This window comes from Oncorhynchus mykiss, chromosome 23 (assembly GCF_057628025.1).
Source record: "Oncorhynchus mykiss isolate SJ-2025 chromosome 23, ASM5762802v1, whole genome shotgun sequence".
NCBI classification, from domain to species: Eukaryota; Metazoa; Chordata; class Actinopteri; order Salmoniformes; family Salmonidae; genus Oncorhynchus; species Oncorhynchus mykiss.
Genome location: NC_143044.1, coordinates 58560807 through 58632895, shown reverse-complemented (window position 1 = coordinate 58632895; position 72089 = coordinate 58560807).

Sequence of the window (72089 nt, the reverse complement as noted above, 5' to 3'; positions counted from 1 at the left end):
ACCCCCCTTCTGTCAAGAGAGTCAGGAGGCTTTCCATGGCAGCTGTGAAGCCATCCTCTCATATCCTCTGGTCTTACAGTATGGTACAAAGGTAGGCTGAACTAATGGCCTATATTGTAATTACTATACTGTGATAGTTCTTGTTACATGGTTTAAGGTCACTGTCAAGGTCAGCTAGTGACATAGAGGTACTTGTAAGTGTACCAAGGAACACAGAAGGTTAAGTAAATCCTATAGTCAGGAAATATAACCTCTAATCCAACAGAATTCCTCAATTGAAAAGACAATTTATTCCTATGATGCAATTAATGTAGAAAACGTTTGAGGCGACTTTGCTTTAGGTAATGCTGCCCTGCGTGACACATGAAAACAAACCGAAACAGCCAGGCAGTCAATCCACTTTGTTTTGACCAGACACATAATGAGTCTTCAGGGACATGCTAAGGGGGAAATAGCTAATGATTCATGCCATACTGTTATACCATTCTGCATGTTACAAGGTTGCATACGTCAACTGTTCCACGTAGAGGATGGCTCACGGAAAGGCTGCTGAAGGAGGGTTGGTATCAGTAATGACTGCTGCTGAAGGAGGGTTGGTACCAGTAATGACTGCTGCTGAAGGAGGGTTGGTATCAGTAATGACTGCTGCTGAAGGAGGGTTGGTGGTATCAGTAATGACTGCTGCTGAAGGAGGGTTGGTATCAGTAATGACTGCTGCTGAAGGAGGGTTGGTATCAGTAATGATTGCTGCTGAAGGAGGGTTGGTATCAGTAATGACTGCTGCTGAAGGAGGGTTGGTGGTACCAGTAATGACTGCTGCTGAAGGAGGGTTGGTGGTACCAGTAATGACTGCTGCTGAAGGAGGGTTGGTATCAGTAATGACTGCTGCTGAAGGAGGGTTGGTATCAGTAATGACTGCTGCTGAAGGAGGGTTGGTGGTACCAGTAATGACTGCTGCTGAAGGAGGGTTGGTGGTACCAGTAATGACTGCTGCTGAAGGAGGGTTGGTATCAGTAATGACTGCTGCTGAAGGAGGGTTGGTATCAGTAATGACTGCTGCTGAAGGAGGGTTGGTATCAGTAATGACTGCTGCTGAAGGAGGGTTGGTATCAGTAATGACTGCTGCTGAAGGAGGGTTGGTATCAGTAATGACTGCTGCTGAAGGAGGGTTGGTATCAGTAATGACTGCTGATGAACGAGGGTTGGTGTCAGTAATGACTGCTGCTGAAGGAGGGTTGGTACCAGTAATGACTGCTGATGAAGGAGGGTTGGTATCAGTAATGACTGCTGATGAAGGTGGGTTGGTGGTATCAGTAATGACTGCTGCTGAAGGAGGGTTGGTACCAGTAATGACTGCTGCTGAAGAAGGGTTGGTGGTATCAGTAATGACTGCTGCTGAAGGAGGGTTGGTGGTACCAGTAATGACTGCTGCTGAAGACGGGTTGGTATCAGTAATGACTGCTGCTGAAGGAGGGTTGGTGTCAGTAATGACTGCTGCTGAAGACGGGTTGGTATCAATAATGACTGCTGCTGAAGGAGGGTTGGTATCAGTAATGACTGCTGCTGAAGGAAGGTTGGTGGTAACAGTAATGACTGCTGCTGAAGGAGGGTTGGTGTCAGTAATGACTGCTGCTGAAGGAGGGTTGGTGTCAGTAATGACTGCTGCTGAAGACGGGTTGGTATCAGTAATGACTGCTGCTGAAGGAGGGTTGGTGTCAGTAATGACTGCTGCTGAAGGAGGGTTGGTGTCAGTAATGACTGCTGCTGAAGGAGGGTTGGTGGTATCAGTAATGACTGCTGCTGAAGGAGGGTTGGTATCAGTAATGACTGCTGCTGAAGCAGGGTTGGTATCACTAATGACTGCTGCTGAAGGAGGGTTGGTATCAGTAATGACTGCTGCTGAAGGAGGGTTGGTGGTACCAGTAATGACTGCTGCTGAAGGAGGGTTGGTGTCAGTAATGACTGCTGATGAAGGAGGGTTGGTATCAGTAATGACTGCTGATGAAGGTGGGTTGGTGGTATCAGTAATGACTGCTGCTGTTGGAGAGATGGTATCAGTAATGACTGCTGCTGAAGGAGGGTTTGTGGTATCAGTAATGACTGCTGCTGAAGGAGGGTTGGTATCAGTAATGACTGCTGCTGAAGGAGGGTTGGTATCAGTAATGACTGCTGCTGAAGGAGGGTTGGTACCAGTAATGACTGCTGCTGAAGGAGGGTTGGTATCAGTAATGACTGCTGCTGAAGGAGGGTTGGTACCAGTAATGACTGCTGCTGAAGGAGGGTTGGTACCAGTAATGACTGCTGCTGAAGGAGGGTTGGTATCAGTAATGACTGCTGCTGAAGGAGGGTTGGTACCAGTAATGACTGCTGCTGAAGGAGGGTTGGTATCAGTAATGACTGCTGCTGAAGGAGGGTTGGTGGTACCAGTAATGACTGCTGCTGAAGCAGGGTTGGTATCAGTAATAACTGCTGCTGAAGGAGGGTTGGTACCAGTAATGACTGCTGCTGAAGGAGGGTTGGTGGTACCAGTAATGACTGCTGCTGAAGGAGGGTTGGTACCAGTAATGACTGCTACTGAAGGAGGGTTGGTACCAGTAATGACTGCTGCTGAAGGAGGGTTGGTATCAGTAATGACTGCTGCTGAAGGAGGGTTGGTATCAGTAATGACTGCTGCGGAAGGAGGGTTGGTGGTACCAGTAATGACTGCTGCTGAAGTAGGGTTGGTGGTATCAGTAATGACTGCTGCTGAAGGAGGGTTGGTATCAGTAATGACTGTTGCTGAAGGAGGGTTGGTACCAGTAATGACTGCTGCTGAAGCAGGGTTGGTGGTACCAGTAATGACTGCTGCTGAAGGAGGGTTGGTATCAGTAATGACTGCTGCTGAAGGAGGGTTGGTATCAGTAATGACTGCTGCTGAAGGAGGGTTGGTATCAGTAATGACTGCTGCTGAAGCAGGGTTGGTAACAGTAATGAACCACAGATGCGGCTGTATCCGATGCATGGACCCCAACGTGTGGGCCTTTACTTTCAGCTTCCTTTCAACACACGACCCCCACATGAGGGAGAAGGTCTTCTACTCATCATGAAGGATGAATCTCCGGTGTGAGGACCAGAGGGAGCCAGTTTAAAACACATACCATATGCAGTTGGGAAAGAGCTCATTTATCAGCTTGGAAATACAGTTTTCTTGCTATCCCTTCCATGCCTTCCTATCCTCTCCACTCACTCCCCGAGAGCACAATCGCCTCCTAACTGTGTGATTTGACAGGTTTCAAGAGGCAGAAATGTAATCTCAAGTGCTGCCTGGTGTCTTGTCCGGTGTGAATCTCGCTGTGGTAGGGAAGGGACAGGAAGGGGAATCATGTAAAGGTAATGAGGGAATGCACTAGAACTAGTAGGTTCTAATGAGATCCTGTAGTAAGGGACCCGGAGCAGGGAGAAATGGAGACGGATAAGTACCTACTACGAGAAGACGATTGTTTGCAGTGTTCCCGCCATGGGAAAATGGATCCGAGCCAAACCTGGACAATTTGTTTGGCGAGTCAGAAATAATGTGGAAGGTTGACAATCTACAACGGGCATATGGTGCAACCCTGGCCATTTGTTATTGCTAATGACCTAATCGTTCTCCTGGCAGAAATAAAAAAATTAAGAGAGCTTTACGTCATTTACCAAAACCTCTAAAATAATTCAAAAGAATATGATGAGGGGCCAATGCAAGCATGTGAGATGGGGGGAAAAAAAAAGCTTAGCCTGACAAATGTTTTGGTAGGTGTCTAACGATTTGTCTATTTCGCCAAGCAACTGTCTCTTTATCCCGAACAGCAGGTGCTCTAATCATGTTCAGTGGTCCACTGCATTTATCCTCTGAATGAAAAGGAAGTGTGCATCGTGTGGGTGTATCTTTTAGGTGATGACGGCAGCAACTCAACTATAGGTTTAACCCAGGTCTCAGCAACTCAACTATAGGTTTAACCCAGGTCTCAGCAACTCAACTATAGGTTTAACCCAGGTCTCAGCAACTCAACTATAGGTTTAACCCAGGTCTCAGCAACTCAACTATAGGTTTAACCCAGGTCTCAGCAACTCAACTATAGGTTTAACCCAGGTCTCAGCAACTCAACTATAGGTTTAATCCAGGTCTCAGCAACTCAACTATAGGTTTAACCCAGGTCTCAGCAACTCAACTATAGGTTTAACCCAGGTCTCAGCAACTCAACTATAGGTTTAATCCAGGTCTCAGCAACTCAACTATAGGTTTAACCCAGGTCTCAGCAACTCAACTATAGGTTTAACCCAGGTCTCAGCAACTCAACTATAGGTTTAACCCAGGTCTCAGCAACTCAACTATAGGTTTAACCCAGGTCTCAGCAACTCAACTATAGGTTTAACCCAGGTCTCAGCAACTCAACTATAGGTTTAACCCAGGTCTCAGCAACTCAACTATAGGTTTAACCCAGGTCTCAGCAACTCAACTATAGGTTTAACCCAGGTCTCAGCAACTCAACTATAGGTTTAACCCAGGTCTCAACAACTCAACTATAGGTTTAACCCAGGTCTCAGCAACTCAACTATAGGTTTAACCCAGGTCTCAGCAACTCAACTATAGGTTTAATCCAGGTCTCAGCAACTCAACTATAGGTTTAATCCAGGTCTCAGCAACTCAACTATAGGTTTAATCCAGGTCTCAGCAACTCAACTATAGGTTTAATCCAGGTCTCAGCAACTCAACTATAGGTTTAACCCAGGTCTCAACAACTCAACTATAGGTTTAACCCAGGTCTCAGCAACTCAACTATAGGTTTAACCCAGGTCTCAGCAACTCAACTATAGGTTTAACCCAGGTCTCAGCAACTCAACTATAGGTTTAACCCAGGTCTCAGCAACTCAACTATAGGTTTAATCCAGGTCTCAGCAACTCAACTATAGGTTTAACCCAGGTCTCAGCAACTCAACTATAGGTTTAACCCAGGTCTCAGCAACTCAACTATAGGTTTAACCCAGGTCTCAGCAACTCAACTATAGGTTTAACCCAGGTCTCAGCAACTCAACTATAGGTTTAATCCTATACATGCTGCTCTGTACATCACCAATACATCACCAATACATGCTGCTCTATACATCACCAATACATGCTGCTCTGTACATCACCTATACATCACCAATACATGCTGCTCTATACATCACCAATACATGCTGCTCTGTACATCACCTATACATCACCAATACATGCTGCTCTATACATCACCAATACATGCTGCTCTGTACATCACCTATACATCACCAATACATGCTGCTCTATACATCACCAATACATGCTGCTCTGTACATCACCAATACATGCTGCTCTGTACATCACCAATACATGCTGCTCTGTACATCACCAATACATGCTGCTCTATACATCACCAATACATGCTGCTCTGTACATCACCAATACATGCTGCTCTGTACATCACCAATGCATCACCAATACATGCTGCTCTATGCATCACCTATACATGCTGCTCAATACATCACCAATACATGCTGCTCTGTACATCACCAATACATCACCAATACATGCTGCTCTGTACATCACCAATACATCACCAATACATGCTGCTCTATACATCACCAATACATGCTGCTCTGTACATCACCAATACATGCTGCTCTGTACATCACCAATACATCACCAATACATGCTGCTCTATACATCACCTATACATGCTGCTCAATACATCACCAATACATGCTGCTCTGTACATCACCAATACATCACCAATACATGCTGCTCTATACATCACCTATACATGCTGCTCAATACATCACCAATACATGCTGCTCTGTACATCACCAATACATCACCAATACATGCTGCTCTGTACATCACCAATACATCACCAATACATGCTGCTCTGTACATCACCTATACATGCTGCTCAATACATCACCAATACATGCTGCTCTATACATCACCTATACATGCTGCTCTGTACATCACCAATACATCACCAATACATGCTGCTCTATACATCACCTATACATGCTACTCTGTACATCACCTATACATCACCAATACATGCTGCTCTGTACATCACCTATACATGCTGCTCAATACATCACCTATACATGCTGCTCAATACATCACCAATACATGCTGCTCTGTACATCACCAATACATCACCAATACATGCTGCTCTGTACATCACCAATACATGCTACTCTATACATCACCTATACATGCTGCTCTGTACATCACCAATACATGCTGCTCTGTACATCACCAATACATGCTGCTCTGTACATCACCAATACATGCTGCTCTGTACATCACCAATACATGCTGCTCTGTACATCACCAATACATGCTGCTCTGTACATCACCAATACATGCTGCTCTGTACATCACCTATACATCACCTATACATGCTGCTCTGTACATCACCAATACATGCTGCTCTGTACATCACCTATACATGCTGCTCTGTACATCACCTATACATGCTGCTCTGTACATCACCTATACATCACCTATACATGCTGCTCTGTACATCACCTATACATGCTGCTCTGTACATCACCTATACATGCTGCTCTGTACATTACCTATACATCACCTATACATGCTGCTCTGTACATCACCAATACATCACCTATACATGCTGCTCTGTACATCACCTATACATGCTACTCTGTACATCACCTATACATGCTGCTCTGTACATCACCAATACATCACCAATACATGCTGCTCTGTACATCACCTATACATGCTGCTCTATACATCACCAATACATGCTGCTCTGTACATCACCAATACATGCTGCTCTGTACATCACCAATACATGCTGCTCTGTACATCACCTATACATGCTGCTCTGTACATCACCAATACATGCTGCTCTATACATCACCTATACATGCTGCTCTATACATCACCTATACATGCTGCTCTGTACATCACCAATACATGCTGCTCTATACATCACCTATACATGCTGCTCTGTACATCACCAATACATGCTGCTCTGTACATCACCAATACATCACCAATACATGCTGCTCTGTACATCACCTATACATGCTGCTCAATACATCACCAATACATGCTGCTCTGTACATCACCTATACATGCTGCTCAATACATCACCAATACATGGTGCTCTGTACATCACCAATACATCACCAATACATGCTGCTCTATACATCACCTATACATGCTACTCTGTACATCACCTATACATCACCAATACATGCTGCTCTGTACATCACCTATACATGCTGCTCAATACATCACCAATACATGCTGCTCTGTACATCACCAATACATCACCAATACATGCTGCTCTGTACATCACCAATACATCACCAATACATGCTGCTCTGTACATCACCTATACATGCTGCTCTGTACATCACCAATACATGCTACTCTATACAGCACCTATACATGCTGCTCTGTACATCACCAATACATGCTACTCTATACATCACCTATACATGCTACTCTGTACATCACCAATACATGCTGCTCTGTACATCACCAATACATGCTACTCTATACATCACCTATACATGCTACTCTATACATCACCTATACATGCTGCTCTGTACATCACCAATACATGCTGCTCTGTACATCACCAATACATGCTGCTCTGTACATCACCAATACATGCTGCTCTGTACATCACCAATACATGCTGCTCTGTACATCACCAATACATCACCAATACATGCTGCTCTGTACATCACCTATACATGCTGCTCTATACATCACCAATACATGCTGCTCTGTACATCACCAATACATGCTGCTCTGTACATCACCAATACATGCTGCTCTGTACATCACCTATACATGCTGCTCTGTACATCACCAATACATACTGCTCTATACATCACCTATACATGCTGCTCTGTACATCACCTATACATGCTGCTCTATACATCACCTATACATGCTGCTCTGTACATCACCAATACATGCTGCTCTGTACATCACCAATACATCACCAATACATGCTGCTCTGTACATCACCAATACATCACCAATACATGCTGCTCTATACATCACCAATACATGCTGCTCTGTACATCACCAATACATGCTGCTCTGTACATCACCAATACATCACCAATACATGCTGCTCTATACATCACCTATACATGCTGCTCAATACATCACCAATACATGCTGCTCTGTACATCACCAATACATCACCAATACATGCTGCTCTGTACATCACCAATACATCACCAATACATGCTGCTCTGTACATCACCTATACATGCTGCTCAATACATCACCAATACATGGTGCTCTGTACATCACCAATACATCACCAATACATGCTGCTCTATACATCACCTATACATGCTACTCTGTACATCACCTATACATCACCAATACATGCTGCTCTGTACATCACCTATACATGCTGCTCAATACATCACCAATACATGCTGCTCTGTACATCACCAATACATCACCAATACATGCTGCTCTGTACATCACCAATACATCACCAATACATGCTGCTCTGTACATCACCTATACATGCTGCTCTGTACATCACCAATACATGCTACTCTATACATCACCTATACATGCTGCTCTGTACATCACCAATACATGCTACTCTATACATCACCTATACATGCTACTCTGTACATCACCAATACATGCTGCTCTGTACATCACCAATACATGCTACTCTATACATCACCTATACATGCTACTCTATACATCACCTATACATGCTGCTCTGTACATCACCAATACATGCTGCTCTGTACATCACCAATACATGCTGCTCTGTACATCACCAATACATGCTGCTCTGTACATCACCAATACATGCTGCTCTGTACATCACCAATACATGCTGCTCTGTACATCACCAATACATGCTGCTCTGTACATCACCTATACATCACCAATACATGCTGCTCTGTACATCACCAATACATGCTGCTCTGTACATCACCAATACATGCTGCTCTATACATCACCTATACATGCTGCTCTGTACATCACCTATACATGCTGCTCTGTACATCACCAATACATGCTGCTCTGTACATCACCTATACATGCTGCTCTGTACATCACCAATACATGCTGCTCTGTACATCACCAATACATCACCAATACATGCTGCTCTGTACATCACCAATACATCACCAATACATGCTGCTCTGTACATCACCAATACATCACCAATACATGCTGCTCTGTACATCACCAATACATGCTGCTCTATACATCACCTATACATGCTGCTCTGTACATCACCTATACATGCTGCTCTGTACATCACCAATACATGATGCTCTGTACATCACCAATACATGCTGCTCTGTACATCAGCTATACATGCTGCTCTGTACATCACCAATACATGCTGCTCTGTACATCAGCTATACATGCTGCTCTGTACATCACCTATACATGCTGCTCTGTACATCACCAATACATCACCAATACATGCTGCTCTATACATCACCAATACATCACCAATACATGCTGCTCTATACATCACCAATACATCACCAATACATGCTGCTCTATACATCACCAATACATGCTGCTCTGTACATCACCAATACATGCTGCTCTGTACATCACCAATACATGCTGCTCTGTACATCACCTATACATGCTGCTCTGTACATCACCAATACATGCTGCTCTATACATCACCAATACATCACCAATACATGCTGCTCTATACATCACCAATACATGCTGCTCTGTACATCACCAATACATGCTGCTCTGTACATCACCAATACATGCTGCTCTGTACATCACCAATACATTCTGCTCTGTACATCACCAATACATGCTGCTCTGTACATCACCTATACATGCTGCTCTGTACATCACCTATACATGCTGCTCTATACATCACCAATACATCACCTATACATGCTGCTCTGTACATCACCTATACATGCTGCTCTGTACATCACCTATACATGCTGCTCTATACATCACCAATACATGCTGCTCTGTACATCACCTATACATGCTGCTCTGTACATCACCAATACATGCTGCTCTGTACATCACCTATACATCACCAATACATGCTGCTCTGTACATCACCAATACATGCTGCTCTATACATCACCTATACATGCTGCTCTGTACATCACCTATACATGCTGCTCTGTACATCACCAATACATGCTGCTCTGTACATCACCTATACATGCTGCTCTGTACATCACCAATACATGCTGCTCTGTACATCACCAATACATCACCAATACATGCTGCTCTGTACATCACCAATACATCACCAATACATGCTGCTCTGTACATCACCAATACATCACCAATACATGCTGCTCTATACATCACCAATACATGCTGCTCTGTACATCACCAATGCATGCTGCTCTATACATCACCTATACATGCTGCTCTGTACATCACCTATACATGCTGCTCTGTACATCACCAATACATGCTGCTCTGTACATCACCAATACATGCTGCTCTGTACATCAGCTATACATGCTGCTCTGTACATCAGCTATACATGCTGCTCTGTACATCACCTATACATGCTGCTCTGTACATCACCAATACATGCTGCTCTGTACATCACCAATACATGCTGCTCTGTACATCACCAATACATGCTGCTCTGTACATCACCAATACATGCTGCTCTGTACATCACCAATACATGCTGCTCTGTACATCACCAATACATGCTGCTCTGTACATCACCAATACATGCTGCTCTGTACATCACCTATACATGCTGCTCTGTACATCACCTATACATGCTGCTCTATACATCACCAATACATCACCTATACATGCTGCTCTGTACATCACCTATACATGCTGCTCTGTACATCACCTATACATGCTGCTCTATACATCACCAATACATGCTGCTCTGTACATCACCTATACATGCTGCTCTGTACATCACCTATACATGCTGCTCTATACATCACCAATACATGCTGCTCTGTACATCACCTATACATGCTGCTCTATACATCACCTATACATGCTGCTCTGTACATCACCAATACATGCTGCTCTGTACATCACCTATACATGCTACTCTATACATCACCTATACATGCTGCTCTGTACATCACCAATACATGCTACTCTATACATCACCTATACATGCTGCTCTGTACATCACCAATACATGCTGCTCTGTACATCACCAATACATGCTACTCTATACATCACCTATACATGCTGCTCTGTACATCACCAATACATGCTGCTCTGTACATCACCAATACATCACCAATACATGCTGCTCTGTACATCACCAATACATCACCAATACATGCTGCTCTATACATCACCAATACATGCTGCTCTGTACATCACCAATACATGCTGCTCTGTACATCACCAATACATCACCAATACATGCTGCTCTATACATCACCTATACATGCTGCTCTATACATCACCAATACATGCTGCTCTGTACATCACCAATACATCACCAATACATGCTGCTCTGTACATCACCAATACATCACCAATACATGCTGCTCTGTACATCATCTATACATGCTGCTCAATACATCACCAATACATGCTGCTCTGTACATCACCAATACATCACCAATACATGCTGCTCTATACATAACCTATACATGCTACTCTGTACATCACCTATACATCACCAATACATGCTGCTCTGTACATCACCTATACATGCTGCTCTGTACATCACCTATACATCACCAATACATGCTGCTCTGTACATCACCAATACATCACCAATACATGCTGCTCTGTACATCACCTATACATGCTGCTCTGTACATCACCAATACATGCTGCTCTGTACATCACCAATACATCACCAATACATGCTGCTCTGTACATCACCAATACATCACCAATACATGCTGCTCTGTACATCACCAATACATCACCAATACATGCTGCTCTATACATCACCAATACATGCTGCTCTGTACATCACCAATGCATGCTGCTCTATACATCACCTATACATGCTGCTCTGTACATCACCTATACATGCTGCTCTGTACATCACCAATACATGCTGCTCTGTACATCACCAATACATGCTGCTCTGTACATCAGCTATACATGCTGCTCTGTACATCAGCTATACATGCTGCTCTGTACATCACCTATACATGCTGCTCTGTACATCACCAATACATGCTGCTCTGTACATCACCAATACATGCTGCTCTGTACATCACCAATACATGCTGCTCTGTACATCACCAATACATGCTGCTCTGTACATCACCAATACATGCTGCTCTGTACATCACCAATACATGCTGCTCTGTACATCACCAATACATGCTGCTCTGTACATCACCTATACATGCTGCTCTGTACATCACCTATACATGCTGCTCTATACATCACCAATACATCACCTATACATGCTGCTCTGTACATCACCTATACATGCTGCTCTGTACATCACCTATACATGCTGCTCTATACATCACCAATACATGCTGCTCTGTACATCACCTATACATGCTGCTCTGTACATCACCTATACATGCTGCTCTATACATCACCAATACATGCTGCTCTGTACATCACCTATACATGCTGCTCTATACATCACCTATACATGCTGCTCTGTACATCACCAATACATGCTGCTCTGTACATCACCTATACATGCTACTCTATACATCACCTATACATGCTGCTCTGTACATCACCAATACATGCTACTCTATACATCACCTATACATGCTGCTCTGTACATCACCAATACATGCTGCTCTGTACATCACCAATACATGCTACTCTATACATCACCTATACATGCTGCTCTGTACATCACCAATACATGCTGCTCTGTACATCACCAATACATCACCAATACATGCTGCTCTGTACATCACCAATACATCACCAATACATGCTGCTCTATACATCACCAATACATGCTGCTCTGTACATCACCAATACATGCTGCTCTGTACATCACCAATACATCACCAATACATGCTGCTCTATACATCACCTATACATGCTGCTCTATACATCACCAATACATGCTGCTCTGTACATCACCAATACATCACCAATACATGCTGCTCTGTACATCACCAATACATCACCAATACATGCTGCTCTGTACATCATCTATACATGCTGCTCAATACATCACCAATACATGCTGCTCTGTACATCACCAATACATCACCAATACATGCTGCTCTATACATCACCTATACATGCTACTCTGTACATCACCTATACATCACCAATACATGCTGCTCTGTACATCACCTATACATGCTGCTCTGTACATCACCTATACATCACCAATACATGCTGCTCTGTACATCACCAATACATCACCAATACATGCTGCTCTGTACATCACCTATACATGCTGCTCTGTACATCACCAATACATGCTACTCTATACATCACCTATACATGCTGCTCTGTACATCACCAATACATGCTACTCTATACATCACCTATACATGCTACTCTGTACATCACCAATACATGCTGCTCTGTACATCACCAATACATGCTACTCTATACATCACCTATACATGCTACTCTATACATCACCTATACATGCTGCTCTGTACATCACCAATACATGCTGCTCTGTACATCACCAATACATGCTGCTCTGTACATCACCAATACATGCTGCTCTGTACATCACCAATACATGCTGCTCTGTACATCACCAATACATGCTGCTCTGTACATCACCAATACATGCTGCTCTGTACATCACCTATACATCACCAATACATGCTGCTCTGTACATCACCAATACATGCTGCTCTGTACATCACCAATACATGCTGCTCTATACATCACCTATACATGCTGCTCTGTACATCACCTATACATGCTGCTCTGTACATCACCAATACATGCTGCTCTGTACATCACCTATACATGCTGCTCTGTACATCACCAATACATGCTGCTCTGTACATCACCAATACATCACCAATACATGCTGCTCTGTACATCACCAATACATCACCAATACATGCTGCTCTGTACATCACCAATACATCACCAATACATGCTGCTCTGTACATCACCAATACATGCTGCTCTATACATCACCTATACATGCTGCTCTGTACATCACCTATACATGCTGCTCTGTACATCACCAATACATGCTGCTCTGTACATCACCAATACATGCTGCTCTGTACATCAGCTATACATGCTGCTCTGTACATCACCAATACATGCTGCTCTGTACATCAGCTATACATGCTGCTCTGTACATCACCTATACATGCTGCTCTGTACATCAGCTATACATGCTGCTCTGTACATCACCAATACATCACCAATACATGCTGCTCTATACATCACCAATACATCACCAATACATGCTGCTCTATACATCACCAATACATCACCAATACATGCTGCTCTATAAATCACCAATACATGCTGCTCTGTACATCACCAATACATGCTGCTCTGTACATCACCTATACATGCTGCTCTGTACATCACCTATACATGCTACTCTGTACATCACCAATACATGCTGCTCTGTACATCACCAATACATGCTGCTCTGTACATCACCAATACATGCTGCTCTGTACATCACCAATACATGCTGCTCTGTACATCACCAATACATGCTGCTCTGTACATCACCTATACATGCTGCTCTGTACATCACCTATACATGCTGCTCTATACATCACCAATACATCACCTATACATGCTGCTCTGTACATCACCTATACATGCTGCTCTGTACATCACCTATACATGCTGCTCTATACATCACCAATACATGCTGCTCTGTACATCACCAATACATGCTGCTCTGTACATCACCTATACATGCTGCTCTATACATCACCAATACATGCTGCTCTGTACATCACCTATACATGCTGCTCTATACATCACCTACACATGCTACTCTATACATCACCTATACATGCTGCTCTGTACATCACCAATACATGCTACTCTATACATCACCTATACATGCTGCTCTATACATCACCTATACATGCTGCTCTGTACATCACCAATACATGCTGCTCTGTACATCACCTATACATGCTACTCTATACATCACCTATACATGCTGCTCTGTACATCACCAATACATGCTACTCTATACATCACCTATACATGCTGCTCTGTACATCACCAATACATGCTGCTCTGTACATCACCAATACATGCTACTCTATACATCACCTATACATGCTGCTCTGTACATCACCAATACATGCTGCTCTGTACATCACCAATACATCACCAATACATGCTACTCTGTACATCACCTATACATGCTACTCTGTACATCACCAATACATCACCAATACAAATGATGTGGCTGTGAGAGCAGAGGGAATTGTGCTGACTTTAACTGGGCATGTGTCCCAAATGGCACCCTCCTGCCTTTATAGTGTGCTACCCCATAGTCCCTGTTCAAATGTAGTGCACTATAAAGGGAGTAGGGTGCCATTTTTGAATAACTAACTTAGTCTGACCTTGAGTTGGGGTTTAGAGGAGGCAGGCCTTGATGGAGTGTGGAGCCACCTCATAATTTACTGCCCTTATCCCAATTAAAGAACTGTAAAAACATTCAAATTAATGCAGTCTTAACTTCTGGAGCAGGCCCTACTTTTCTTAATTAGTGCATAATTATTCCGATTTTGATATCCGCTGAAAACGATCACATGGAAATTATTTCAGGCTCTGTAACAATAGCTCTTGTATGATATATAAATATATATATATATATGCTCTTCTGCTAAAATCTCTATTAACATGTGGAAGTAATTAACTGGTAATTACATTGGAAGTACAACGACCATTAGGAAGTTTGATAGCCTCTGGTCTGTCACTCAGGCCAGAAAGTTCAGCCGTCTGTGAAAAACGATGGTCACTCCATGAAGAAGCTCGGATAGTAAACTAACAGACATTGTATCTCAGACAGGACACTAACAAGACATTGTAGCTCAGACAGGACACAGACAGGACACTAACATGACATTGTAGCTCAGACAGGACACTAACAAGACATTGTATCTCAGACAGGACACTAACAAGACCTTGTAGCTCAGACAGGACACAGACAGGACACTAACATGACATTGTAGCTCAGACAGGACACTAACAAGACATTGTAGCTCAGACAGGACACAGACAGGACACTACCACGACATTGTAGCTCAGACAGGACACTAACAAGACATTGTATCTCAGACAGTACACAGACAGGACACTACCACGACACTGTAGCTCATACAGGACACTAACAAGACATTATAGCTCATACAGGACACTAACAAGACATTGTATCTCAGACAGGACACTAACAAGACATTATAGCTCAGACAGGACAATAGCACGTCATTGTATCTCAGACAGGACACTAACAAAACATTGTAGCTCAGACAGGACACTAACAAGACATTGTATCTCATACAGGACACTAACAAGACATAGTAGCACATACAGGACAATAACAAGACATAGTAGCACATACAGGACAATAACACATCATTGTATCTCAGACAGGACAATAACACGTCATTGTATCTCAGACAGGACACTACCACATCATTGTATCACAGACAGGACACTAACAAGACATAGTAGCTCATACAGGACACTAACAAGACATTGTAGCTCATACAGGATACTAACAAGACATTGTATCTCAGAAAGGACACTAACAAGACATAGTAGCACATACAGGACAATAACACATAATTGTATCCACTATTGACAAGGTGGAAATTACAGATCTTATTGACATCATTGGTCAGCTATAAAAAATATATATATATATTTTTAAACATCTTCAGTTTATCATCTATTTACTCTGAACCAGAACTGTTAATTTAAATATTTACTTGAATTGTGCCAGAATAGTGTTACATTTCCTGTTTTTAGGGAGTAGTGGTACCTTTGGTTGTTTTAAACAGTAACACAGGACTTCTTGGTTGTTTTGAGGGATGTACGGATGATATAATATTAGATAGATTGTACGAAAAGGAAAGATAAATAGTCTTTGCATGTCAAGATAAAGTAATTGAAGCTGCCTGGGGGAGAGACAGTCTACACTGGGCTAAGAATATGACTCCCTAATGTAAAGCGTTGTTTTTTCCTCTTAAACTTTTACTGGATCGAACATGGGGATTAAGGGACGATTTAGTCAGCAAGCCATATCCACTCTATTTGAAGGAACTCCTCTCTCCTGTGGAAAGGGGAAGTGTATCCTGCATATCCTGCAGTGTGAGACACTGTATCCTGCAGTGTGAGACACTGTATCCTGCAGTGTGAGACACTGTATCCTGCAGTGTGAGACAGACCAGAGCTGGAGGCCCGAGTACACAGACAGTACACGGACAGAACACGGACAGTACACGGACAGTACACGGACAGAACACGGACAGTACACGGACAGAACACGGACAGTACATGGACAGAACACGGACAGTACACGGACAGAACACGGACAGAACAGGGACAGAACACGGACAGAACACGAACAGAACACGGACAGTACACGAACAGAACACGGACAGAACACGGACAGAACACGGACAGAACACGGACAGAACACGGACAAATAATTCCGCCACAACTGCCCTTTCAACTCCTGACCCCCATCCACTTGCAGGGTCAACAAATTAGTGCTCTGGATGTGTTGACCGAGGGAATATAATGTCTTTCCTCTGACTCAACTGTTTACGTAACCGAGAGACTTTTAATGAGGCTATGTCATGTGGCCAGAGAGAAATGGGTCATTTAATCTGCGGTGAGCTAATATAGAAACAATATTTATAAAAACCACCAATGAAAACATGAGAATATATAATTAGGAATAGTTTGAATGGTGATGGGAAAAATTAATAGTGTATCCGGTCAAAGTAATGTTTTGCTTTGGTTCCAGACAAAATCTGAGAAAATATGTTTAAAACTCGGAAATAAGATACGCGGGAACAATCAGGCGAAACATGAGAATATATATAAATAAATATAAATATATAAAATAAAGATGATACATGTTTCACAATCATGTTTCCGACTTCAGATCTCATTTGGAACGAATCCAAAACGTGGACTTTACGTAAATCAGGTATTGATGTCAATGCAATATTTTCGAGTTTCGGATAAATACTTGCGGAGAGTGGGGTAACATTCAACATCACTCCGTCAAGGAAAATAAAATATTATTTCCAACAAAGATATCTACGTATATTTCAGGATGTTGTGTATTCCTGGAAATAATCAGAATGTATGTAATCATAAACATTTTGAAAACACAGCTTAAGTATCTTGGCACAACTTACCCCACAGGTATATAAAATAATAAAAATTGTTTGTTACATTTCTGTAGCACTTTTCATAACAATCGAAAGCATTTCAAGTATTATTTTTATTTTTTATATAGGTACATAATAATTTGTAGCCTAGCTATATTCAGAGAAGTCTAGCTATATTTAGAGTAGTCCAGCTATAGTTAGAGTAGTCCAGCTATATTTAGAGTAGTCCAGCTATATTTAGAGTAGTCCAGCTATATTTAGAGTAGTCTAGCTATATTTAGAGTAGCCTAGCTATATTTAGAGTAGCCTAGCTATATTTAGAGTAGTCTAGCTATATTTAGAGTAGTCTAGCTATATTTAGAGTAGTCTAGCTATATTTAGAGTAGTCCAGCTATATTTAGAGTAGCCTAGCTATATTTAGAGTAGTCTAGCTATATTTAGAGTAGCCTAGCTATATTTAGAGTAGCCTAGCTATATTTAGAGTAGTCCAGCTATATTTAGAGTAGCCTAGCTATATTTAGAGTAGTCTAGATATATTTAGAGTAGTCTAGCTATATTTAGAGTAGTCCAGCTATATTTAGAGTAGTCTAGATATATTTAGAGTAGTCTAGATATATTTAGAGTAGTCTAGCTATATTTAGAGTAGTTCAGCTATAGTTAGAGTAGTCTAGCTATAGTTAGAGTAGCATGGCTATAGTTTGAGTAGCCTAGCTATAGTTTGAGTAGCATGGCTATAGCTAGGATACTCTAAATATAGCTAGGCAACTTTAAATATAGCTAGGCTACTCTAAATATAGCAAGGCTACTGTAACTATAGCTGAACTACTGTATATAGATATATCTAGACTACTCTAAACTATAGCTAGACTACTCTAACTATAGCTAGGCTACTCTAAATATAGCTAGGCAACTTTAAATATAGCTAGGCTACTCTAAATATAGCAAGGCTACTGTAACTATAGCTGAACTACTGTATATAGATATATCTAGACTACTCTAAACTATAGCTAGACTACTCTAACTATAGCTAGGCTACTCTAAACATAGCTTGGTTTCTTTACCTTTAGCTAGACTACTCTAAATAAAACTAGGCTACTCAAAATATAGCTAGACTACTCTGAATATAGCTAGGCTACTCTAAATATAGCTAGGCTACTTAAATATAGCTAGACTACTGTAACTATAGCTGAACTACTGTATATAGATATATCTAGACTACTCTAAACTATAGCTAGACTACTCTAACTATAGCTAGGCTACTCTAAACATAGCTTGGTTTCTTTACCTTTAGCTAGACTACTCCAAATATAACCAGACTACTCCAAACATAACCAGACTACTCTAAATTAAGGTTCTGTGCTGCCATCCTGCCCTGGTTGTCATATGGTGACAAGGACCATGTCATTTTGCTTTTCTTTTACAAAAATGTCTTTCAGCTCGGGGGATTTCTTCTACATCTGAAGATGATGCATCGTGCTCTGGGTTGTATTCTTCACCGTCCTCTTCTTCAGATACCTCCTCCTCTTCTAAATCATTGTTCTCCTGTACCTCCTGAACATTTGAAAAAAACCTGATCTACGACTTGTTGGTCACTGAAAAGTGCCCTCATGGCTTAAGCAAAGGGGGGACTGTCGTCTGCAACACCTTTATAGCCTCTGACTGCATTCCCCATTAGTAAACAATACTTTCAAGAAATGTTTATTTTGTCTGAAATGTTGTTCATTTTGTGTGTGAACTAGAGTCATGTGTGGGGTCGTGAAGGGGTCGTGGAGGGGAAATGCTAGGAAGTTTTAGTTTTGTCTGAGTTCAGTCAGCAGCACACAATCTCAATTTCTCAGTGCATGTGTGTGTGTGTGTGTGTGTGTGTGTGTGTGTATGTGTGTGTGTGTGTGTGTGTGTGTGTGTGTGTGTGTCTTTGTGGTGTTTAAATGATTTTATAACTGCCGGGTCAAAATTGACCCTAAGACAACCTTTGTACCCTGGTGGTGTACAGCGTTCATGAAAATATGAACAAAGGCGATGTTTCACTTGTTCTAATGTTGGGATCCCTCTAGGAAAAGTCGTTACATTTCAAGTTGAAAAAATATTATTTAGGGGCGGTTTCTCTGCTGTTAAACATAGGGGCAGGTCATTTTTGACCGTTAAGAAAACACACGGGTTAACCAATGGCCATTGGCTCAACTTAACCAATGGCCATTGGCTCAACTTAACTAATGGCCATTGGCTCAACTTAACTAATGGCCATTGGCTCAACTTAACCAATGGCCATTGACTCAACTTACCCAATGGCCATTGGCACAACTTAACCAATTGGCTCAACTTAACCAAAATAAAATATTTTGACTATATTAGTCCACACAGATACAAGGATGCACTTTCATGCCAGGTTTAAAACCTCATATTGAAGCTGATAGAGACTCCAACTGATGTATAGACCGCTCTCAATATGGTACCTTTATTTAACTAGTCAGTTAAGGACAAATTCTTATTTTCGATGACAGCCTAGGAACAGTGGGTTAACTGGTCTAGGAACAGTGGATTAACTGATCTAGGAACAGTGGGTGAACTGGCCTAGGAACAGTGGGGGTTAACTGGTCTAGGAACAGTGGGTTAACTGGTCTAGGAACAGTGGGTTAACTGCCTTGTTCAGGGGGAGAACAGCAGATTTTTACCTTGTCAGCTCAGCGATTCGATCTTGTAACACTTTCGGTTACTAGTCCAACGCTCTAACCACTAGGTTACCTGGCTCTAACCACTAGCCTACCTGGCTCTAACCACTAGGCTACCTGGCTCTAACCACTAGGCTACCTGGCTCTAACCACTAGGTTACCTGGCTCTCACCAATAGGCTACCTGGCTCTAACCACTAGGTTACACGGCTCTAACCACTAGGCTACCTGGCTCTAACCACTAGGTTACCTGGCTCTAACCACTAGCCTACCTGGCTCTAACCACTAGGCTACCTGGCTCTAACCACTAGGCTACCTGGCTCTAACCACTAGGCTACCTGGCTCTCACCACTAGGCTACCTGGCTCTAACCACTAGGTTACCTGGCTCTAACCACTAGGCTACCTGGCTCTAACCACTAGGCTACCTGCTCTAACCACTAGGTTACCTGGCTCTAACCACTAGGCTACCTGGCTTTAACCACTAGGTTACCTGGTTCTAACCACTAGGCTACCTGCTCTAACCACTAGGCTACCTGCTCTAACCACTAGGTTACCTGGCTCTAACCACTAGGCTACCTGGCTTTAACCACTAGGTTACCTGGTTCTAACCACTAGGCTACCTGGCTCTAACCACTAGGCTACCTGCTTCTAACCACTAGGATTCCTGGCTCTAACCACTAGGCTACCTGGCTCTAACAACTAGGTTACCTGGTTCTAACCACTAGGCTACCTGCCTCTAACCACTAGGCTACCTGCGTCTAACCACTAGGCTACCTGGCTCTAACCACTAGGCTACCTGGCTCTAACCACTAGGCTACCTGGCTCTAACCACTAGGTTACCTGGCTCTAACCACTAGGCTACCTGGCTCTCACCACTAGGCTACCTGGCTCTAACCACTAGGTTACCTGGCTCTAACCACTAGGCTACCTGGCTCTCACCACTAGGCTACCTGGCTCTAACCACTAGGCTACCTGGCTCTCACCACTAGGCTACCTGGCTCTAACCACTAGGCTACCTGCTCTAACCACTAGGCTACCTGGCTCTAACCACTAGGCTACCTGGCTGTAACCACTAGGTTACCTGGTTCTAACCACTAGGCTACCTGGCTCTAACCACTAGGCTACCTGCCTCTAACCACTAGGCTACCTGGCTCTAACCACTAGGCTACCTGGCTCTAACCACTAGGTTACCTGGCTCCAACCACTAGGCTACCTGCCTCTAACCACTAGGCTACCTGGCTCTAACCACTAGGCTACCTGGCTCTAACCACTAGGCTTCCTGGCTCTAACCACTAGGTTACCTGGCTCTAACCACTAGGCTACCTGGCTCTAACCACTAGGCTACCTGGCTCTAACCACTAGGCTACCTGGCTCTAACCACTAGGCTACCTGGCTCTAACCACTAGGTTACCTGGCTCTAACCACTAGGCTTCCTGGCTCTAACCACTAGGCTACCTGCTCTAACCACTAGGCTACCTGTCTCCTCTAACCACTAGGTTACCTGGCTCTAACCACTAGGCTACCTGGCTCTAACCACTAGGCTACCTGGCTCTAACCACTAGGCTACCTGGCTCTAACCACTAGGTTACCTGGCTCTAACCACTAGGCTACCTGGCTCTAACCACTAGGCTACCTGCTCTAACCACTAGGCTACCTGTCTCCTCTAACCACTAGGTTACCTGGCTCTAACCACTAGGTTACCTGGCTCTAACCACTAGGCTACCTGGCTCTAACCACTAGGCTACCTGGCTCTAACCACTAGGTTACCTGGCTCTAACCACTAGGCTACCTGGCTCTCACCACTAGGCTACCTGGCTCTAACCACTAGGTTACCTGGCTCTAACCACTAGGCTACCTGGCTCTCACCACTAGGCTACCTGGCTCTAACCACTAGGCTACCTGGCTCTAACCACTAGGCTACCTGGCTCTAACCACTAGGCTACCTGGCTCTAACCACTAGGCTACCTGGCTCTAACCACTAGGCTACCTGGCTCTAAGCACTAGGCTACCTGGCTCAAACCACTAGGTTACCTGGCTCTAACCACTAGGCTACCTGGCTCTAACCACTAGGCTACCTGGCTCTAACCACTAGGCTACCTGGCTCTAACCACTAGGTTACCTGGCTCTAACCACTAGGTTACCTGGCTCTAACCACTAGGCTACCTGGCTCTAACCACTAGGCTACCTGGCTCTAACCACTAGGCTACCTGGCTCTAACCACTAGGCTACCTGGCTCTAACCACTAGGTTACCTGGCTCTAACCACTAGGCTACCTGGCTCTAACCACTAGGCTACCTGCTCTAACCACTAGGCTACCTGTCTCCTCTAACCACTAGGTTACCTGGCTCTAACCACTAGGCTACCTGGCTCTAACCACTAGGCTACCTGGCTCTAACCACTAGGCTACCTGGCTCTCACCACTAGGCTACCTGGCTCTAACCACTAGGCTACCTGGCTCTAACCACTAGGCTACCTGGCTCTAACCACTAGGCTACCTGCTCTAACCACTAGGCTACCTGGCTCTAACCACTAGGCTACCTGGCTCTAACCACTAGGCTACCTGGCTCTAACCACTAGGCTACCTGGCTCTAACCACTAGGTTACCTGGTTCTAACCACTAGGCTACCTGGCTCTAACCACTAGGTTACCTGGCTCTAACCACTAGGTTACCTGGCTCTAACCACTAGGTTACCTGGCTCTAACCACTAGGCTACCTGGCTCTAACCACTAGGCTACCCTGCCGCCCCACATAACCTGCTTTGGTTTAGATACAAACACCAAGAAAACTCTAACAAAATACATTTACTTGACTCTGTGAAATTCTGTTTTTTGGACATAACCACTTTTCCCATGTAGTTTCTTCCTTCACAGACTCCATGAAATGATGACCTCGTCCTAAATATTCGGTCACTTGGTAAAGCTTGTGTATGGTTTCCTTAAACAAAGGGGTTTAACTTCCCCCAACAATGGGGGGATGCTCAACGTCCCCTGTTTTTTCTCAACTTCCCCCAATCTACTGATCTACAAACAATATGTATTTTTGTTTGGTAACTAAATAACACAATTGCACATTCTTTGCACAGATGTGCGTAAGCTGCTGAACAGTTGCAGGGTATTAAATACATGATTAAATGTAGTCTTTATTACATTAGTATTATACCTATAATGTGTACAAATCAAATAGAGTTGTTCAATGTTCATTATTTTTAATAATGCATGTAATATGTATGGCTATCCTGTAATGTATAAAATGTTGCAATTTATCTCATGTAGATGAATATCATTAGGGGGGGCGTACTCTGGGTAAATTGTCTAATATTTCACAGTTACAGGGAGTTAAACAGTACTACACAATACACTGTGGAAATCACTGTTATAGGGGAATATAAAGTACTACACAATACACTGTAGAAACCACTGTTATAGGGGAATATACAGTACTACACAATACACTGTGGAAATCACTGTTATAGGGGAATATACAGTACTATACAATACACTGTAGAAATCACTGTAATATGGGAATATACAGTACTACACAATACACTGTAGAAATCACTGTAATAGGGGAATATACAGTACTACACAATACACTGTGGAAATCACTGTTATAGGGGAATATAAAGTACTACACAATACACTGTAGAAACCACTGTTATAGGGGATTATACAGTACTATACAATACACTGTGGAAATCACTGTTATAGGGGAATATACAGTACTATACAATACACTGTGGAAATCACTGTTATAGGGGAATATACAGTACTATACAATACACTGTAGAAATCACTGTTATAGGGGAATATACAGTACTACACAATACACTGTAGAAACCACTGTTATAGGGGAATATACAGTACTACACAATACACTGTAGAAATCACTGTTATAGGGGAATATACAGTACTACACAATACACTGTAGAAATCACTGTAATATGGGAATATACAGTACTACACAATACACTGTGGAAATCACTGTTATAGGGGAATATACAGTACTACAGAATACACTGTAGAAATCACTGTTATAGGGGATTATACAGTACTACACAATACACTGTAGAAATCACTGTTATAGGGGAATATACAGTACTACACAATACACTGTAGAAATCACTGTTATAGGGGAATATACAGTACTACACAATACACTGTAGAAATCACTGTTATAGGGGAATATACAGTACTACACAATACATTGTAGAAATCACTGATATGAATGTAATTGTCTTCATATGTCAAATGTCTATATTATCTAATTCACATGGGCAAATACTAGACTTTAATTGAAGCTGAGAGCTCCAGTGTGTCATTATGAAGATGTTTCAGGGCAGTGGGGGTCTCAGAGACACCACACATATTGTTATTCATTTCCTGGTTGTAGTTTACTGTCTGTACATATTGTTAAAATTGTAATGTCAATGTTTACAACACATTAAACAATATATGTAGACTTTATTTTCCAAAGAGGGGGACACCTCTAAAGTTTGGTTATGTAAACTAAAATAAATTACACCTCTCTCAGTTTACTACAAATTAATCCTTAGAGAACCCCCCCCCCCCCTCCCCCCCATGTTCCCCACTCATTACCTTCAAGCAAAGAGGTGTAGCTACAATTAGTACACGCCTTTCATTACAATATGGATATTCCCTACTTGTCCTTGGGACACCAACACATCTTACAATCCACAGAAACACCCCCTACCAACCCCCCTTACCTCCCCCACCCTCTCCCCCCGACCTACCGGCAACCCCCTGCCGTGCCTTCCACGGCGTTTCGCGTCGACGCGGTGCCGGAGCTCAAGGTGCTTGTCCTGGTAAATTGAAGAGCGCTGGAAAGCAAAGGAGAGAGATAATATTACATTTCATTGTGTCAAAAAGGTGTTTCTTACTGTGTTAATGGAGCCCAATACGTTTTGGCTGTGAGGCTGAACGCGAGCTCCTCTAACCAGATGATGATAAAGGCCTCTGAAGATTAAAGCCAGCCCATGCTGTTCTAATATGATGTCATTGTGTAGATTATAGAATGGAAAATGTTCACCATTCATTACTCTATCATTAAATACTTCTCAGTGGACATATCATATGAAACACAGTTTTTTTTTTTTTTTTACATTTTATTGAAACTTTATTTAACTTAGACAAGTCAGTTACGAACAAATTATTATTTACAATGACGGTCTACCCCGGCCAAAACACGGACGGCGCTGGGCCAATTGTGCGCCGCCCTATGTTGACTACCAATCACGGGCCGGATGTGATGCAGCCTGTGATACAATGACAATGATAACACTATTCGTCTATTTCTAACAAATTAATTTGTATGTCAAGTTATTTTATTTTTGTGTCTGGAATTTTAAAAATATTTTTTTTGTGGTGTAGTAGTTCTATATTGAGCTGCCGGCAGGCAGTGGAGCAGCACCAGTGTGTCTGTAGACGACACAGGAAATGGGTGTTGAACAGAGCAACAGGATTCACGCAGAGCTTCTCACACTTCCTGCTCTATCTCCTATCCGAGGGAGGGAGGGAGGGAGGGAGGGAGGGAGGGAGGGAGGGAGGGAGGGAGGGAGGGAGGGAGGGAGGGAGGGAGGGAGGGAGGGAGGGAGGGAGGGAGGGAAGGAAGGAAGGAGGGAGGGAGGGAGGACAGTGAGAGAAGGAGGGAAGGAGAGCAAGAGAGGGAAGGAAGGCAGGAAAGCGAGAGAGGGAGGGAGGGAGTGAAGGAGAACGAGAGAGGAAAGGAGTGAAGGAGAGATAGAGAGGAAGGCAGGGAATGGGAGAAAGGGAGTCTGAGAAAGAAAGAGAGGAAGGCAGGGAATGGGAGAAGGGGAGTCTGAGAAAGAAAGAGAGAGAGAGAGAGAGAGAGAAACAGAATATCTGCATAGCGGAGGTATAACTGACAGCCGAGGTCAGACCCTCTCTGTTTAATGACACTGACACATTCTGACTAGTTTAAACATCTACACTTTCAACAATCATCAACTCACCGGTTCCACTCTTCATACCAAACCCGCCTAAACCTGACACATAATTACACACGTACTGACGGCATTGCCAGGGGCCGATAATTAAACACTGCCCCGGGAGGATTGGTATTGCTGGTCTACAGCTGGGATGTTGTCGAGAGGTGGAGAGAAAATGCAGCGTTTAACCAGATCCTCTTTAAAGAAGTTGGACCAGAGGTGCTGCTGTTGCGTTAATGGCGTAAGTCTCCGCACACCAATCACCATGTGTGTGTAGTGTGTCTACAACGGTACCCTATTCCCTATCTGGTGCACTACTTTTTTTTACCCCGGGGCACATAGGTACCAGGGTGCTTTTTTGGGGGGGGAAGCAAGCCAATGTCTCTCACCCAACAAGTGATACACAAACAGTGTTACCTGGGGGTTAAACAGCTCCGTCAGGCCCGAGTCTGGTTCTGTCTGTCCATTCATCTATTATCGTCCATTACAGCAACACTCGCACGTTTGATTTGGAAACGTGTCACCCTGCAAAAAAGGCAATTTCGGACACCTTTATGATTCAACCAACACAGATCAGAAAAGGCACAAAGACGACGAATAGGACACATATGCTCAGCATATAACTAGATTTATCTCTCCTGAGGGGAAATAATAACCTCAATATATCTAGATTTATCTCTCCTAAGGGGGAACAATACCTCAATATATCTAGATTTATCTCTCCTAAGGGGGAACAATACCTCAATATATCTAGATTTATCTTTCCTAAGGGGGAACAATACCTCAATATATCTAGATTTATCTTTCCTAAGGGGGAACAATACCTCAATATATCTAGATTTATCTCTCCTTTCCTGAGGGGAACAATACCTCAATATAACTAGATTTATCTCTCCTGAGGGCAAACAATACCTCAATATTACTAGATTTATCTCTCCTTTCCTGAGGGCAAACAATACCTAAATATATCTAGATTTATCTCTCCTGATGAGAAACAATACCTCAATATATCTAGATTTATCTCTCCTGTCCTGAGGAGAAACAATACCTCAATATATCTAGATTTATCTCTCCTGTCCTGAGGAGAAACAATACCTCAATATATCTAGATTTATCTCTCCTGTCCTGAGGAGAAACAATACCTCAATATATCTAGATTTATCTCTCCTGTCCTGAGGAGAAACAATACCTCAATATATCTAGATTTATCTCTCCTGTCCTGAGGAGAAACAATACCTCAATATATCTAGATTTATCTCTCCTGTCCTGAGGAGAAACAATACCTCAATATATCCAGATTTATCTCTCCTGTCCCGAGGGGGAAGACATCACACTCATTGTTTTTCAGAGCCAACATTATTATTGTGACAAAGCAAGACTATTTTGGGCCCATTTTTGTTTTCATTTTAACGCATTTATAATAGAAACCAGTCACGTCATACTCTGGTGTACAGGAACTTGCTCTCACTGTGGACACATGTATTTTCAACATTAAAAACAAGCCATTTAAAAACAATACACGACCTGAACTTTGTACTTTCCACAGAACTCAACAGGCCCTGATATTTCCTTATACGAAGTTGTGAAGCCCACTGAGTCGAGGGAAGGTTTGCGATCCAGACAGATCTGAAGGAGCCAACTCCATGGTGGAACAGGAACAGGAACAGGAACAGGTAGAGGGACAGGAACAGGAACAGGTAGAGGGACAGGAACAGGAACAGGAACAGGAACAGGAACAGGTAGAGGGACAGGAACAGGAACAGGAACAGGTAGAGGGACAGGAACAGGAACGGGAACAGGAACAGGAACAGGAACAGGAACAGGAACAGGAACAGGAACAGGAACAGGAACAGGAACAGGAACAGGTAGAGGGACAGGAACAGGAACGGGAACAGGAACAGGAACAGGAACAGGAACAGGAACAGGAACAGGTAGAGGGACAGGAACAGGAACAGGAACAGGAACAGGAACAGGAACGGGAACAGGAACAGGAACAGGTAGAGGGACAGGAACAGGAACGGGAACAGGAACAGGAACAGGAACAGGAACAGGAACAGGAACAGGAACAGGAACAGGAACAGGTAGAGGGACAGGAACAGAAACGGGAACGGGAACAGGAACAGGAACAGGAACAGGAACAGGAACAGGAACAGGTAGAGGGACAGGAACAGGAACAGGTAGAGGGACAGGAACAGAAACGGGAACGGGAACAGGAACAGGAACAGGAACAGGAACAGGTAGAGGGACAGGAACAGGAACAGGAACAGGAACAGGAACAGGAACAGCCACCCGTCCTGACTCCTCACCGTAGGTTATGTCCTTTTCATCTCCATGAACCTCTGCTCCCTGCCATGAAAACAAATCACACTTCTCTATTCAAGAGGCCAGTGAATAATGTCCCATTAACCAATCTGGACAGGTTCACACACTACCATCCTCAGACTGGGCAAGAGAGAAACACTGTGTCTTCCCTTCATCTTTATTCCGTTCACCCTGAATATTTTGATTTTGTTATTTCACCTTTATTTAACCAGGTAGGCTAGTTGAGAACACCTTTATTTAACCAGGTAGGCTAGTTGAGAACACCTTTATTTAACCAGGTAGGCTAGTTGAGAACACCTTTATTTAACCAGGTAGGCTAGTTGAGAACACCTGTATTTAACCAGGTAGGCTAGTTGAGAACACCTTTATTTAACCAGGTAGGCTAGTTGAGAACCCCTGTATTTAACCAGGTAGGCTAGTTGAGAACACCTGTATTTAACCAGTTAGGCTAGTTGAGAACAAGTTCTCATTTACAACTGCGACCTGGCCAAGATAAAGCATAGCAGTGTGAACAGACAACACAGAGTTACACATGGAGGTAAACAATAAACAAGTCAATAACACAGTAGAAAGAAACAAGAGAGTCTATATACATTGTGTGCAAAAGGCATGAGGAGGTAGGCGAATAATTACAATTTAGCAGATTAACACTGGAGCGATAAATGATCAGATGGTCATGTGCAGGTAGAGATACTGGTGTATCTGACCCCCAACAGGTGTCAGTGCAGACAGACAGACTCAAAACGCCAAAACAGGATGTATCCAGGGTGTCCTACATCTTCAAAACATTTACATTTTAGACACAACTGTAACTTATATATTTTACAATGTAAAAATAAAAAGAGAGAGAAAAAAAAAAGTTGAAATCTTACAGGAAGAAAGAAAACAGCATGGTGGTCATTTATTGCTCAAGAATTTTCTAGAAAGGTTAGCTCTACATTACGGCCAGATGCAAATCTGTACTTTCCAGGTAGTCCCGTGTAGCCCACTAGGGGGAAGCCACAGAACTCGGCTGTAATTCAAGTCTCACGTTTCATACACAAATAACATGGGTCATGACACGAATTGTGGTTCATATTAACCATATTCCCATAAGGCCCTTTTCTATAATGACTTTTTTTTTTTATATCGCATCGTAAAGACGAAGGTAATTGAACAAAGATTTTCACAGCTTCTAGATCTGAGAGTAGTGAAAATTGGCGAGTATTGTTCTGAAATTGTTGATACATAAACGTGACTAGAAAACCAAAAGCTCAGATCAAAAGCGATCTACTGTGTGCATTACAAGGAGTAGCTATAGGCACCACGGTCCCTTATCCCTGAAGCTATACATTTGGGAGATGGTATCATCACAAATTATAGTGCCGATCACAGTCCAGCAAAAAACAAAAAAAACATTTTTGTTCCTAGTCATTGACCGAATTAGTCTTGCATGTTCTTGACCAAAGTCAGATGTCATCGTCATCTAATTGTTCCAAATGACACAGGCCAAATACATGACAAAAGTGTTGTGGAAATGTCCTCAGGCCAGAAACATGCTGAGGTAAATGATGGTAAAGGAAACCTGTCTGTGTCTCTAAACGTGGCTTGGCAGCGAGGTTGCTGCCTCATTAAGGGTTCTCAGCAAGGGCCACGCAAGGCCTTTCACTTCGAGGTTGCTGCCTCATTTCCTGCTGACGGCTCTTTAGGGCCAACTGCTGATGGCTTCTGGAGCCCCGGCTCCGAGAGGACAGGTGTCCGCCGTTGTGAAACCTCTAGCACAGCTGGTAGCATCTGGCACACAGCACTCCATTCACAGGCCTGGCAAAAGACCTGGCGTCCAACCTGGCGTTCCCGGGTCTGCAGAGAAGGTATGTCAAGGGCAGCCGTGGTACAAGCTTACTCACAGGGCAACCCGGGCCCCCTTGGGAGAGCCTACAACGGAGGGTAGAGGGTCATTTAGTTTCCACACCCACGCTAGGCCTGGCCTCCACGGGAATGGCAACAATGAGCCTCATCAATGCCAAATGTTGTAATTACTGCTGCTGTGTATATGTGAGTGTGTGTGTGTGAGTGTGTGAGTGTGTGTGTGTGTGTGTGTGTGTGTGTGAGTGTGTGAGTGTGTGAGTATGTGTGTGTGGCGAGAGAGACAACCGATTCATTAAAATCTGGGCAACAACAGACATATCCTGTGAAGCAAAAAAAAATAAGAAAGGACAACAGTAGTCATATCCCATGTAGCAGAAACAGGGCAACAGCAGTCATATCCCATGTAGCAGAAACAGGGCAACAGCAGTCATATCCCGTGTAGCAGAAACAGGGCAACAGCAGTCATATCCCGTGTAGCAGAAACAGGGCAACACCAGTCATATCCCTTGTAGCAGAAACAGGGCAACAGCAGTCATATCCCATGTAGCAGAAACAGGGCAACACCAGTCATATCCCTTGTAGCAGAAACAGGGCAACAGCAGTCATATCCCGTGTAGCAGAAACAGGGCAACACCAGTCATATCCCTTGTAGCAGAAACAGGGCAACAGCAGTCATATCCCATGTAGCAGAAACAGGGCAACAGCAGTCATATCCCATGTAGCAGAAACAGGGCAACAGCAGTCATATCCCTTGTAGCAGAAACAGGGCAACAGCAGTCATATCCCATGTAGCAAAACAGGGCAACACCAGTCATATCCCTTGTAGCAGAAACAGGGCAACAGCAGTCATATCCCTTGTAGCAGAAACAGGGCAACAGCAGTCATATCCCATGTAGCAGAAACAGGGCAACACCAGTCATATCCCTTGTAGCAGAAACAGGGCAACAGCAGTCATATCCCATGTAGCAGAAACAGGGCAACACCAGTCATATCCCATGTAGCAAAACAGGGCAACAGCAGTCATAGCCCATGTAGCAGAAACAGGGCAACACCAGTCATATCCCATGTAGCAGAAACAGGGCAACAGCAGTCATAGGGAAAGAAAGAACATATATATATATATATATATATATATATATATATATATATATATATATATATATATATATATATATATATATATATATATATATATATATTGTCCACTTCATTCTGTGTATGTCTGCCCCATGTGGGTACAGTCCCCAGTGGAACATGTTTTCTATGATCACAGAGCAGTCCTGATACTCTCCAGGTTTCCCTGTAAATACCTGCGAGTCTAGATGCTGCAGCAACAAAACCCCACTATTTAAGACGTCTGACCTAGAAAGCCTGAGAAAACCACATGGAATACAGGAAGCAGGGAAAAAAGGCAGATTTAGTATGGCTAAAGGTCTTGTGGGATGTTGCGGTGTTTCTCCAAGAGCAGCCTCATAGGAACCGTGGCCTAAATCCCTGGGTGGTGTAATCGTGATGGAAGCTAGGGCTGTAGTATGATGGAAGCTAGGGCTGTAGTATGATGGAAGCTAGGGCTGTAGTATGATGGAAGCTAGGGCTGTAGTATGCTCTAATAATTTAATGATAACCTAGTGGTCTATAGTCTGTTCTCTACTCATTAACTTAATGATAACCTAGTGGTCTATAGTCTGTTCTCTAGTCATTAACTTAATGATAACCTACTGGTCTATAGTCTGCTCTCTAGTCATTAACTTAATGATAACCTAGACTTAATGATAACCTATGGATCTATAGACTTAATGACAACCTACTGGTCTCTAGTCTGTTCTCTACTCATTAACTTAATGATAACCTAGTGGTCTATAGTCTGTTCTCTACTCATTAACTTAATGATAACCTAGTGGTCTATAGTCTGTTCTCTAGTCATTAACTTAATGATAATCTAGTGGTCTATAGTCTGTTCTCTAGTCATTAACTTAATGATAACCTACTGGTCTATAGTCTGTTCTCTATTCATTAACTTAATGATAACCTAGTGATCTATAGACTTAATGATAACCTAGACTTAATGATAACCTATGGATCTATAGACTTAATGACAACCTACTGGTCTATAGTCTGTTCTCTATTCATTAACTTAATGATAACCTAGTGTTTTCTATAGACTTTTCTCTATTCATTACCTTCATTAATGATAAGCTAGTGTTCTTGTCAATGCTGTCCTGTATATTTAGGGATAACTATGCAAAGGGGATATAGACATACCTCGTATTTATATGTGATGCGTTGTTCTTCTTCTGTAGTCGAACAATCTAATAAACGGTATTAGATAAACATTCACAATGTGAATCTATGGGATTTGCTGCAGGGGAAATGGACGAACCACTATGTATGTGTCATCTCATGTTATACGGGTGGACGACTCAATTGGTAATAAATATGGATCAAGAGGCCCTTTTACATTGGAAATAATAAAAACAGATATCGCAGTGATATAAGCGACCACTTTGCGATGTTACGGTGAAATTGCTCGGGCACGTTGTGCAGAATACAAAATCTAATTTCTGTGAGCAACCCTCTTCTATCCGCTGTCGTCTCCGCAGATCATTTTTATTCATAGCGGGTAGGACGTATAGCCTAGAACAACGCCAGTGATCTATTTACCGCAAAGCATCCCAGGCCTTTACAGGCAGTTTTGGACAGCTGTGATAGACACATGCCGGTATCAGAAATATCTTCAAGCACTCAGCCGATCTAATACATTGATTAAACTTTGCCTGTACCAATCATTTTCCCTGTATCTTCCCCTGTCTGTCGGGCACCACCTGAAGGATCGCTGCCTACTTACGTGGAACCACAACGGAGAAGGAAATGGTTTAATTGAAGTATCTGACGTTTTTGAGAACTGTCAAGACTCTTTCAGCCAGAATGATATATGATCTTATAAGGACACGCTTCCCCTTCAAGCTGTGAATTATATTACCCAGCGGTCTGAGAACCCTATTTTAATGGTGCTGTGATGGCAGTATTACGCCCCAATCAGCAGAACAGCAGGACCAGGAGAAAAAACAGCCCCTATGACGATTGTAAAATGCCTTGTTTATTTGTTGATGTTCCCAACATTTGAAATGGGATTTGCTTCGGTCACGCAGTCAGATCTGTGACTGGCAGTAGACTCTACTGTGGGTCAGAGCTTCTGGATCCTTCCACCAGTCTCACAAACGATCCAGACTGATCCATACATAATATTCACTTTATACGATTAACATAGGCGATAAAGGGCAACCCTGATTAACACCACTATATAATATTATTAAATATATTATAGGATTAACACTCTATATTATATTATTAGATATATTATAGGATTAACACTCTATATAATATTATTAGATATATTATAGGATTAACACTCTATATAATATTTTTAGATATGTTATAGGATTAACACCTCTATATAATAGTATTAGATATGTTATAGGATTAACACCTCTATATAATAGTATTAGATATGTTATAGGATTAACACCTCTATCTATATAATATCATTATATTATTATCATCAACCCCAAACATAAACGTAGAGTAAATCACTATACTAGAAAAATTGTTGGTACCTTTAGGATCAATACATTTTTAGGTAATCAAATATCTACCCCTCTATAAACCGACCAATGAGTTGACCAGTCATAACGTTGTTTCCTCAGAGAGCAGGCGCTGACTGTTATAGAAATACCTACCGTTCGCTATGTAAAATAACACCGGTAGAGTTCTCTACGAGAGAGATGGACAGTACTGTACGCTATGTCAAATAACACTGGTAGAGTTCTCTACGAGAGAGATGGACAGTACTCTACGCTATGTAAAATAACACTGGTAGAGTTCTCTACGAGAGAGATGGACAGTACTCTACGCTATGTAAAATAACACTGGTAGAGTTCTCTACGAGAGAGATGGACAGTACTCTACGCTATGTAAGATAACACTGGTAGAGTTCTCTACGAGAGAGATGGACAGTACTGTTCGCTATGTAAAATAACACTGGTAGAGTTCTCTACGAGAGAGATGGACAGTACTCTACGCTATGTAAAATAACACTGGTAGAGTTCTCTACGAGAGAGATGGACAGTACTCTACGCTATGTAAAATAACACTGGTAGAGTTCTCTACGAGAGAGATGGACAGTACTGTTCGCTATGTAAAATAACACTGGTAGAGTTCTCTACGAGAGAGATGGACAGTACTCTACGCTATGTAAAATAACACTGGTAGAGTTCTCTATGAGAGAGATGGACAGTACTCTACGCTATGTAAAATAACACTGGTAGAGTTCTCTATGAGAGAGATGGACAGTACTGTTCGCTATGTAAAATAACACTGGTAGAGTTCTCTACGAGAGAGATGGACAGTACTCTACGCTATGTAAAATAACACTGGTAGAGTTCTCTATGAGAGAGATGGACAGTACTGTTCGCTATGTAAAATAACACTGGTAGAGTTCTCTACGAGAGAGATGGACAGTACTCTACGCTATGTAAAATAACACTGGTAGAGTTCTCTATGAGAGAGATGGACAGTACTCTACGCTATGTAAAATAACACTGGTAGAGTTCTCTATGAGAGAGATGGACAGTACTGTTCGCTATGTAAAATAACACTGGTAGAGTTCTCTACGAGAGAGATGGACAGTACTCTACGCTATGTAAAATAACACTGGTAGAGTTCTCTACGAGAGAGATGGACAGTACTGTACGCTATGTAAAATAACACTGGTAGAGTTCTCTACGAGAGAGATGGACAGTACTCTACGCTATGTAAAATAACACTGGTAGAGTTCTCTACGAGAGAGATGGACAGTACTGTACGCTATGTAAAATAACACTGGTAGAGTTCTCTATGAGAGAGATGGACAGTACTGTTCACTATCTAAAATAACACTGGTAGAGTTCTCTATGAGAGAGATGGACGGTACTGTACGCTATGTAAAATAACACTGGTAGAGTTCTCTACGAGAGAGATGGACAGTACTCTACGCTATGTAAAATAACACTGGTAGAGTTCTCTACGAGAGAGATGGACAGTACCGTACGCTATGTAAAATAACACTGGTAGAGTTCTCTACGAGAGAGATGGACAGTACTGTACGCTATCTAAAATAACACTGGTAGAGTTCTCTACGAGAGAGATGGACAGTACTGTACGCTATGTAAAATAACACTGGTAGAGTTCTCTACGAGAGAGATGGACAGTACTGTACGCTATGTAAAATAACACTGGTAGAGTTCTCTACGAGAGAGATAGACAGTACTGTACGCTATGTAAAATAACACTGGTAGAGTTCTCTACGAGAGAGATGGACAGTACTCTACGCTATGTAAAATAACACTGGTAGAGTTCTCTACGAGAGAGATGGACAGTACTCTACGCTATGTAAAATAACACTGGTAGAGTTCTCTACGAGAGAGATGGACAGTACTGTACGCTATGTAAAATAACACTGGTAGAGTTCTCTACGAGAGAGATGGACGGTACTCTACGCTATGTAAAATAACACTGGTAGAGTTCTCTACGAGAGAGATGGACAGTACCGTACGCTATACTTACAGGGGTTGTCTATAACAGAGACAGACTGTACAGTTTGCAATATAATACTGATAGGTTTGTCTGGTAGAGACCTGCGGTAGGTTAGCTACTATAAAACTGATAGGTTTGTCTGGGAGAGGTAGAGACCTACGATAGGTTAGCTACTATAATACTGGTAGGTTTGTCTGGTAGAGTTAGAGACCTACGGTAGGTTAGCTGCTATAACACTGATAGGTTTGTCTGGTAGAGGTAGAGACCTACGGTAGGTTAGCTGCTATAACACTGATAGGTTTGTCTGGGAGAGATAGAGACCTACGGTAGGTTAGCTACTATAATACTGATAGGTTTGTCTGAGAGAGGAAGAGACCTACGGTAGTTTAGCTACTATAATACTGATTGGTTTGTCTGGTAGAGACCTACAGTAGGTTAGCTACTATAATACTGATAGGTTTGTCTGTTCTACTCTGGTCCTGGTCTACGCTGGTCCTGTTCTACTCTGGTCCTGGTCTACTCTGGTCCTGTTCTACTCTGGTCCTGGCCTACTCTGGTCCTGGTCCTGGTCTACTCTGGTCCTGGTCTACTCTGGTCCTGGTCTACTCTGGTCCTGGTCTACTCTGGTCCTGTTCTACTCTGGTCCTGTTCTGCTCTGGTCCAGGTCTACTCTGGTCCTGGTCTACTCTTGGTCCTGTTCTACTCTGGTCCTGGTCTACTCTGGTCTACTCTGGTCCTGGTCTACTCTGGTCCTGGTCTACTCTGGACCTGGTCTAATCTGGTCCTGTTCTACTCTGGTCCTGGTCTACTCTGGTCTACTCTGGTCCTGGTATCCTCTGGTCTACTCTGGTCCTGGTCTACTCTAGTCCTGTTCTACTCTGGTCCTGGTCTACTCTGGTCCTGGTCTACTCTGGTCCTGGTCTACTCTGGTCCTGGCAGCACCTTATCACCAATTCTATCTGGTAGTCATTCAGCCATTTCATGGCCATTCTGATGCAGGCAAAAAGCAGACACCACTTTACATTTCCTAAGCTCTCTGGACACGCAGTTTGGAAAAACGTTACGATGACATATGAGTCCTCCCTTCCCCCTCTGATGCCTGGTTTGGCCTCCGCCCACCTGGTCTTTCTTTCCTCTCAATGAGTTCTTCCTTCCCCCTCTGATGCCTGGTTTGGCCTCTGTCCTCTCAATGAGTCCTTCCTTCCCCCACTGCTGCCTGGTTTGGCCTCCTCCCACCTGGTCTTTCTGTCCTCTCAATGAGTCCTTCCTTCCCCCTCTGATGCCTGGTTTGGCCTCTGTCCTCTCAATGAGTCCTTCCTTCCCCCTCTGATGCCTGGTTTGGCCTCCGCCCACCTGGTCTTTCTGTCCTCTCAATGAGTTCTTCCTTCCCCCTCTGATGCCTGGTTTGGCCTCTGTCCTCTCAAAGCTGTCATTCATTAGGTGGTGAATTGGGGTCTCTGTCAACCCTTGCTAACTTGGTAATTTGATAAATGGAACATCTATGCTCTCATGTTTATCACACTGACAATCAAACAACCATGTTATTATATTACACTGGGGGGAGACCTTCAACCCAGACTGTTCCTAGTGTGTACATGTAGAGCCAGCCAGAACTACCAGATATTCAGCTGTCACCTCGGTCTCAGCGTATTGCCTTTGTCACAACTGTTTCTGATTAAGGGGGGGGGGGGGGGGGGGGGGAATGGGGGAAGGGAGGCGAGGGCTGGGGGGTGACTATATATTCACCTCAGATGAGGATAGACCTGAATCAGATTCTAATGTAAGCTTCTCAGAACAGTTTTTCTCTGCACAAAATAAACTCAACCCTTTCTAAAGTCTAGATTTAAATCAAATATAAATATTATTTTGGCGACGATGAGGTGATTTATAATAGAACCATTATTTATAGAATAGGACTGGCAGTAGGAGTAAGAATAGGACTAGCAGTAGGATTAAGAATAGGACTGGCAGTAGGATTAAGAATAGGACTGGCAGTAGGATTAAGAATCGGACTAGCAGTAGGATTAAGAATAGGACTGAGAGTAGGATTAAGAATAGGACTAGCAGTAGGATTAAGAATAGGACTGGCAGTAGGATTAAGAATAGGACTGAGAGTAGGATTAAGAATAGGACTAGCAGTAGGATTAAGAATTGGACTGGCAGTAGGATTAAGAATTGGACTGGCAGTAGGATTAAGAATATAACCAGCAGTAGGATTAAGAATATAACTAGCAGTAGGATTAAGAATATAACTAGCAGTAGGTTTAAGAATATAACTAGCAGTAGGATTAAGAATATAACTAGCAGTAGGATTAAAAATTGGACTGGCAGTAGGATTAAGAATAGGACTGGCAGTAGGATTAAGAATAGGACTAGCAGTAGGATTAAGAATTGGACTAGCAGTGGGATTAAGAATAGGACTGGCAGTAGGATTAAGAATAGGACTGGCAGTAGGATTAAGAATTGGACTGGCAGTAGGATTAAGAATTGGACTGGCAGTAGGATTAAGAATATAACTAGCAGTAGGATTAAGAATTGGACTGGCAGTAGGATTAAGAATAGGACTGGCAGTAGGATTAAGAATTGGACTGGCAGTAGGATTAAGAATAGGACTAGCAGTAGGATTAAGAATATAACTAGCAGTAGGATTAAGAATAGGACTGGCAGTAGGATTAAGAATTGTACTGGAAGTAGGATTAAGAATATAACTAGCAGTAGGATTAAGAATAGGGCTGGCAGTAGAATTAAGAATAGGACTGGCAGTAGGATTAAGAATAGGACTAGCAGTAGGATTAAGAATTGGACTAGCAGTGTGATTAAGAATAGGACTGGCAGTAGGATTAAGAATAGGACTGGCAGTAGGATTAAGAATAGGACTAGCAGTAGGATTAAGAATAGGACTGGCAGTAGGATTAAGAATTGGACTGACAGTGGGATTAAGAATAGGACTAGCAGTAGGATTAAGAATAGGACTGGCAGTAGGATTAAGAATAGGACAGGCAGTAGGATTAAGAATTTAACTGGCAGTGGGATTAAGAATAGGACTAGCAGTAGGATTAAGAATTGGACTGGCAGTAGGATTAAGAATTGGACTGGCAGTAGGATTAAGAATATAACTAGCAGTAGGATTAAGAATTGGACTGGCAGTAGGATTAAGAATAAGACTGGCAGTAGGATTAAGAATTGGACTGGCAGTAGGATTAAGAATAGGACTAGCAGTAGGATTAAGAATATAACTAGCAGTAGGATTAAGAATAGGACTGGCAGTAGTATTAAGAATTGGACTGGCAGTAGGATTAAGAATTGGACTGGCAGTAGGATTAAGAATATAACTAGCAGTAGGATTAAGAATTGGACTGGCAGTAGGATTACGAATAAGACTGGCAGTAGGATTAAGAATTGGACTGGCAGTAGGATTAAGAATAGGACTAGCAGTAGGATTAAGAATATAACTAGCAGTAGGATTAAGAATAGGACTGGCAGTAGGATTAAGAATTGTACTTGCAGTAGGATTAAGAATATAACTAGCAGTAGGATTAAGAATATGGCTGGCAGTAGATTTAAGAATAAGACTGGCAGTAGGATTAAGAATTCGACTGGCAGTAGGATGAAGAATATAACTAGAAGTAGGATTAAGAATTCGACTGGCAGTAGGATTAAGAATAGGACTAGCAGTAGGATTAAGAATATAACTAGCAGTAGGATTAAGAATATAACTAGCAGTAGGATTAAGAATATAACTAGCAGTAGGATTAAGAATATAACTAGCAGTAGGATTAAGAATATAATTAGCAGTAGGATTAAGAATTGGACTGGCAGTAGGATTAAGAATATAACTAGCAGTAGGATTAAGAATTGGACTGGCAGTAGGATTAAAAATTGGACTGGCAGTAGGATTAAAAATAGGACTGGCAGTAGGATTAAGAATGGGACTAGCAGTAGGATTAAGAATAGGACTAGCAGTAGGATTAAGAATAGGACTGGCAGTAGGATTAAGAAGTGGACTGGCAATAGGATTAAGAATAGGACTGGCAGTTGGATTAACAATAGGACTAGCAGTAGGATTAAGAATTGGACTGGAAGTAGGATTAAGAATAGGACTGGCAGTAGGATTAAGATTAGGACTAGCAGTAGGATTAAGAATTGGACTGGCAGTAGGATTAAAAATTGGACTGGCAGTAGGATTAAAAATAGGACTGGCAGTAGGATTAAGAATGGGACTAGCAGTAGGATTAAGAATAGGACTAGCAGTAGGATTAAGAATTGGACTGGCAGTAGGATTAAGAATATAACTAGCAGTAGGATTAAGAATTTGACTGGCAGTAGGATTAAGAATATAACTAGCAGTAGGATTAAGAATTCGACTGGCAGTAGGATTAAGACTAGGACTGGCAGTAGGATTAAGAATTGGACTGGCAGTGGGATTAAGAATAGGACTAGCAGTAGGATTAAGAATAGGACTGGCAGTAGGATTAAGAATTGGGCTGGCAGTAGGATTAAGAATTGGACTGGCAGTAGGATTAAGAATATAACTAGCAGTAGGATTAAGAATTGGACTGGCAGTGGGATTAAGAATAGGACTAGCAGTAGCATTAAGAATTGGACTGGCAGTAGGATTAAGAATTGGACTGGCAGTAGGATTAAGAATATAACTAGCAGTAGGATTAAGAATTGGACTGGCAGTAGGATTAAGAATAGGACTGGCAGTAGGATTAAGAATTGGACTGGCAGTAGGATTAAGAATAGGACTAGCAGTAGGATTAAGAATATAACTAGCAGTAGGATTAAGAATAGGACTGGCAGTAGGATTAAGAATTGTACTGGCAGTAGGATTAAGAATATAACTAGCAGTAGGATTAAGAATAGGGCTGGCATTAGAATTAAGAATAAGACTGGCAGTAGGATTAAGAATTCGACTGGCAGTAGGATTAAGAATATAACTAGCAGTAGGATTAAGAATTCGACTGGCAGTAGGATTAAGAATAGGACTATCAGTAGGATTAAGAATATAACTAGCAGTAGGATTAAGAATATAACTAGCAGTAGGATTAAGAATAGGACTGGCAGTAGGATTAAGAATATAACTAGCAGTAGGATTAAGAATTCGACTGGCAGTAGGATTAAGAATATAACTAGCAGTAGGATTAAGAATTGGACTGGCAGAAGGATTAAGAATATAACTAGCAGTAGGATTAAGAATATAACTAGCAGTAGGATTAAGAATATAACTAGCAGTAGGATTAAGAATTGGACTGGCAGTAGGATTAAGAATATAACTAGCAGTAGGATTAAGAATTGGACTGGCAGTAGGATTAAGAATATAACTAGCAGTAGGATTAAGAATAAGACTGGCAGTAGCATTAAGAATAGGACTGGCAGTAGGATTAAGAATAAGACTGGCAGTAGGATTAAGAATAGGACTAGCAGTAGGATTAAGAATTGGACTGGCAATAGGATTAAGAATAGGACTGGCAGTTGGATTAAGAATAGGACTAGCAGTAGGATTAAGAATTGGACTGGCAGTAGGATTAAGAATAGGACTGGCAGTAGGATTAAGATTAGGACTAACTGTAGGATTAAGAATTGGACTGGCAGTAGGATTAAAAATTGGACTGGCAGTAGGATTAAGAATAGGACTGGCAGTAGGATTAAGAATGGGACTAGCAGTAGGATTAAGAATAGGACTAGCAGTAGGATTAAGAATTGGACTGGCAGTAGGATTAAGAATATAACTAGCAGTAGGATTAAGAATTCGACTGGCAGTAGGATTAAGAATATAACTAGCAGTAGGATTAAGAATTCGTCTGGCAGTAGGATTAAGACTAGGACTGGCAGTAGGATTAAGAATTGGACTGACAGTAGGATTAAGAATTGGACTGGCAGTAGGATTAAGAATTGGACTGGCAGTAGGATTAAGAATTCGACTAGCAGTAGGATTGAGAATATAACTAGCAGTAGGATTAAGAATTCGACTGGCAGTAGGATTAAGAATTCGACTGGCAGTAGGATTAAGAATTCGACTGGCAGTAGGATTAATAATTTAACTAGCAGTAGGATTAAGAATTCGACTGGCAGTAATATTAATAATATAACTAGCATTAGGATTAATAATAGGACTGGCAGTAGGATTAAGAATAGGACTGGCAGTAGGATTAAGACTAGGACTGGCAGTAGGATTAAGACTATAACTAGCAGTAGGATTAATAATTTAACTAGCAGTAGGATTAAGAATTCGACTGGCAGTAGGATTAAGAATTCGACTGGCTGTAGGATTAAGAATAGGACTGGCAGTAGGATTAAGAATTCGACTGGCAGTAGGATTAAGAATTCAACTGGCAGTAGGATTAAGAATAGGACTGGCAGTAGGATTAAGAATTGGACTGGCAGTAGGATTAAGAATTCGACTGGCAGTAGGATTAAGAATTCGACTGGCAGTAGGATTAAGAATTCGACTGGCAGTATGATTAAGAATAGGACTGGCAGTAGGATTAAGAATATAACTAGCAGTAGGATTAATAATTCGACTGGCAGTAGGATTAAGAAAATACCTAGCAGTAGGATTAAGAATTCGACTGGCAGTAGGATTAAGAATATAACTAGCAGTAGGATTAATAATTCGACTGGCAGTAGGATTAAGAATATAACTAGCAGTAGGATTAATAATTCGACTGGCAGTAGGATTAAGAATAGGACTAGCAGTAGGATTAATAATATGACTGGCAGTAGGATTAAATATAGGACTAGCAGTAGGATTAATAATAGGACTGGCAGTAGGATTAGTTCAATAACAATTCAGGTTGGTTTAACATTTGACTTGTTCATAAGTCTGGAAGACTTCTCATTGGGGAATAATCATTTTTTCCTACCCATTTTAATCAGTTCCTCCAACGAAAGGCAAAATTGGATTGCATTGCTTGATTGCAAAAAGCTATAAATTGGATAACAAATCAATTGCCGCGAAACTTGGTAAGAATTTGGTAAACCTGGTAAGAACCCCCTCATCGGACAACAAAGAATGCACGGGTACGACAAAACATGTATTTTTACTGCTTTAATACCGTGTGGAATCCACTTTGTAATAGCAACGAGGCACCTCTGGGGTTTGTGGTATATGCCCAATATACCACGGCTAAGGGCTGTAATCCAGGCACTCCGCGTTGCGTCTTGCATAAGAACTTCCCTTAGCTGTGCTATATTTGCCATATACCCCCCGGCCCCGCCGCTTGAACATACCATGCATGTGCTCCAACACTGACTTACACTGTACATCCATCAACCTGTGTCAAACAATAAGCGGTTCCTGCCACGGCTCCTCTGTCATCAGGGCTAATAAACTGAACAGCAGTCATTACGAGGGAACATGGCACATATTACAGTTGCATTATGTTCCTGGGCAATACACTAGATTAATTTCCCCTCCAACATAATGTGTGTTTTATTGCTTCCAATAAGCATTTTTAATAAGCAAAGTGATAAGTGCTTCCCTTGTAAAACGTCTCCAATTAGCTAGCGTTAGTGGCGTCCTCAGAATGCCGCTAACTCCCATAACGAATTTAGCGTGCTAGACTAATGACCGCCCCCTCGCAACAACCACTTCCACCCCGACACAAATAACCTTGACAGTAAACAGGGCCTGTAAACAAGAACCCTAGTACCTGAGGAGGACAGCGACAACCACTCTTTGGAGAGACTCTAGTATCTGAGGAGGACAAAGACAACTCCTCTTTGGAGACACTCTAGTACCTGAGGAGGACAACGACAACTCCTCTTTGGAGACACTCTAGTACCTGAGGAGGACAAAGACAACCCCTCTTTGGAGAGACTCTAGTACCTGAGGAGGACAACGACAACTCCTCTTTGGAGACACTCTAGTACCTGAGGAGGACAAAGACAACTCCTCTTTGGAGACACTCTAGTTCCTGAGGAGGACAAAGACAACTCCTCTTTGGAGACACTCTAGTTCCTGAGGAGGACAAAGACAACCCCTCTTTGGAGAGACTCTAGTACCTGAGGAGGACAACGACAACTCCTCTTTGGAGACACTCTAGTTCCTGAGGAGGACAAAGACAACTCCTCTTTGGAGACCCTCTAGTTCCTGAGGAGGACAAAGACAACTCCTCTTTGGAGACACTCTAGTACCTGAGGAGGACAACGACAACTCCTCTTTGGAGACACTCTAGTACCTGAGGAGGACAAAGACAACTCCTCTTTGGAGACACTCTAGTTCCTGAGGAGGACAAAGACAACTCCTCTTTGGAGACACTCTAGTACCTGAGGAGGACAAAGACAACTCCTCTTTGGAGACACTCTAGTTCCTGAGGAGGACGAAGACGACCCCTCTTTGGAGACACTCTAGTTCCTGATGAGGACAACGACAACTCCTCTTTGGAGACACTCTAGTTCCTGAGGAGGACAAAGACAACTCCTCTTTGGAGACACTCTAGTTCCTGAGGAGGACAAAGACAACCCCTCTTTGGAGACACTCTAGTTCCTGAGGAGGACGAAGACGACCCCTCTTTGGAGACACTCTAGTTCCTGATGAGGACAACGACAACTCCTCTTTGGAGACACTCTAGTTCCTGAGGAGGACGAAGACGACCCCTCTTTGGAGACACTCTAGTTCCTGAGGAGGACAAAGACAACTCCTCTTTGGAGACCAGAGACTGGAGTTTGGAGCATGTCTGGTACTTCTTGTGTTGAAGTGTTCATGGTGTTCATTCTTGTTGTGTTCTTGTGTGAAGGTTCATGGGGTTTTTAATACGGGGGTTTTCCCAAGATGCTTTGGGTTTACTAGTACAGTTTTTCTTCATTACTAAGACAATGTTAATGAAACTGGGGTCCACTTGATCTCCATCCTAGCCTAATGAGGGCAACAGTATTATTTTTTGCTAAACTGTAAGTCATTTCTCCTTGCTTTCACACACAATGGAAATGCTAAGCACTTTTTTTACAAAACAGAAAACACAACTTACTACAAAAGACTCAAAAGGGGGTAAAGAGCACGACAAACAACATTTTAACATTTGGTCACGGCTGGTACAAATTACTCCCATGAATGTGAACCTTTTTTGCAATTGAGCAAAAAATGTTTTTGCACAATCGTTCAAATCCGAAATCAGTCCTTATTCATGCATAAAATAGGTCACCTCTGAGTTTCTGTTTACAAGACCGAACCAAGTAAGAGGCCCCCGAGGGCAAGGACAAGGAGAGGTAGAAGGGGCCCATAGAGGAAGACTGTCCATTTTAACTGGCAACTGAACTAAGGTCAAATAAAGCTTTTTCTTTCTGGATATTCGTGCTCTTGAGTGACATTTGTCATCTTTGGTCAAATCAATTTCGGACGAAAGAGTACAGCCCATGCTGTGATAATATGTTTACTTGCCTTTATGGTGCAATAGTATAATTATAGAATCAATACATGGCACAGACACACAGTATAAAATAAGGCTAACCATGTTACGGTATATATATTTATTGATAATTGTAGTTAGTATTTATTGGGACAATGGGACAATTGATTGATATCACTTTTCCTTAGATAATAACAAGTTGTATGTTTTGATGGAGGTCGTTTATTTTGTGTCATATATTTAATGTTTTCAGATTCTTAAAAGCATTTTGCTAATTATGTTTTGTGTAATTTCGGCCAATGTGTTTCAGTTTGGAGCTGTGTGTGTAAATAGTTTTTATTTTCATTTTTTTATTAATTAATTCTGTTTGGACAAATGTGCTCAAGCAATGGAGACAGTAAGATAACAATGTCCCTCAGAGGTGTAACAAAATCCCCAAATCATAATTTCCTTTTAAATTGATATAGTCCAGGAACCTAATAGATGTCTGTGTTTGTACTGGAAGGAGGCTAAGTTTTGCCTGGTAAGGAAAACCACATATAGTAGAGCTGTTTTCAAACTATGGAATAACCACATATAGTAGAGCTGTTTTCAAACTATGGAAAAACCACAAACTGGCAAACAAAATATCCTTCTTTTATATGCCTAACAGTCTTCTAAGAAAATGTATTTAATTGGCAAAATAAGAGATATGCAAACAATTTAATTCAAACACTTTCTTGTGTGAAAAATAAAACATTACTGTGTGTTGGTTAATAAAGCAGACACTAAGAATGAAAGTATTTTATCTGCTTCTTGTCCTTGTAAATGTCTCGGCTGGTCCACAGCGGGTTGTTCCGATTAAACCTGCCTGACAGGTTAGTTATAATGGATGTTATAATGTAGAGGGGGGCCAACACAAAAAAAAAAAAAACACACACTCTGTTCAAGTCCACTGCTAATTAGCAGGGTATATGGAGGTATTCTCCAGCTCTTTCATTATGAAGGCTTTACCAAGCGATAGTTCATCTTTAATCTAAGGCAGAGGCACATGATGTCCTCTGGGGTGGAATGTTAAAGGCAGCATCTTCCTGAAACATAACATACTAATTAATTGTATTTTTTTATTTTCAGGAGGGTTTCAATAAGCTACGGCCTGTCCTGTATTTATGGGGACTTACACCCCACACTGTTTGCTTTCATAGAAGGTTCGGTTAATTGCTGCTGTGCCTGACATCATTAGATGGATATGCACGGGGATATAGCCTGTTTAATTAAGGTTGCTTGCTAAGTTCATTATGTCGATTCAACACAGTGTTGTGTGCTTGGTTTAACCCAAACCCCTCTGTAATCTAATATAAAAGGAGGCTTTGATTTTCATGTTTAATTTGATTTGCAGGTCTTCCCACTCAGTATTAAAACACCACACAGTATTATTACAGTGGAAACACCCGTTTGCACTCACATATAATGGCTGTCTAGCATATAACACAAAGACTAGGACTGTTTTTATAATTGGCTAAAGATTTAAAAACATCAGTGGAATAATATAACCATTTCAGTGAGTTTCTAACCATTTCAGTGAGTTTCTAACCATTTCAGTGAGTTCTTATCCATTTCAGTGAGTTCTTATCCATTTCAGTGAGTTCTTATCCATTTCAGTGAGTTCTTATCCATTTCAGTGAGTTCTTTTCCATTTCAGTGAGTTCTTATCCATTTCAGTGAGTTCTTATCCATTTCAGTGAGTTCTTTTCCATTTCAGTGAGTTCTTATCCATTTCAGTGAGTTTCTAACCATTTCAGTGAGTTCTTATCCATTTCAGTGAGTTCTTATCCATTTCAGTGAGTTCTTATCCATTTCAGTGAGTTCTTATCCATTTCAGTGAGTTCTTATCCATTTCAGTGAGTTCTTATCCATTTCAGTGAGTTCTTTTCCATTTCAGTGAGTTCTTATCCATTTCAGTGAGTTCTTTTCCATTTCAGTGAGTTCTTATCCATTTCAGTGAGTTCTTATCCATTTCAGTGAGTTCTTTTCCATTTCAGTGAGTTCTTATCCATTTCAGTGAGTTCTTATCCATTTCAGTGAGTTCTTATCCATTTCAGTGAGTTCTTATCCATTTCAGTGAGTTCTTTTCCATTTCAGTGAGTTCTTATCCATTTCAGTGAGTTCTTTTCCATTTCAGTGAGTTCTTATCCATTTCAGTGAGTTCTTATCCATTTCAGTGAGTTCTTTTCCATTTCAGTGAGTTCTTTTCCATTTCAGTGAGTTCTTATCCATTTCAGTGAGTTCTTATCCATTTCAGTGAGTTCTTATCCATTTCAGTGAGTTCTTATCCATTTCTGTGAGTTCTTATCCATTTCAGTGAGTTCTTTTCCATTTCAGTGAGTTCTTATCCATTTCAGTGAGTTCTTTTCCATTTCAGTGAGTTCTTATCCATTTCAGTGAGTTCTTATCCATTTCAGTGAGTTCTTATCCATTTCAGTGAGTTCTTATCCATTTCAGTGAGTTCTTTTCCATTTCAGTGAGTTCTTATCCATTTCAGTGAGTTCTTATCCATTTCAGTGAGTTCTTTTCCATTTCAGTGAGTTCTTATCCATTTCAGTGAGTTCTTATCCATTTCAGTGAGTTCTTATCCATTTCAGTGAGTTTTTATCCATTTCAGTGAGTTCTTATCCATTTCAGTGAGTTCTTTTCCATTTCAGTGAGTTCTTATCCATTTCAGTGAGTTCTTATCCATTTCAGTGAGTTCTTATCCATTTCAGTGAGTTCTTATCCATTTCAGTGAGTTCTTATCCATTTCAGTGAGTTTTTATCCATTTCAGTGAGTTCTTTTCCATTTCAGTGAGTTCTTATCCATTTCAGTGAGTTCTTATCCATTTCAGTGAGTTTTTATCCATTTCAGTGAGTTCTTTTCCATTTCAGTGAGTTCTTATCCATTTCAGTGAGTTCTTATCCATTTCAGTGAGTTTTTATCCATTTCAGTGAGTTCTTATCTCATTTCAGTGAGTTATTTTCCATTTCTGTGAGTTCTTATCCATTTCAGTGAGTTCTTTTCCATTTCAGTGAGTTCTTATCCATTTCAGTGAGTTCTTATCCATTTCAGTGAGTTTTTATCCATTTCAGTGAGTTCTTATCTCATTTCAGTGAGTTATTTTCCATTTCTGTGAGTTCTTATCCATTTCAGTGAGTTATTTTCCATTTCAGTGAGTTCTTATCCATTTCAGTGAGTTCTTATCCATGTCAGTGAGTTCTTATCCCATTTCAGTGAGTTCTTTTCCATTTCAGTGAGTTCTTATCCATTTCAGTGAGTTCTTATCCATTTCAGTGAGTTCTTATCCATTTCAGTGAGTTCTTATCCATTTCAGGGAGTTTTTATCCATTTCAGTGAGTTCTTTTCCATTTCAGTGAGTTCTTATCCATTTCAGTGAGTTATTTTCCATTTCAGTAAGTTCTTATCCATTTCAGTGAGTTTTTAACCATTTCACTGAGTTCTTATCCATTTCAGTAAGGTCTATTTTTTTTCCTCCCTTGAAGAAAGCAGTTGCTGAATTCCTGCGGCGTTAGCTATTTATCAGCATGGCGGGTTTGGGGAAATACAAAATGACTGGTCTAATTGAGAGACACAAGAGTTAACCGACGCTAATAGTGTTTAGATGAAGTCACCTGTCTTTCCCAGCGCTTCTTAACCTCCCCAACACACACTGGTGTTCATCCAGTTTGTCACCGTGACAGCCCGGCCCTGCCTGTCGTTAGTCTTCGTTAACACCCCCCCCCCCCCTCTCAGATTCATCTGATGAAACCCGAACGCTACAAAATCATAGATTCTTTGCATTTTTATTATGTTTCAAATGTATGCTAATGAGAACGCAAATCTAAAATAATCTAGTTGAAACCTATCAGCGTCAAATACGTAAGTGTAAGTGGATATTGATTCCTGATTAACACCATGTCGTCTGTCTTGTAATTGTCTGAGCAGCTTGCTGAGAGACATCCATCCCGAACAAGGACAACATTTATTTTTTATTTTTTTATACTATCGGAGAAAATTAAGTAATGTATTAAAAACAACTTATAAAATACATTACAATGTTCCCACACGCCGGGCTTTGTAATGCTGTCATGTGCACACATGTCCATTACGATGACGGCGAGGCACTGAATCCACACGTTAATTAATATTGACACTGTAGATTGCTTACTGCAGCTCTAAAGTTTAAAATGATAATTACTTGGTTTGGTACAAAAACTGACCCGTCTTGACATTTTAACGTTTGCACATACGTTGCATATTTGAATGCGAAACTGTCCGCGTACAAGTATAATAATCACTAGCTTCACGTCCATTGTGTGAAATTGTAACGGTTTGCTTGAGTTGAAGGAGAGGCGGACCAAAATGCAGCGTGGTCTCTATTCATGGTTCTTTAATAAAGCAACTACACATGAATAGACTAACAAAACAAGAAATGTGTGGGGGAAAAAAAACAAAACAGCCCTATCTGGTGCAAACACAGAGACAGGAACAATCACCCACAAAACACAACACCAAACAGGCTACCTAAATATGGTTCCCAATCAGAGACAAGGACTAACACCTGCCTCTGATTGAGAACCATATCAGGCCAAACATACAAATAGACAAACTAGACATGCAACATAGAATGCCCACTCAGATCACACCCTGACCAAAGAAAACATAGAAACATACAAAGCAAACTATGGTCAGGGTGTGTGTGACAGAAATGTCTATGCAATCAAGTCATAAGAACCACAGCCCAGCCTCAGAGTGGAATGTCCAGTCCTTAACTCTTTTAGAGGGAAGATAAAGGGTACCAAAAGGGTTATTTGGCTGTCCTCATAGGAGAACCCCCTTTTTTTGGTTCCAGGTGAATCCCTTTGAAGTTCCAGGTAGAATCAGTTTTTTGCTTCCATCTAAAACAAACTCAGGGTTCTACATGGAACCCCAAAAGGTTCTACCTGAATCCAGCCAGGGTTCTTCAAAGGGGACAGCTGAAGAATACTTTTTTTCCTAAGAGTGAGTGTCCCCAGGGATCCTCTCCTCACACCACTGGCTGAGTCTGGAGATGTGGAGACTCACCTCACACCACTGGCTGAGTCTGGAGATGTGGAGACTCACCTCACACCACTGGCTGAGTCTGGAGATGTGGAGAATCGCCTCACACCACTGGCTGAGTCTGGAGATGTGGAGAATCACCTCACACCACTGGCTGAGTCTGGAGATGTGGAGAATCACCTCACACCACTGGCTGAGTCTGGAGATGTGGAGACTCACCTCACACCACTGGCTGAGTCTGGAGATGTGGAGACTCACCTCACACCACTGGCTGAGTCTGGAGATGTGGAGACTCACCTCACACCACTGGCTGAGTCTGGAGATGTGGAGAATCACCTCACACCACTGGCTGAGTCTGGAGATGTGGAGACTCAGCTCACACCACTGGCTGAGTCTGGAGATGTGGAGAATCACCTCACACCACTGGCTGAGTCTGGAGATGTGGAGACTGACCTCACACCACTGGCTGAGCCTGGAGATGTGGAGATGTGGAGAATCACCTCACACTACTGGCTGAGTCTGGAGATGTGGAGAATCACCTCACACCACTGGCTGAGTCTGGAGATGTGGAGAATCACCTCACACCACTGGCTGAGTCTGGAGATGTGGAGATGTGGAGAATCACCTCACACCACTGGCTGAGTCTGGAGATGTGGAGATGTGGAGAATCACCTCACACCACTGGCTGAGTCTGGAGATGTGGAGAATCACCTCACACCACTGGCTGTCTGGAGATGTGGAGAATCACCTCACACCACTGGCTGAGTCTGGAGATGTGGAGACTGACCTCACACCACTGGCTGAGTCTGGAGATGTGGAGATGTGGAGAATCACCTCACACCACTGGCTGAGTCAGGAGATGTGGAGACTCACCTCACACCACTGGCTGAGTCTGGAGATGTGAAGACTCACCTCACACCACTGGCTGAGTCTGGAGATGTGGAGAATCTCCTCACACCACTGGCTGAGTCTGGAGATGTGGAGAATCACCTCACACCACTGGCTGAGTCTGGAGATGTGGAGACTCACCTCACACCACTGGCTGAGTCTGGAGATGTGTAGAATCACCTCACACCACTGGCTGAGTCTGAAGATGTGGAGAATCACCTCACACCACTGGCTGAGTCTGGAGATGTGGAGACTCACCTCACACCACTGGCTGAGTCTGGAGATGTGGAGAATCACCTCACACCACTGGCTGAGTCTGGCTGGGTCTGGAGATGTGGAGATGTGGAGATGTGGAGACTCACCTCACACCACTGGCTGAGTCTGGAGATGTGGAGATGTGGAGATGTGGAGACTCACCTCACACCACTGGCTGAGTCTGGAGATGTGGAGACTCACCTCACACCACTGGCTGAGTCTGGAGATGTGGAGAATCACCTCACACCACTGGCTGAGTCTGGAGATGTGGAGACTCAGCTCACACCACTGGCTGAGTCTGGAGATGTGGAGAATCACCTCACACCACTGGCTGAGTCTGGAGATGTGGAGACTGACCTCACACCACTGGCTGAGCCTGGAGATGTGGAGATGTGGAGAATCACCTCACACTACTGGCTGAGTCTGGAGATGTGGAGAATCACCTCACACCACTGGCTGAGTCTGGAGATGTGGAGAATCACCTCACACCACTGGCTGAGTCTGGAGATGTGGAGATGTGGAGAATCACCTCACACCACTGGCTGAGTCTGGAGATGTGGAGATGTGGAGAATCACCTCACACCACTGGCTGAGTCTGGAGATGTGGAGAATCACCTCACACCACTGGCTGTCTGGAGATGTGGAGAATCACCTCACACCACTGGCTGAGTCTGGAGATGTGGAGACTGACCTCACACCACTGGCTGAGTCTGGAGATGTGGAGATGTGGAGAATCACCTCACACCACTGGCTGAGTCAGGAGATGTGGAGACTCACCTCACACCACTGGCTGAGTCTGGAGATGTGAAGACTCACCTCACACCACTGGCTGAGTCTGGAGATGTGGAGAATCTCCTCACACCACTGGCTGAGTCTGGAGATGTGGAGAATCACCTCACACCACTGGCTGAGTCTGGAGATGTGGAGACTCACCTCACACCACTGGCTGAGTCTGGAGATGTGTAGAATCACCTCACACCACTGGCTGAGTCTGAAGATGTGGAGAATCACCTCACACCACTGGCTGAGTCTGGAGATGTGGAGAATCACCTCACACCACTGGCTGAGTCTGGAGATGTGGAGAATCACCTCACAACAATGACTGAGTCTGGAGATGTGGAGACTCACCTCACACCACTGGCTGAGTCTGGAGATGTGGAGATGTGGAGAATCACCTCACACCACTGGCTGAGTCTGGAGATGTGGAGACTCACCTCACACCACTGGCTGAGTCTGGAGATGTGGAGACTCACCTCACACCACTGGCTGAGTCTGGAGATGTGGAGACTCACCTCACACCACTGGCTGAGTCTGGAGATGTGGAGAATCACCTCACACCACTGGCTGAGTCTGGAGATGTGGAGAATCACCTCACACCACTGGCTGAGTCTGGAGATGTGGAGAATGCCCTCACACCACTGGCTGAGTCTGGAGATGTGGAGATGTGGAGGCAGATCAAACAGGCCCTGTTTCTGCACCAACACCTTCTACAGCACTCAAAACAGGCCTGACTTCACAGGACCACACAGACTCTGCATTCTATACGGCTAGAGTGTGTGAGTGTGCGTGTGTGTATGTGTGGCGTGTTTGTGTGCGCCTTCGTGTGTGTGTGTGTATTAATAGTTGACTGTTAGCACTGGCATTAACCACCCTGCAGAGTGTGGATGGTGTTGGTCTGGAATCTGGAGCAGTGGGAGGAGAGAGGGGGGAGTGGGATCACTGTGCCCCGAGGCCAGGCAGCTCAGAGGAGGCTTGTGTCGGCTGTGAGGCTCCTGTCCCTGGCTCCTGGCTCCAGGCATGTTGAGGCTCAGTCAGGCTGACCTTGTTCAAGGTTCTCTTCCTGCAAATGACTTCTTCTCCTCAAACACACGCACACACACACACACACACACACACACACACACACACACACACACACACACACACACACACACACACACACACACACACACACACAGCAGGCTGAGGTCTGTCTGGAAATGGATCTGTTTACACACGGTGTAATAATTGATATGATTTCATTCACTCTGGGATGAAATATGTGGCTCCTTCATTCTGAGTTATTGGCAGGAATCTACAAGGTACTACAAGGTCAATGACGCAGCCTCACTTCTTCACTCACCTTCTGGGTAACTTAATAATCTGTCATTCTCACTGTCGCTGACTGTCTCCCTCATCTGCTCATTATTTTTTTTATTAATTTTCTTTATTTAACCTTTATTTAACTAGGCAAGTCATTTTAAGAACAAATTATTATTTACAATGACAGCCTACTCCGGCCAAACCCAGACGACACTGGGCTAATTGTGTGCCGCCATATGGGACGGTCCCTATGGGTCCCTATAGGTCCCTATGGGACGGTCCCTATGGGACAATCCCGGCCGGTTGAGATACAGCCTGGAATCGAACCAGGGTCTGTAGTGACCCGCTGCGCCACTCGTGAGCCCCCCAAACAGTGCACCCTAACACACAGTTAGAAGTTTCTTGGGGAAAAAAAAGGAAATATTTTTGGGGAAAATGTCTTCCACTATATTCAGTAATTCCATCTGTCTCCTTCTACATGGGACTCGTGATGTGCAGCTCACTAAAAGAGAAAGCCTTTCTGCAGCATTGTCCGTTTCTATTTCTTCACCCCCCCCCCCCCCACACCCCCACCCACCCCCCCCCCCCCCCACCCCAGTCCCTTTAAGAGCCCATTAAAGTCTAATTGCATTCATCGGCGCTGACTAACAATTTCAGCAAAACGTGGCTGCGGTTTGTGTAATACCATACCAATCAACAACAACAAAAAATAACACTAGCAGCAATTCCGCCAAAAACATTATAAATCATTTGAGCTGCTTCCTCTGCTTACTGTAGCAATTAATGTTTAAGGCTATTGAGCATGTTGCTAACAGTACGCAACGACGCTAACCGCGCACTTAGCGCAGCGTGTTAACTCATTAGCATCATTGTTTGCATGTAGCATGCTGTAAATACGCCTCGTCTGTAGTTTGCAAATGAGGATGGTAATTAGTGAGGCACAAGAAAATAAAGAAAAAACAATATGGCCGATCCCATCATGTCCTTAGCAACGCCTTGTAACCGGAATCGACTTTGTCGTCGTAAAAGGTGCCTCTTGTTCTTAGGTGGCCGGCCCCCTTAACACCGTAACAACAACACAGTCTAGAATCACGTGTCAAAGTTTACCTAATAAAACAAACTGAAAATTCACAAGAGGAGGTCACTATTCACTGTCATTTCATTCGGAACCATTTAAACGTTGGCAAGTCCTCTGCCTGAATGACTTTGGATTAGTCTGACATGTGTAGATGTCTGATCCGATTTCATGTCTGTTAGTGTGGCTAGAATTCTTCAGATCATTCCCACCTTGTTTTTCTCTTGCAGGATTAGGGCCAATAGCACCCCTGTCTGTGGTCATTATGTTCACAGAGCGCTGGCTGACCTGTAACAGAGTCCTACCATCCTCCTAATTGATATGTACGAAGTATTAGAGGCCCCCGTTATCCATGCTTATGGAAAATAAATGGATTGAGGAATGTTTATTCCATGCTTTGACTACGAAATCGGGCCATGAATGTGAGTTGGGCTAACTCAATCAATGAATTTAGTAAAGATGTATTTGAGAGGGTTTATTTAGGGGATTAAACTCACAGAGTTTTAGAAATGAAATGAAACGGGATGGGGAGGACACTCTAACAAATCCATCAGGAGGTTAGATCAACAACTTAATGTTGAAACCAATCATCCTGAATATATATTTGAACTTGGATATGCAGATGTGGTTCAGTCAGTCCCCGAGGGTCAGGAACACTCACCAAGGCTCAACAGCCCCTCTAGATGGCTAAATTACTCCGAAAGCCTGGGAATTTATCAAAACATGAATTTCAAAAAGGATCCTCGCCTCAAGGTAAAAAAAAAATTAAAAAAGAGGTGGCAATTTTCCTACATACAAATAAATGCATTCAAGGTTTATTAACTAGTTATTTCTTTGACATGCCATCAGCACAAGTCCTTTAATTTACATAGTGTGATAAATACCATCTGCCCCCTAAACGTTGAAATATCTCAAGGTAAGATCTCTGAGCAGTTTACGTAGCAACCAATCAATGGAACAGTCATGGACATCTCCAGGCCTGTTGGTCACTCTGAATATCTTGAAACATCAGAGGAATGGAAATCACGTAGCTCGACTCTCCAAAAAAACCTTGGCCAGATGGGCTTTTTTTTTTGTTTGTGACAGAAGGGTATTTACTAATACAATGGACATGAATCTTGTGTCTGATCACCTGATACTCTAGCTACATCGGGTCAGATGAAGGAATGTTACGACCCTCCAAGATGTTTACATTGTTATTTGTAGATGTCCCAGATAACTGGCACTCCTTTAGTTGTGATTTCTGTGTTTGGTGTGATTGTGTGCTCACGTTGATCTATTCCTGGAAGGATTCCAGACTCCAGATTAATGTTGATTGTGTCCATTTGTTTGCATAACTCATTGCAGTGCAGTTATAACAGGTATAAAACATCAGGCTATAATTTGAATACACAGCATGCCTTTCTCTCTGTCTGGATAGTGAGAGCAGGGGCCCCTGGGACATTCTGAGAGCATGCACAACGTCCCTTTAAAACTTAGGGAGTATTTTCTGGCCAAGACAAACAAATCACTAGCATATCTCTGTGCAATCTGTTCTGGAACAGCCTTCCTGTTCTGTTCTGTGAACACTAGCTCTGTGCAATCTGTTCTGGAACAGCCTTCCTGTTCTGTTCTGTGAACACTAGCTCTGTGCAATCTGTTCTGGAAAAGCCTTCCTGTTCTGTTCTGTGAAGGCTAGCTCTGTGCAGTCTGTTATGGATAATACTTCCTGTTCTGTTCTGTGAAGACTAGCTGTAAAGCCTTCCTGTTCTGTTCTGTTCTGTGAAGGCTAGCTCTGTGCAGTCTGTTATGGATAATACTTCCTGTTCTGTTCTGTTCTGTGAAGACTAGCTGTAAAGCCTTCCTGTTCTGTTCTGTTCTGTGAAGGCTAGCTCTGTGCAGTCTGTTATGGATAATACTTCCTGTTCTGTTCTGTTCTGTGAAGACTAGCTGTAAAGCCTTCCTGTTCTGTTCTGTTCTGTGAAGGCTAGCTCTGTGCAGTCTGTTATGGATAAGCATTGCCCGTTCTGTCGTGTGAAGGCTTGGCCAGTTCCAGTTTTATTGTAGAGAATCTGTTGTTCCACGGTCACACCAACATCATTCTAGTCAGAGGTCTGTTCCACCGTAACCCACAGAGAAGATGTATCAGTTAGCTTCGGGAAAGCATAAGGATGGCAGGAAACAGACAGGCTTCATACCGTAACCCACAGAGAAGATGTATCAGTTAGCTTCGGGAAAGGATAAGGATGGCAGGAAACAGACAGGCTTCATACCTATGGCCATCAGAACAAAGCTGATACAACACTCTCAATTGATTTTTCACTTCCAACATATGATACGTTCTTCATAAACCTCTCTGTTGATCTTCTATGTGGTTTTCTGGGTTTTTCAGGGTTTTATAAGGTTAAACCTTGACTCTACTTCCGTAACAAAATGCTTTCAAACTTTAACAAAAGGAGTTGGTTGTTTAGTTTAACTCCTGTGACATACACTTCTAGATACCAGCCAGGTTATTTCCCCGGCACAATGATATCTAATGGTGTGTAGATCCAGGAAATATAACAAGATTTGTTTACCTTGTTTACGTCCCCTCCACCTCCTCTCCCTCCTCCCCCTCCTCCCCTCCTCTCCTCTGGGCAGGGTACATTGGATCCCACTTTACTGACTGTAGACAAATCATGTTGTTGTCATGGCAAGACGACAGATAGGGTCTGATGGACGGTTCAGTACTATACCCATTAAATGGCAGGATTTGTTTACAGTATCAGTGCAGTTCGCTGGGCTGTGGGCAGTACATGCTGGGTCTGAGTTGAGGAAAACTGGTGGTGCTCAGCTCAGCCGTGGTGGGGGGAAGAGATGATTTGTGTTAGCTGTGGTTTAGATTAGCTCAAGCACCCCATATTGGACGTGGTATTTCCCAAGGTGTTTCTACTGCAGGCTGAATACCAGATGTTATACCCATCAACTAGTACGGAAAGATGATCTGTGTTGTTCTTGTTTATGTCACTAGATCTGCAACTAAAAGATGAACAAAAAATACAGCAGAGAAAGTCTCTAGCTTGGATCGAAAACAAAAATCTCCTTCAACTCATTCATCACAAATTATGTTTTATCACAGCCTCTGCTCACGTCTACAAGTCATGGGACAAGGCATGAAGCCTGTGTTCACGTCTACATGTCATGGAACAAGGCCTGAAGCCTGTGTTCACGTCTACATGTCATGGAACAAGGCCTGAAGCCTGTGTTCACGTCTACATGTCATGGAACAAGGCCTGAAGCCTGTGTTCACGTCTACATGTCATGGAACAAGGCCTGAAGCCTGTGTTCACGTCTACATGTCATGGAACAAGGCCTGCATTATTGTTATGTGTCATTACACAATGGAAGTGTTTTGGTGTGATTGTGTGAAGCTGTAAAGCACCCATGCTAGATCAGTAACGTTCAGATCAATGTTGAGGCATCTTAGTTAAACTGCATGCCAAGACGTGATGGCATCCAGCGGGTGGTAGGCAGCCCCCCAAACGCAGGACGGTGGCGTGGCGGTAGGCAGCCCCCCGAACGCAGGGCGGTGGCGTGGCGGTAGGCAGCCCCCCTAACGCAGGACGGTGGCGTGGCGGTAGGCAGCCCCCCTAACGCAGGGCGGTGGCGAGGTGGTAGGCAGCCCCCCGAACGCAGGGCGGTGGTGTGGTGGTAGGCAGCCCCCCTAACGCAGGGCGGTGGCGAGGTGGTAGGCAGCCCCCCTAATGCAGGGCGGTGGCGTGGCGGTAGGCAGCCCCCCTAACGCAGGACGTTGGCGTGGCGGTAGGCAGCCCCCCGAACGCAGGGCGGGGCGAGGTGGTAGGCAGCCCCCCTAACGCAGGGCGGTGGCGAGGTGGTAGGCAGCCCCCCTAACGCAGGGCGGTGGTGGTAGGCAGTCCCCTTAACGCAGGGCGGTGGCGTGGTGGTAGGCAGCCCCCCTAACGCAGGGCGGTGGCGTGGTGGTAGGCAGCCCCCCGAACGCAGGGCGGTGGCGAGGTGGTAGGCAGCCCCCCTAACGCAGGGCGGTGGCGAGGTGGTAGGCAGCCCCCCTAACGCAGGGCGGTGGTGGTAGGCAGTCCCCTTAACGCAGGGCGGTGGCGTGGTGGTAGGCAGCCCCCCTAACGCAGGGCGGTGGCGTGGTGGTAGGCAGCCCCCCTAACGCAGGATGGTGGCGTGGTGGTAGGCAGCCCTCCTAACGCAGGGCTGTGGCGTGGTGGTAGGCAGCCCTCCTAACGCAGAGCGGTGGTGTGGTGGTAGGCAGCCCCCCTAACGCAGGGCTGTGGCGTGGTGGTAGGCAGCCCTCCTGACGCAGGGCGGTGGTGTGGTGGTAGGCAGCCCCCCTAACGCAGGGCTGTGGCGTGGTGGTAGGCAGCCCTCCTAACGCAGGGCGGTGGTGTAGTGGTAGGCAGCCCCCCTAACGCAGGGCTGTGGCGTGGTGGTAGGCAGCCCTCCTGACGCAGGGCGGTGGCGTAGTGGTAGGCAGCCCTCCTAACGCAGAGCGGTGGCGAGGGGGTAGGCAGCCCCCCGAACGCAGGGTGGTGGCGAGGCGGTAGGCAGCCCCCCTAACGCAGGGTGATGGCGTGGCGGTAGGCAGCCCCCCGAACGCAGAGCGGAGGAGTGGCGGTAGGCAGCCCCCCTAACGCAGGGCGGCGGAGTGGTGGAGTGGAGTGGCGTGGCATGTAGAGCGAGACAGCGTCAGATGGAGAGGCCCGTATCTGGCAGACGACTAGTCCCCCGGGAGCCGCTGCAGCTGACGATCTGTAAGATGTGTCTGCTAATTATAAAAAGTAAAAAAAAAAAAAAAAATCCTAATGACTTTGAAGATGGGAAGCTTTGGAAACTCTCAACAGGAGTCGCTCTGTAACCTTTCCCCCTGTCAAGATGGAGGGTCCCCCCCCCCCACCCTCAATGGTTCCCCTTCTCATTGGCGAGCCCATCTCAAATGTGCATAGACTCATAATACTAGAGTCAGGAAGAGGTGCCGGTCACGCAGAGTTCAAAATGTGTATTTTTTTTAAATATTTTTTATGTGTGTAATTTCATTTCATATAATTGTATTAGTGTTCACTCAAATTACACAGTACACACAGTGGCATTGATAGAGTTGACGTTTAAAGAACATGAAACTAATGAGCCAGACAGGAAAATATGGAGGTGATCAATGCATTAATTCATAACATTTATACAACTGAAACTATGACCCCCCCCACCCCCCCCCCCCCCCCCCCACCCCCTCTCCATTTCTCCCCTATGTCAATATATTGAAACCATCTGTATGTAATGAATAAGTCTATTAAAGGAAACAAATAAAACATGTCTGTTGAAACCTCACTGAGAAGGAACGCTGGTTCTGAATAGCCGACATATCTGGCTTTAAATTGACGTGGACAACCCCCCCCCCCCCCCCCCCCAGCAGTCTTGGTTCGTTAACGGTTACTGAATATCGCATCGTACCACGTCATTAACAATGCCACAATTATACAATGCAAAAACAAAATGTGTCAAACAGCTTCAAGCCTATTATAGTCAAACTATATATTAAAACTATCATCCTCAAAACATCCCTTTATTATGTACCAAACAGCAACAGTGTATGGGGTCACTAAAACCCTTTATGTACCAAACATCAACAGTATATGGGGTCACTAAAACCATTTATGTACCAAACAGCAACAGTATATGGGGTCACTAAAACTCTTTATGTTCAACAGCAACAGTATATGGGGTCACTAAAACTCTTTATGTTCCAAACAGCAACAGTATATGGGGTCACTAAAACCCTTTATGTTCCAAACAGCAACAGTATATGGGGTCACTAAAACCCTTTATGTACCAAACAGCAACAGTACATGGGGTCACTAAAACCCTTTATGTACCAAACAGCAACAGTATATGGGGTCACTAAAACCCTTTATGTACCAAACTGCAACAGTATATGGGGTCACTAAAACCCTTTATGTACCAAACAGCAACAGTATATGGGGTCACTAAAACCCTTTATGTACCAAACAGCAACAGTATATGGGGTCACTAAAACCCTTTATGTACCAAACAGCAACAGTATATGGGGTCACTAAAACCCTTTATGTACCAAACAGCAACAGTATATGGGGTCACTAAAACCCTTTATGTACCAAACTGCAACAGTATATGGGGTCACTAAAACCCTTTATGTACCAAACTGCAACAGTATATGGGGTCACTAAAACCCTTTATGTACCAAACTGCAACAGTATATGGGGTCACTAAAACCCTTTATGTACCAAACAGCAACAGTGTATGGGGTCACTAAAACCCTTTATGTACCAAACAGCAACAGTATATGGGTTCACTAAAACCCTTTATGTACCAAACAGCAACAGTACATGGGGTCACTAAAACCCTTTATGTTCAACAGCAACAGTATATGGGGTCACTAAAACCCTTTATGTACCAAACTGCAACAGTATATGGGGTCACTAAAACCCTTTATGTTCCAAACAGCAACAGTATATGGGGTCACTAAAACCCTTTATGTACCAAACTGCAACAGTATATGGGGTCACTAAAACCCTTTATGTTCCAAACAGCAACAGTATATGGGGTCACTAAAACCCTTTATGTACCAAACAGCAACAGTATATGGGGTCACTAAAACCCTTTATGTTCCAAACAGCAACAGTATATGGGGTCACTAAAACCCTTTATGTTCCAAACAGCAACAGTATATGTGCTTAAAGTGGAGCAGAGCAAATTTCACGTTTTCTCTCCATTTAATTCGTCCCACGAGGACTTTAGCAGGTTGCATGCGTCAGTAAAGTCAGCACAGATCTGTGTTGAGCTGAAAAACCTTCTGGAAATATCATCAGTGTGCCTTGTACAAGGACGTGGCTGTCAATCATCTTGATGAATGGTGATTTCATTGAAGATTTAAACATCTCGTTTTGTATTTGATAAGAGACATGATGTTTAAATTCCGGGCCACGAAAATATATGTAGAATACTGTGACTCAAAGATTCCTTTATCAGTCCTGAATCTGACATTTAGTCCTGTATCTGTCTGACATATAGTCCTGTATCTGACATATAGTCCTGTATCTGACATTTAGTCCTGTATCTGACATGTAGTCCTGTATCTGACATTTAGTCCTGTATCTGTCTGAATATAGTCCTGTATCTGCCTGACATATAGTCCTGTATCTGACATTTAGTCCTGTATCTGTCTGAATATAGTCCTGTATCTGTCTGACATATAGTCCTGTATCTGACATATAGTCCTGTATCTGACATTTAGTCCTGTATCTGACATATAGTCCTGTATCTGACATTTAGTCCTGTATCTGACATATAGTCCTGTATCTGACATATAGTCCTGTATCTGACATTTAGTCCTGTATCTGTCTGACATATAGTCCTGTATCTGACATATAGTCCTGTATCTGACATATAGTCCTGTATCTGACATTTAGTCCTGTATCTGACATTTAGTCCTGTATCTGACATTTAGTCCTGTATCTGACATTTAGTCCTGTATCTGTCTGACATATAGTCCTGTATCTGCCTGACATATAGTCCTGTATCTGACATACAGTCCTGAATCTGTCTGACATATAGTCCTGTATCTGACATATAGTCCTGTATCTGACATTTAGTCCTGTATCTGACATATAGTCCTGTATCTGACATTTAGTCCTGTATCTGACATATAGTCCTGTATCTGACATTTAGTCCTGAATCTGTCTGACATATAGTCCTGTATCTGACATTTAGTCCTGTATCTGACATTTAGTCCTGTATCTGACATATAGTCCTGTACCTGACATATAGTCCTGTATCTGACATTTTATGAGGCAGACCAGACCTTCAGTCTGTCTGTGTGCTAGTCATTGTATGAGGCAGACCAGACGTGCGGTCTGTCAGTATGCTAGTCATTGTATGAGTCAGACCAGACGTTCAGTCTGTCTGCATGCTAGTCATTGTATGAGCCAGACCAGACCTTCAGTCTGTCTGTATGCTAGTCATTGTATGAGGCAGACCAGATGTGCGGTCTGTCTGAATGCTAGTCATTGTATGAGGCAGACCAGACATGCAGTCTGTCTCTATTCTAGTAATTGTATGAGGCAGACCAGACGTTCGGTCTGTCTGTATGCTAGTCATTGTATGAGGCAGACAAGACGTGCAGTCTGTCTGTATGCTAGTCATTGTATGAGGCAGACCAGACGTGCGGTCTGTCTGTTTGCTAGTCATTGTATGAGGCAGACCAGACGTTCAGTCTGTCTGTATGCTAGTCATTGTATGAGGCAGACCAGACGTTTGGTCTCTCTGTATGCTAGTAAATGTATGAGGCAGACCAGACGTTCAGTCTGTCTGTATGCTAGTCATTGTATGAGGCAGACCAGATGTGCGATCTGTCTGTATGCTAGTCATTGTATGAGGCAGACCAGATGTGCGATCTGTCTGTATGCTAGTCATTGTATGAGGCAGACCAGACGTTCAGTCTATCTGTATGCTAGTCATTGTATGTGCCAGACCAGACGTTTGGTCTCTCTGTATGCTAGTAATTGTATGAGGCAGACCAGACCTTCAGTCTGTCTATGCTAGTCATTGTATGAGGCAAACCAGACGTTCAGTCTGTCTGTATACTAGTCATTGTATGAGGCAGACCAGACGTTTGGTCTCTCTGTATGCTAGTAAATGTATGAGGCAGACCAGACGTTCAGTCTGTCTATATGCTAGTCATTGTATGAGGCAGACCAGATGTGCGATCTGTCTGTATGCTAGTCATTGTATGAGGCAGACCAGACGTTCAGTCTGTCTGTATGCTAGTCTTTGTATGAGGCAGACCAGACATTCAGTCTGTCTGTATGCTAGTCATTGTATGAGGCAGACCAGACGTGTGGTCTGTCTGTATGCTAGTCATTGTATGAGGCAGACCAGAACTTCAGTCTGTCTGTATGCTAGTCATTGTATGAGGCAGACCAGATGTGCAGTCTGTGTGAGTGCAGGTGTACATTCCATCACTCCCCAGGCCCCGTGTTTCCCCAGAGACCACAGCTACTCCCCACAGTGCTGCACGTATAATTGTTCACAATCTACCCTGAAATGGCACTAATCTGGAGCAATCCGCACACAGCCACTTTGTCAGAGGAGATATGGATTGACTGGGCAACAGACACTTCCCAAACAGGAAGGGAAACATTCTCAGAAACACTGTGATGGTTGTAAGAACAATACTAAAATATTATATCTGTGGAATTTGAAAATACTGTGAAATATTGGGCCAAATTTTAAATACTGGGAAAAGGCTTACACAAATGTGTTATTTACACCAATGGATTAATGCTTTAGTCTTCGCATTGGGCTATGTACACCCAATGGATTAATGCTCTAGTCTTCTCATTGGGTTATGTACACCCAATGGATTAATGCTCTAGTCTTCTCATTGGGTTATGTACACCCAATGGATTAATGCTCTAGTCTTCTCATTGGGTTATTTACACCAATGGATTAATGCTCTAGTCTTCTCATTGGGTTATGTACACCCAATGGATTAATGCTCTAGTCTTCTCATTGGGTTATTTACACCCAATGGATTAATGCTCTAGTCTTCTCATTGGGTTATTTACACCAATGGATTAATGCTCTAGTCTTCTCATTGGGTTATTTACACCCAATGGATTAATGCTCTAGTCTTCTCATTGGGTTATGTACACCCAATGGATTAATGCTCTAGTCTTCTCATTGGGTTATGTACACCCAATGGATTAATGCATTAGTCTTCTCATTGGGTTATGTACACCCAATGGATTAATGCATTAGTCTTCTCATTGGGTTATTCAAACCCAATGGATTAATGCTCTAGTCTTCTCATTGGGTTATGTACACCCAATGGATTAATGCTCTAGTCTTCTCATTGGGTTATGTACACCCAATGGATTAATGCTCTAGTCTTCTCATTGGGTTATTTACACCGATGGATTAATGCTCTAGTCTTCTCATTGGGTTATGTACACCCAATGGATTAATGCTCTAGTCTTCTCATTGGGTTATGTACACCCAATGGATTAATGCATTAGTCTTCTCATTGGGTTATTTACACCCAATGGATTAATGCTCTAGTCTTCTCATTGGGTTATGTACACCCAATGGATTAATGCTCTAGTCTTCTCATTGGGTTATGTACACCCAATGGATTAATGCTCTAGTCTTCTCATTGGGTTATTTACACCAATGGATTAATGCTCTAGTCTTCTCATTGGGTTATGTACACCCAATGGATTAATGCTCTAGTCTTCTCATTGGGTTATTTACACCAATGGATTAATGCTCTAGTCTTCTCATTGGGTTATGCACACCCAATGGATTAATGCTCTAGTCTTCTCATTGGGTTATTTACACCCAATTGATTAATGCTCTAGTCTTCTCATTGGGTTATTTACACCAATGGATTAATGCTCTAGTCTTCTCATTGGGTTATTTACACCCAATGGATTAATGCTCTAGTCTTCTCATTGGGTTATTTACACCCATGGATTAATGCTTTAGTCTTCTCATTGGGTTTTTTTTTTTTAATTTTTTTTTTATTTCACCTTTATTTAACCAGGTAGGCTAGTTGAGAACAAGTTCTCATTTGCAACTGCGACCTGGCCAAGATAAGGCATAGCAGTGTGAACAGACAACACAGAGTTACACATGGAGTAAACAATTAACAAGTCAATAACACAGTAGAAAAAAGGGGAGTCTATATATACATTGTGTGCAAAAGGCATGAGAAGGTAGGCAAATAATTACAATTATGCAGATTAACACTGGAGTGATAAATGATCAGATGGTTATGTAAAGGTAGAGATAGAGATATTGGTGTGCAAAAGAGCAGAAAAATAAATAAATAAAAACAGTATGGGGATGAGGTAGGTGAAAATGGGTGGGCTATTTACCAATAGACTATGTACAGCTGCAGCGATCGGTTAGCTGCTCAGATAGCAGATGTTTGAAGTTGGTGAGGGAGATAAAGGTCTCCAACTTCAGCGATTTTTGCAATTCGTTCCAATCACAGGCAGCAGAGAACTGGAACGAAAGGCGGCCAAATGAGGTGTTGGCTTTAGGGATGATCAGTGAGATACACCTGCTGGAGCGCGTGCTACGGATGGGTGTTGCCATCGTAACCAGTGAACTGAGATAAGGCGGAGCTTTACCTAGCATGGACTTGTAGATGACCTGGAGCCAGTGGGTCTGGCGACGAATATGTAGCGAGGGCCAGCCGACTAGAGCATACAAGTCGCAGTGGTGGGTGGTATAAGGTGCTTTAGTGACAAAACGGATGGCACTGTGATAAACTGCATCCAGTTTGCTGAGTAGAGTGTTGGAAGCAATTTTGTAGATGACATCGCCGAAGTCGAGGATCGGTAGGATAGTCAGTTTTACTAGGGTAAGTTTGGCGGCGTGAGTGAAGGAGGCTTTGTTGCGGAATAGAAAGCCGACTCTTGATTTGATTTTCGATTGGAGATGTTTGATATGGGTCTGGAAGGAGAGTTTAGAGTCTAGCCAGACACCTAGGTACTTATAGATGTCCACATATTCAAGGTCGGAACCATCCAGGGTGGTGATGCTGGTCAGGCGTGCGGGTGCAGGCAGCGAACGGTTGAAAAGCATGCATTTGGTTTTACTAGCGTTTAAGAGCAGTTGGAGGCCACGGAAGGAGTGCTGTATGGCATTGAAGCTCGTTTGGAGGTTAGATAGCACAGTGTCCAAGGACGGGCCGGAAGTATATAGAATGGTGTCGTCTGCGTAGAGGTGGATCAGGGAATCGCCCGCAGCATGAGTAACATCATTGATATATACAGAGAAAAGAGTCGGCCCGAGAATTGAACCCTGTGGCACCCCCATAGAGACTGCCAGAGGACCGGACAGCATGCCCTCCGATTTGACACACTGAACTCTGTCTGCAAAGTAATTGGTGAACCAGGCAAGGCAGTCATCCGAAAAACCGAGGCTACTGAGTCTGCCGATAAGAATACGGTGATTGACAGAGTCGAAAGCCTTGGCAAGGTCTATGAAGACGGCTGCACAGTACTGTCTTTTATCGATGGCGGTTATGATATCGTTTAGTACCTTGAGCGTGGCTGAGGTACACCCGTGACCGGCTCGGAAACCAGATTGCACAGCGGAGAAGGTACGGTGGGATTCAAGATGGTCAGTGATCTGTTTGTTGACTTGGCTTTCGAAGACCTTAGATAGGCAGGGCAGGATGGATATTGGTCTGTAACAGTTTGGGTCCAGGGTGTCGCCCCCTTTGAAGAGGGGGATGACTGCGGCAGCTTTCCAATCCTTGGGGATCTCAGACGATATGAAAGAGAGGTTGAACAGGCTGGTAATAGGGGTTGCGACAATGGCGGCGGATAGTTTCAGGAATAGAGGGTCCAGATTGTCAAGCCCAGCTGATTTGTACGGGTCCAGGTTTTGCAGCTCTTTCAGAACATCTGCTATCTGGATTTGGGTAAAGGAGAACCTGGAGAGGCTTGGGCGAGTAGCTGCGGGGGGGGGGGGGCTGTTGGACGAGGTTGGAGTAGCCAGGCGGAAGGCATGGCCAGCCGTTGAGAAATGCTTGTTGAAGTTTTCGATAATCATGGATTTATCGGTGGTGACCGTGTTACCTAGCCTCAGTGCAGTGGGCAGCTGGGAGGAGGTGCTCTTGTTCTCCATGGACTTCACAGTGTCCCAGAACTTTTTGGAGTTGGAGCTACAGGATGCAAACTTCTGCCTGAAGAAGTTGGCTTTAGCTTTCCTGACTGACTGTGTGTATTGGTTCCTGACTTCCCTGAACAGTTGCATATCGCGGGGACTGTTCGATGTTAGTGCAGTCCGCCACAGGATGTTTTTGTGCTGGTCGAGGGCAGTCAGGTCTGGAGTGAACCAGGGGCTATATCTGTTCTTAGTTCTGCATTTTTTGAACGGAGCATGCTTATCTAAAATGGTGAGGAAGTTACTTTTAAAGAAAGACCAGGCATCCTCAACTGACGGGATGAGGTCAATGTCCTTCCAGGATACCCGGGCCAGGTCGATTAGAAAGGCCTGCTCACAGAAGTGTTTTAGGGAGCGTTTGACAGTGATGAGGGGTGGTCGTTTGACTGCGGCTCCATAGCGGATACAGGCAATGAGGCAGTGATCGCTGAGATCCTGGTTGAAGACAGCGGAGGTGTATTTGGAGGGCCAGTTGGTCAGGATGACGTCAATGAGGGTGCCCTTGTTTACAGAGTTAGGGTTGTACCTGGTGGGTTCCTTGATGATTTGAGTGAGATTGAGGGCATCTAGCTTAGATTGTAGGACTGCCGGGGTGTTAAGCATATCCCAGTTTAGGTCACCTAACAGAACAAACTCTGAAGCTAGATGGGGGGCGATCAATTCACAAATGGTGTCCAGGGCACAGCTGGGAGCTGAGGGGGGTCGGTAGCAGGCGGCAACAGTGAGAGACTTATTTCTGGAGAGAGTAATTTTCAAAATTAGTAGTTCGAACTGTTTGGGTATGGACCTGGAAAGTATGACATTACTTTGCAGGCTATCTCTGAAGTAGACTGCAACTCCTCCTCCTTTGGCAGTTCTATCTTGACGGAAGATGTTATAGTTGGGTATGGAAATCTCAGAATTTTTGGTGGCCTTCCTGAGCCAGGATTCAGACACGGCAAGGACATCAGGGTTAGCAGAGTGTGCTAGAGCAGTGAGTAAGACAAACTTAGGGAGGAGGCTTCTGATGTTGACATGCATGAAACCAAGGCTTTTTCGATCACAGAAGTCAACAAATGAGGGTGCCTGGGGACATGCAGGGCCTGGGTTTACCTCCACATCACCCGCGGAACAGAGAAGGAGTAGTATGAGGGTGCGGCTGAAGGCTATCAAAACTGGTCGCCTAGGGCGTTGGGGACAGAGAATAAGAGGAGCAGGTTTCTGGGCATGGTAGAATATATTCAGGGCATAATGCGCAAACAGGGGTATGGTGGGGTGCGGGTACAGCGGAGGTAAGCCCAGGCACTGGGTGATGATGAGAGAGGTTGTATCTCTGGACATGCTGGTTGTAATGGGTGAGGTCACCGCATGTGTGGGGGGTGGGACAAAGGAGGTAACAGGGGTATAAAGAGTGGAACTAGGGGCTCCATTGTAAACTAAAACAATGATAACTAACCTGCACAACAGTATACAAGGCATATTGACATTTGAGAAAGACATACAGCGAGGCATACAGTAATCACAGGTGTTGAATTGGGAGAGCTAGCTAAAACAGTAGGTGAGACAACAGCTAATCAGCTAGCACAACAACAGCAGGTAGAATGGCGATTGATTAGGCAGAGAGGGTCGGGTTAACTACACACAGAGCCTAAGTGCGGCTGGGGCCGACAGATAAAACATAAACAAGCAGAATGAATTACCGTGATTAATGGACAGTCCAGCATGCATCAGCTATGTAGCCAAGTGATCAGTGTCCAAGGGGCAGCGGTGGATGGGGCAGGGAAGCTGGACTGGCGAGTGTTATCCAGGTTAGAAAACTAACAATGACCAAATAGCTTGTAGCCAGTTAGCTGGTTAGCTTCTGGAGGTTCTTGAGTGTGTTCTAAAAATGTAAAGATAATAGCGGTTCCGTATCACATTGGGTGAGGCAGGTTACCGGAAGGTATAAACAAATTAAAAATCGAAAAGGGATAGAAAGTAAATATGGGTTCAGTGAGTGTTTGGGACGCGGCGATTCAGACGGTTAGCAGGCCTGTGCTAACAAGCTAACAGTTAGTAGACGGTGCTAAACACGGTAGCAGTTAGCGGACCGGGCTAAACAAGCTAGCAGTTAGCAGGCCGAATTTGCAAGCAAGGAGATAGCAAGGGCTAGAGAGTTAGCCTTTGGGGACGTCGCGATGGGGGTATCTGTTTATTCCTCTTCATGCAGTGACATCGATGGACCGGTCGTGGGTCTGGATATTGTAGCCCAGGAGCTCAAAATGTTCCGTTTGCGATGGGAATCCGGGGATGAAAAATAAAATAAAATAATAAATAGGTCCGTTATGCTCTGGTTAGAGTCGCGTTGTTCGAACTGGCGAGAGCTTTCCGAGCTAAAGGTTAGCTGATGACCGGTTAGCTGAAGACCGCTAGCAATGTTTTGCTGAAGCCGGTAGTTCGTTGGCTAGCTTCAGTTGAGGGGTTCCAAGGTCCGAAGTAAATATAAATACTTTAGGAAAAATAGCTACGTTGGGTGAGGCGGGTTGCAGGAGAGTATTTAGAAGAAGTTGAGGTTCAGCAAAAAGTTTTAAAGATATGTGAAAAAAAAAAACGAAAACAAACGATATATACAAGGGACACAACACGACAATACGTCCTACTGCTACGCCATCTTGGTTCCCTATTGGGTTATTTACACCCAATGGATTAATGCTCTAGTCTTCTCATTGGGTTATGTACACCCAATGGATTAATGCTCTAGTCTTCTCATTGGGTTATTTACACTAATGGATTACTGGTCTAGTCTTCTCATTGGGTTATTTACACCCATGGATTACTGGTCTAGTCTTCTCATTGGGTTATTTACACCCATGGATTAATGCTTTAGTCTCCTCAGTGACTAACACTATAATGGTTCTGGTTGTGCACCAATCCTTTCTACACCATAATGGGTGAGTAAAACCCGTTGACAACAAGAGACCAACACTCCACCCTTCAGCCCTCTGGCCTCAATCTGGCAATCAATCCCCAAACTCCCATCTACCCCAGTCTATCTCTCACACTCTAACACTCTGACTGAGAGGAAATTATTTCTGAAACTGAGACACGTCCTTTTCACCAGGACATCCTGAATCAATTACATCCAAGTCTGAACTTGATGCTTGACAAAAACAACACACACACACACACACACACACACAGGCACGGACACAGAGAAAGGCAAAACACACATACACGGACTTACACACAGACGCACACACTCACATACACACACACACACACACACACACACACACACACACACACACACACACACACACACACACACACACACACACACACACACACACACATAATGGCGCCGGAGGGGATCGCTGCCATTTTACTGGCTTCTAACCAACTGTTCTATTTTGTTAGTTTTTCACATTGTTTATAACTCATTATGCACATAATGTTACTGCTACCGTCTCGAAAAGAGTTTCTGGACATCACAACAGCGGTTACTCACCTCGAACTGGACTAATATTCTTTCTTTAATGAGTCCGACGGCGAAGGATATACTGCTTTGTAAAGACAAGGCCCAAAATCCCCGTCATCCCCGTGTGAATTTATCCTGTCTCCTTCCTCTCCTCTCTTCTCTCTCTCCTCTCCTCTCTCCTCTCTCCTCTCCTTTGTCCTTCCTCTCTCCTCTCTCCTTTCTCCTTCCTCTTCTCTCTCCTTCCTCTCCACTCTCCTTCCTCTTATCTTCTCTCCTTTCCTCTCTCCTCTCTCCTTCCTCTCTCCTTCCTCTCCTTTCTCCTTTCTCTTCTCTCTTCTTCCCCTCCTCTTTCCTTCCTTTCCTCTCTTCTGTGTCCTCCTCCACTCTCCTTCCCTCCATTATCCTCTGCTTCCTCTCCTCTCTTATGTGTCCTGCCCCTCCACTCCCCTCCCTCCCTTCTCCTTCCTCTCCTCTCTCCTTCCTCTCCTCTCTCCTTCCTTCCTCTCCTTCCCCTCCACTCCCCTCCCTCCCTTCTCCTTCCTCTACTCTCTCGT